The following is a 72,089-nucleotide window of genomic DNA, read 5'->3' on the forward strand; positions in this document are numbered from 1 at the left end:
ACGTTGGCCTTAGGATTTTCGAGCTCAATTAGGCTCTTGGAAAGAAGCGGCTGAAAGCCACTCCAGTGAGGATTTAGTAATTGGTGATGTCTAGGAAAGTTACAACAGTGAGAACTGTTACGGGTATTGTGGTATCGGTGTATCCCTTCTGGCACCACCACACACCCCGGGACTTTTCTGGTCACTGGTTACTGGATTGCTTAACTGGTAAGCTCAAGCTTAATCTGAAAGGAGGATTAGGAGCTGTCTAATCTAGAGAGAACTTCAGAATTTTTTTTAACCTGATAAATCTCTGCGCAACTAGATTTAAGAAGCTACTAAACCTCACTTAATTCTAAGACTAATAGGATCAAATTGTTGTGTGGTGTTGGTTGTGGTCATCTGTGTCTAGCCCTTCTCTTCTCTTAGGATTTCGTTCATTATAGGAGTCAAATCTAATGAATTGTTGATAATGTATGCATGGTAGAAGGTCATTAAGGGATAAGTTAACCCCATTTGATCCTGAGATTGACAGAACTTTTTATCACAACCTGCGAACTATAAACCAACCGTCAATCTCTACAATAGGTGAACATATTAGAACTTTGAATGAGTTGTTCGCACCCGCATCCGCTAGTCCCCCTACTTGCATAGTATTACTAATTAATAATGTAGCCCAATTCGAGATTCGGGCTGCGACAATAAACATGTTACCCAAGTTTCATGGGTTCGAGAGTGAACAATCCTACATTCATCTAAACAAATTTTTGACAATTTGTCAAACATTTAGAAATCAAAACTTAGATGAAGAGGATATTAAATTAAGGTTGTTTCTCATGACTTTAGAGGATCGTGCCGCTGCATGGCTGTATTCTCTTGCTTCTAATTCCATCACATCATGGGAACAACTATCTAGAAAGTTCATGGCTAAATTCTATCCCATGGTAAAAACTGAAAAAATTAAGGATGCCATAAGAACTTTTAGAGAAAAATCTGAGGAGGAATTTTTCCAACTTTGGAAAAGATTTCATGATCTTTTGGTAAAGTGCCCGCATCATGAGCTTGACAAGGCTGATCTAGTATATTTCTTTTATAAAGGACTAACTCCGGCACATAGAAACATGATTGAGTCCATGCACAAGGGTAGGTTCATGAACCAAACCCCAGATCAAGCCTATGAATTTCTTGTTGACTTAGCTGAAAATGCCCAAAATTGGAGTAGCTATGGTGAAGAAGTAAATAGAGATGAGTTCGGATCTAGAAAACCAGGTAATTATGAAATGATAGCAGATCCAGAACTCAAAAATGTCATGTCCTATCTTGTGACTAGAATGAACAACTTAAGCAAAAAATTTGATGCTTTCACTGTTTCCACTAGCTCGAGTTCATACAAAGAGTTAAATCCCATCATAAAAGTGGATCACGAGTCACATAGTTTATGTATCTTGTGTAACAGTTCTGAGCATCTAGTGGAGTGTTGTCTTAGTTTACCCAACATTAAGGCTGAGCAGGCAAATGCTCTAAACTCATATAGTGCCTTCAAGAAGCCCACTCCCAATTCATTCAGCCCAGTCTACCACCCTGATAATAGGTTCCACCCAAATTTCTCATGCAAACAGAATGAACCTATTCAGCATCAAGGTGGTCCACCAAGTTTTCAGAATAATTTCCCTAGGATAGATCCATCACAAATGAACCAACCATTGGTTCCATCTGTACCTCCTTATAATGCCCCAATCCCACAGCAACCTTCACAATTAGAAACCATGATGGCTAATATGATGAAACAACAACAAGATTTTATCAAGCAACAACAACAGACCAATACAGCCCAAGCCCAGACTAACCAATTTCATGCGCAAGCGATTGCAAAACTTGAGATTAGTCTAAGCCAAATAGCAAACTCTCTAGGGTATAGAAAGAAATATGAATTACCTAGTCAACCAGTGCCTAACTCTAGTAGACAGCAAAATCAAGGTCAGAGAGGTCAGTATCAAATCGATTCTAATGAAAATCCGACCTATGAAGTTCAGGCAATTACCACTTTAAGATCTGGCAAGCAAGTGGACAATAAAGTCCAACTTCCTGAACATGAAAAAGAAAATAAAAATGAATCCGATAAGGACCCTATTCAGAAGAGGGGTCAAGAACAAGATAAATCAGACAACAAGGAAGAACCCATAGAAACATACAAACCTAAGGTTTCCTTTCCCAGTAGACTTCAGGACTCCAAGAAACAATCTAACTTTGATGAAATAATGGAAGTCTTTAAAACTGTTCAAATAAATGTACCTTTTTTCGATGCCATACGATAAATTCCCTCCTATACAAAATTCTTGAAAGACCTCACCACGGTCAAAAAAAAAACCAGCATTCCTAGGCAAGCTGTTATAGCTGCACAAGCCTCATCTCTCATTCAACAACAGATTGTCTCGAAATTCAAAGACCCTGGTTGCCCCACCATTGAAATAAAAATAGGAGAGACGATCATCCAGAGAGCCCTATTAGATTTAGGAGCCAGTGTGAACCTACTTCCCTACAATGTGTACCAAAAGTTAGGTTCGGAGGAATTAAAGCCCACAAATATTATCCTTTCCTTAGCAGATAGGACGGTGAAGTATCCCAAGGAGATTGTAGAGGATGTAATAGTGAAGGTAAATGAGTTTTACTATCCTGTGGACTTCGTTATCCTTGAGACCGAATCTGTAATACATCCAGACAATCACACACCTATAATTTTAGGTAGACCCTTCTTAGCCACAGCAAATGCGGTGATCAATTATCGAAATGGGATGCTGAAGTTATCTTTTGGCAACATGAAAATCGAGCTTAATGTCTTCAACATAAGTAAATAACCACCAGACGACAAAGAAATCAATAAAGTTGACATGATTGAAAGTTTGGTTCAGAAGACTTTCTTACAAACTTATAATAAGGACCCTTTAGAGGCTTACCTTGCCCATTCCGATGGGGTCGAGCATGCGCTCCCTAATTCTGTTTCCCTCATGAGCATAGATCGTCATCAGCCAACTATTCTTCCTCGGACTCTTCCAAAACCATTCTTAGATAATGATTGAAAAAAAAAATGAATCCACATTTTGTCTGGCTGAAGACATAAAACTTAGCGCTCTGGAAGGCAACCCAACATATAAATATTATAAAAAATAATAAAAAAATAATAAAATAATAATTATTATTTTAAAAAAAATTTACTAACATGCAGGTTTGGAGGTTTTTGGCCCCAATTATCACTTTACTCACCCATATCAGGTAACTTCTCCTCTGTTCTATTACTGCTTTAAATTTTCTTTAACATTGAGGACAATGTTAGATTTAGGTATGGGGGTGAGAATATTTTTGATTTTTTATGCCAAAAAAAATTAAAATTAAAATTTTTAAAAAAAGAAGTTCAAATTTTTAACTCAAACTCTAATCTTTTTGGCTGTACAAACTAGGAATTGCTTTGACAATATCTTTGAGTTAAGAAATATGATAGCAGTTCTAGCTTGAGTTTTCGTCCCACCTATCTTCTGCTAACATGATACAAGATGATTTAGCACCAACACGTAAGTACATGAATAGTGGGGTATGTATACTTGCAACTAATATGAATACTTTTAATCTTCGGAATAATTTAAAGTTATATGTGTGATGAACACCCTAATCAAAAAAGAAAAAAAAAAGAGAAAGATAAAATAAAATAAAAATAATGAGTTTATTTTAAGTCTTCTCACTGAGTAATCGGGTCTCTTGCCTGGCAAGCAGCTAGTGTTCGCGTAAAAAGGTGAGAATGATTGAGATTAAACTCTGAGTGACTAATTTGGCCTTGAAGCCTAGTTAACTTGAGTTATTAAGCCTGTTAGGGTGTCTCTACATCTAGTGCCCTGAGCCATCTGGATCGGGAGTCATTGGCCTAATACTCGCTACATTGGTCAGCTAGAAAGCTTAATAAGGCTAGATATTGCACAAGTCATTCTTTTTAGCATTCAGTCTGATAAAAAAATAATAAATAAATAAATAAATATGGGATGTTCATTACCATTTAACTATAGAAAGTCTTGAAAATTAGAGTGATCATGTGGAAGTAAGTGAAAGCCACTCATTTATATGATACTATCTTGCACCTCACTACATCCTTGACTTGTTAGCAGATAGATGGGGAGTAATGGAACTTGGGTAAGAGTCTGCTTAAATATGATAGCAATAAGTCTTTATTATCCTTGCAATTCTAAGTTCATATAATAATACTTGTTCAAATTTTGAGTTAAACATTAGAAATCCCTGACTAATGAAGTTTGTGGGTAACTTCACTGCAAACCCTCACGAGACAACACTCGTCCACTACGGTAACCTAGGGGTTTAAAGGCTTGTTGCACGTGCTAAGTGCAATCGTGACTCCCTACAAAAATGGGTACATATCTTAGTTTGTGTATTTAAATTTAATTTAAAAAAAAAGAGAGAGAGAGAAAAAAAAAATCATAAGTTAGACTACATCTTTTTGTGCCCTCATTTTATCGTTTGCTTGTTAATTGCTAGAGACTAGCAATAAGCTAGTTGGGGGGTGTGATGAGAGCACAAAAGTGCGACCTACATATCACTAAAATTAGTGTTATTGCTAACCGATAATAAATAAATTCACTAGATTAATATTATATTTGGGTTTGACACAGATTATCATAAATTAGAGATAAAATGCACATTGAGTACAAATTTGACTTTAGAAGGATCCCTTTCCAGATCCGACCCGATTGAAGATCGAGTCGGGTCCGAGTCGGGGTTGGATCCGAATCGGATCCAATTTCTTTGTGCTTTTGGGAAAGAATTTTGGGCAAATCTAATTTGACCATATCATAACTATGAGGTGCTGGGTGACCCATGACTTGAAAGACTTGCAATTGACCTCCAGTCAGAACAGATGACCCATGACGAACTAAGTCTGTCCGTCTGCAAGCCAAATTTCATATCACACTATTTTTTCTCTATATGACTAATTGGACGGAACTTGGTGTCTCCCAGCTCCCCTCTCAGGAGGGCAAAGAAAGTCCCAGACCTTCTTCCAAAATCCAATTCCATTGCAGAAACTGGCACATGACCCCAGCAGCCGTCCACGAAGCTTGCGCCCATGATCAACGTCCCAGCCGCTCGTGAAGCCCCTATGATCGCGTCTACCTTCTTCTTCCATCCCGTCGATCCAGCAGCCAGCCAGCCCCTCTTCCAAGCCTCCCAAATCGGCAAGTTGCTTCCATCCCGCCTCTACACGCACGGATCCACGTCCTCTCGAAATCCTAGCCTCAGCTTGCGCCTCCTTCCTTCCGCCCGTCGATCCCGCGGCATCAGCCTCCTTCTCAGAATCACAGCAGCCTCCTCCGCCTCAGCCCGCATCTCCTTCCGTTTGTGATCAAGGAACCGCAGCCAACATCCTTCCCGAATCAGCATCCACCGCGTCCGTGGTCAATCTCCTCCACGATCCGCCCAGCCACGACATCCTCGCATCCGGATCAGTGCCTCCATTCCGGAGACCCAATCCCATCAAACAGCATCCCGGACGTTCCCTCTTCCGCATCTGCAATCGGCCGCCCGTGATTCCTCCCCTAATTTCAGCACCTCGCGACTATAAGAGGAGGGGTGGAGAGGCCATCGAGGAGGAGGAAGAGAGCTCGGTTTTGGGTGGTAGTTGGCTGGCCCAAAGAGAAGAGAAGAAGAAACAGAGCATTGCTCTATTCTTGGGAAGAAGAAAGAAATAAAAAAATTATGTTTTATGTTAAAGTTCCACCGTGGGAGAGAGAGGGAGAAGAGAAGTGATTTGTTTTTCTTCCTTTGTTTTCTTTATGTTTTATTTTGTAGAAGGAGGAAGCATTAGGCTTCCAATCTTCATTTTACTTTTGTAATTGTTCTTTTATGCAATCCATTAATTTTTCTTTTATGCAATTCATGTTTTAGGTTTAGTTTAATTCCTGCAGTTTATTTTATGCATTCTAGAATTTTTGTTTTAGTTGCAATATATGAAATTTTCTTTCATTCAGTCTATGTTTCAGGCTTCGATCTTCTTAGTTTCATCCATTTTAATTTATGCCAAAATTCTTCTTTGATTAATTAAATAAATGCTTTTTGAATCTAAGTACCTTTCTTTTTGTTAATTTCAATTAGAAAATATTCAACATCTCCAACGTAATATTTTTCTTTCATTATTCAAAAATCGATTTCAAATCGGAGTGAACGTTCTAATTTTTATGCAACTCCAATCGCCTCTCTGTGGATCGACCTCTTACGACCGCTATTCTTCGAGTAGAACAGGTAAGAGTTAAATTAATTTAAACTTTGTTTGTCGGTTCTAACAACGATCTGTTTAGCCTATTTTTAGATAGACAGGAACCGGACGAACATTTCTCCTGAAACACTAACTTAAATTTATTAGTATAATAAGAAATATACTCAAGTATTTTGGGCTCATCAAAATCAAGTAAGGGATCAACAACATGCCACCTCACCTAACAGTTATTGGCGACACATAAAACGATGAGTGTACAACTCTTGTATAATGCTTCTCAAGCAAGTTGTAGCGCTATCTAGTCTCTAAGTCATGAAGGCTTCACCTAATAGTTATTGATCTCATTCCTTAGTTAAGTCAGATCCACCGTATAACCACAGAAGCAAAGCTGTCATTGGGTCCCTCACCTAACAGTTATTGGGCTCAACCCCATCTTTACCCTACAACATCTCATGCTAATAGAGTGGACTTCAAAGGGTCATTACACCGTCGCAATCAAAATTTATTAAGCAATACAAGCTTAAACTAAACCATCTGCCAAACACAATCACTAATTTAAGTAATAGTGATACAAGCCTTGGATTGAATATAAGAGACCATCTATTTTACATTCCTTCTTTTTATCATTCTCAAATAGAATGAAAGAAATTATTGTTTGCAATCTCATGCCCACTAGTTTGAGATTTATACGCACCGATTTCATTTTCTGCGTAAACTTGTTAGACTGAACGACAATTGCCCTAATCTCATGTCTACCCTTCTTTTAAACAAGTGACAAGATTATCTTAGTACAAGGGTAGCAAGAGAGGTTGTCTATGGAGTGCCTGAGTGTATGCAGCCTTCCAAATCATAAGAAGTGGCTCTTATAAGCATAAGATAACCATACATCATTGGAGTGAAAACTTGCTGCATTTTGGCAATGCACTAAAGGTTTTAAATCTAGGGAGAACAAGGATAGTAGAAGCTTGCAACAATCCTAACACTTCAAATTCTGATGTCCATTGCTACATAAATTATTTTGTTGGTGATCAACATATGTTAATGCTAAACTTAGTGGTTGAGCTTGTAAATGTAGAATGATAACAAGAAATACAAATGAAAGATTGCATTTTCCGCAATGGAATGAAAGAAACAGGCATGACTTTGCCGCACAAGAGCCATCAATTACTGAATTTACAAACACTGATACAAAGATAGACTCCAGCTTATGGGGAATAAGGCCTTACAAATCAAGCAATGATTGTCTAGGAAGTTTATTTTCGTTCCTTCACTGAAGTTTCTTTATGGAACAGTACTTTGATAATTATGTATTGCTCCTTGTAATGAATTTTATTACATAAATGATGAATTTAGAGGCTATCTTATGGTGAATCATGATTACTTAAATTGTTCATATTTTCAAAATAAAAGGGTGATACATGCATAAGACGAGCTAAAGCATCTTGTGTAGGAAAAGACATAGAGATGATAGAATTTTTGTATATTTATGGTGACGAGCCAAAGCATCCCATAAATTTTAGAACGCTTTAATTTAGTCAATAAGGAGTCTTTTATCCCCATCTCATGAAATTAAATACTTGCATCATACATGATGACCCGGCCCCAAAGGAAAGTCATTATATAAGGTTGATGATGGAATGAAATAATATTATTAGTATGATATTTAAGTTGAAATCTTATTGCTCAAAGGCCTTGAATTCTCTATTTATTATCATACTTAATGCATTTGTTTTATCATAAAAGGGTAAATCATGTAAGGTTAATTTTGATTTGCTCACTAAATTACAAATATGGGTTAGTAATTTAGATAAGGTTTTAGCATGATTGTAGCATACATATTGATCGTAAGCAAATATTTTGTAGCTTTATTTTCGACAATTTTTTCTCAATCCACATCAAGTATCCCAATACTTAGTGGTTCAAACTTCTCAGAATGGAAAGAAAAACTGACATTTATTTTACGGTGCATGGATATTGATTTGGCACTTCATGAGGACATGCCACCTATCCCTATAGAAGAAGCTATGCTAGAAGAGAAAAATTTGTATAAGAGGTGGGAGCAGTCAAACCGCTTAAGTCATACAAAATTTTATCTTTAGAAAGATTAGGAGCTCAATTTCTGATTGCAAAACTACAAATGAATCCTTAACAGCAGTAGAGGAGCAATTTGTGCATTCAAAGAAAGCCCTTGCCAGCACTCTAATTTCAAGATTTGCTTCCTTAAAGTATAATGATAATGGTGGCATACACGAGCATATTATGAAATTATGTGACATCGCTGCCCAAAAATCATTGGAAGTAGACATGTCTGAGACTTTTCTTATATACTTTGTTCTCAATTCTCAACCTATGGAAATGCACCATTTAAGATCTCATTCAACACACATATAGATAAATGGACTACGAATCAACTTCTAGTCATGTGTGCTAATGAGGAATAGAGAATAAAGCAAGAGAGGCAAGAAGGCATTCATCTCACCTTTCATAAGGAAAAAGGATATAAGAAAGCTGGTGGTACCGGTTATCATATTTCTGTCAAGAAGAAGAAAATGAAAGTCTCAGCCAAAGTAACTGACAAAAGGCAAATAAAGTGCTTCTTCTATAGAAAATAGAGACATTTAAAAAACGACTGCACCAAGTACAAGACATGGCTGAAGAAAAAAGGTGCTTTTCTTTTCTTGGTGTGTTATGAATCAAATTTTGTTGATGTACCTCATAACATATCGTGGATTGACTCCGGTGCTACTATCCATATATGTAAAACTTTGCAGAAATTGTTGAACAAAAGAATTCCAACAAAAAGTGAACGGATCACCATTGTAAAAAATAAGATGCGTTCACATGTTGAAGCTGTTGGAACATTCAAATTAACCTTGAAAACTGGTCACAATTTATACCTAGAAAATATCTTTTATGTACCTAAATTTTCTAGAAATCCAATATATGTTTCTAAATTTGTTTTTTTTGTATACACTGTTTCATTTGGACCATCATTTGTAAACCTTTGCTTGACTAATATTGTGTTGGGATTTGTATGCTAACTGTCAATCGTCAGCATATTGATGATTGAATTTTGTAAATGAATTGACAAATTAATAAAGTGTTATTTAGTATTATTCATCATTTCATCTTCAAATGAACTCTTATATGATGAAGTTCTTAGAAATTATGTTATGATAAAGGAGGATTTATCTTTGAGTCCTTAAACTTGTTCGCGACCAAATGATATGTTGTTACTAGGACGACAGCATTATCGAAATTAGTTCGATGTGTGACATATACGTTGGTTGTCCTTATAACCAAGGAGTGTGGAGACACTAGTATGCCACACAGGTGAAGTGTAGGGGTATATTTTACTGAACGTGACCAATTTTAGAATGCTCTACTGTCAAAAAATATTTTGAGTGGATATGGGTATAAGTATCCCTCAGACCTGAGATCACCATAGTGATTAAAAAGCACCTCACTGTACTTTGGTACTGGACTAGCAGAATTTCTAATTCTAGGACGGAAGGTTACTGGGTGCAGTCAAGTACTTGCAAAATCAGTGCATGAGTCAAGATGGAATTGACCCCTCCTGAAAACAGGAGATAATGCTTTATATTCAATTTAGCAAAACCTTGGCCAGGATAATCCTTGTGAGGAGTCACAGAATTTCTAAAGTTGATCACATAGAGGATGTACTTATTACAGGGTTGACAGTGAACTCTGAAGTCGTCATGAGCATTTGGAGTCAAAGGGATGAATTATACGGTAACCATAGTCCAAGGATTCTGGAATGTTGCTTTGCAATCATTCGGCCTATCCAGACGTCGGGTACCATTGCTAGATAGTCATTTTGATTAGTACAAGAAGTTGTTCTTGTGCTAACGGCTTAGGTTCGTACCTATTGGGTCACACGCATAGAAGTTTCGAGGTTGATCAAATGGCTGATTGATGATTAAGAATCAAGGGATAATTTGGTCAATTCGATTGACAAATTATTCTAAGCAAAAGTTGCATTAAAATAATTATTAAATTATTGAAGTATTAATTAGCAATTAGATTGCTAATGAACTTAATTTGATTGAGTAATTGGGCTTATGTTGAGCCAAATTGAATAGGATTCAATTTGGGCTGCATCAGGGTTTGACCTAATTGGATTGAGTTCAACCCAAGTAGATTGAGCTTGATCCAATTGATGGAACTTGACCCAATTGAATTGGGCTTTATCCAAATCAATTAGAAGACCTTATTTGATGAGGATTTTGAGTCCAAATAATCAGAATTAGATAAGAAGAATCCCTAAATTTTAGGAACCCATTCTTATCTTCTTGAAGAAGAATAACACCTTGATTTATCCCCAAGATTTTCCATGCCTATCCTATTTATTTTTGGCCAAAAATTGGTGTAAGAAGAGAAGAGGCGTGGGGCTATATTTTATATAAAAATGGCATCTCAAATCTTTCTAAAGAGATTTATATGAATTTTTGAATTTGTAGGGACTGCATGGCGCATGAAATAGGGTGGTCTGCGGCTGAACTTTCAATGCATGAATTCCTATCTTTTAGGAATCCAAAATGCACGAAATTTGGATATTTTATCTTCTATTAGCTGTCAAATCACCATAATTTTTTAGGGATTTTATCAGCCAAATTAATTGGCTAAATTAGGTGTGAGGCGTGGGGGGTCTTTTGGCTATAAAAGACCTCCACGCCTAGGGTTCAATATATACAATATTTAGAGGTTTCAAAAAATCTGAAATTTTTTTTTGAGGGCCTCCATCCCTTCTTATCCTTCTTCCTCACGTCCATCCTCCATCTTCTTGAAGAACAATCAAAGGTTGAGTGTTTGGAAAGAGAAAGCTTCAACCATTGCAGCGTTCTTGCGCGAGCTAGTACTTCCGCAGAAAATGATCTACCTCGGGCTTCGCGTGGACAATCTATAGTGGCCGAACACGTGTGCGGTTGCAAAGCGTGATTAAGGAGTCATCCAAGACCTCCAAGGAATCAGGTATGAGATTTGATCTTATTAAAGTTAAGATTAGATCTTAAACATGGTTGCTGAAATTTTAGGGTTGCTGAAATTTCAGAATTGTATGTTAGGCATGCATTCATTATTTCATGTTTTACATAAATATTTAAATCATGGTTCTTAATTTTGTTGTAGAGATCTGATCTCTAACATGCATAAAAATTAAATAGTTTAATTTTTAAATGCTTCCGCTGTAATTTATTTTTGAAAATAAATGCATGCAGCCTGCAAGGGTTACTTTCATATTGTTGTTGGTAATTGCTCATTAAAGGATGGTTTATTCAAATTAGACCTTGATACATCTTTTGAACTATCCCTTTTATCCCTGCAAAACAAAGAACATTGTGGATTAAAGCATAGCATGGTAAATAAAAATTTCTCTATGTTATGGCACCGGAGATTAGGGTATATCTCCATAAAAAGAATCAAAAGATTAGTAAATGATAGAATTTTACCAACTTTTGACTATGGTAATTTTGAAACTTGTTTAGACTGCATCAAAGAAAAGCAGACTAATAAGTTTAAGAAAGGTGCCATAAGAAGCATTGATTTGTTGGATCTCATACATACAGATATATGTGGATCTTTTTTGACCCCATGTTTAATCGGTCATAAATATTTTATCATCTCTTTTGATAATTATTCATGCTATGGGTATCTCTACTTATTGTATGGCAAGGCTGAGGCGTTAAATGCCTTTAAGCCATTTTTTTTGTTTTGAATGCCTTCAAGCTTTTTAATACAGAAGTAGAGTTACAACTTGGTAAAAGAATTAAAGTTATGAGATCAGATAGAAGTGGTGAACACTATAGTAGGTATATTGAAATTGAACAATATTTAAGTCCATTTGTTCGGTTTCTTCAAGAGCAAGATATATAGTAACACAATACACTATGCATGGTACTTCTAATCAAAATAGAATAGCAGAAAGATGAAATTGAATATTAATGAAAATTGTAAGGAGTATGATTAGTCACTCAACTCTTCCAATTTCTCCGTGGGGTGATGCCTTAAAAACCGCTGTGTATATTCTAAATAAGGTTCCTACTAAAGCTGTCCCAAAAATACCCTATGAAGTTTGGACAAGTAGGAAATCTAGTTTAAGATATCTATACATTTGGGGGTGTCAAATTGAGGTTAGGGTGTACAACCCACAAGAGAAAAAAGATGAACTTTAGAATCATTAGAGGGTATTTTATTGGTTATCCAGAAAAAGTCCAAAGGATACAGATTTTATTGTCCTAATCATTCTTTGCGGATTGTGAATACAAGGAATACTAAATTTCTTCAAAATAACGAAATCAGTGGGAGTATAAAATTTCCAAAAATCATTTTTGAGGAAAAGTGAATTCCGTATGGTGTGGAAGATTTAGATGAGCGGCCAATGATTTCTTTATCGATTATTTCTAATGATTTAAAAGAGGATGAGTCAATAAGGATAAAGAGATCTCCAATTCCACCAGATTATATAGTATACCTTCAAGAATGTGATTATGACATAGAAAATATTGATAATCCAATAAATTTCTCACAAGCTATAAATTCAGTAAATTCCTCCAAATGGCTAGATGCTACAAAAGATGAGGTAGATTCTATGGCTAAAAATAATATTTGGAATCTAGTTGAACTACTTTCTGGAGCTACTGTAGTACGTTGTAAATAGATTTTTAAAACCAAAAGGGACTCTAAGGATAAGGTAGAATGACATAAGTCCAGACTTGTTGCCAAAAGATTTACTCAAAAGGAGGGTATTGATTATCATGAAACCTTCTTCCCAGTTTCAAAGGACTCTTTGAGGATAATTATGGCTTTTGTAGCTTATTTTGACTTAGAGTTGCACCAAATGGATGTGAGAACTGCTTTTGTTAATAGTAATTTAGAGAAAGAAGTTTACATGAAATAATTTGAAGGTATTTCAAAAAGATAGAGTCATATGGTTTGCAAGCTAAATAAGTCTATATATGGACTCAAGCAATCGTCCCGACAATGGTATCTTAAGTTTAATAACATCATTTTTATGTTTGGCTTTGTAGAAAATATTGTTGATAGATGCATATATCTTAAAATCAGTGGAAGTTGATTTATTTTTCTAGTCCTATGTGTAGATGATATTTTGTTTGCTAGTAGTGATTTGGCATTGTTTAGGAAGACTAAGCAATTTCTCTCGGGCAATTTTGACATAAAGAATATGGGTGAAGCCTCATATGTCATTAGCATTAAGGTTTATAGAGATAGATCTAAAAAAAAATTTGTCTATCCCAAAAAGCCTACATTAAGAAAATATTGGAGAGATTTGGCATGAAAAATTCCAAACCAAGCCCAATGTATATTCCTAAAAGTGAAAGGTTAAGTAAATCACAATCTCCAAAAAATGAAATTGAAAGAGAGCATATAAAAGCATTTCCACATGCTTCATTGATTGGGACTTTAATATGTGCTCAAGTCTGTACCAGACCTGATATAGCATATGTCGTGGGATTTCTGGAGAGATATCAAGCTAATCCAGACATGAAACATTGGAGAGCTGCTAAGAAAGTGTTGAGATACCTTTAGGAGACTCAAGATCATATGCTTATATACAACAAATCTGATCTCTTGAAAATCGTTGGATACTGAGACTCAAATTTTATGGGATGTTCAGATAGCAGAAAGTCAACATTAGGTTATATCTTTCTATTAGCTGGTGGTGCAGTCTTGTAAAAAAGTCCAAAACAAAGTATGACAGTTGCTTCAACAATGGAGGCTGAGTTATTGGCATACTATGATGCTGTTGCACAGGCTATTTGGTTGAGAAACTTTATCACGAGCCTACAGGTCGTGGATACTATTTCAGGGCCCATATGTTTATTTTGTGATAATTTAGCAGCAGTTTTCTCAATAAAGAATAACAAAATATCCAATAGAAATAAGCACATGGAGGTAAAATATTTTGTTATAAAGAACAAATGTGATGACCATAAAATTTTAAATTAATATATCAATATTGTGCTTATGTTGGTAGATTCTTTGACCAAAGCAATACCCCAGGATTGCATAAGGAGCATGTCGGTCAAATGGGTCTATCTGTATAAATTGATTGATGTACCATTGTTCACATTCCGGAAGGCTGTAAATCACATTTATTATATTTTCTGCTTTAATGAATTCATATGGCGTATGCATACTATGTTAGCAAAAATTGTTGACCAGATAATGGATTTCATGAGAAGTTCACTCATAAGGGTGAGTTTAGTGATATAGTAATCATGGAAGGTTATACGCCAATCAAGTAAGTATTGTTTCCGCCATGGTTCGTATTATTATTCTCAAAATAGTCAAACATAAAGTTTGCCCAAATTGATATCATAATATATAGAATACATGCATAAGAATTTATAAAATTCAAGTGCTAAAAATGTTTCACTTGTCAATATGGTCCAAGTGGAAAAATATTGGAATCCTGTCAAGTTGTGGCCCACATTGACAAATGGCATCAATATGGTTCAAGTGGGAGATTGTTGGATCCCGTTTAATTAAAACCCACATTGACAAGTCTCTTAAATTTTGGAAATTCTGATTATCATGAGGGCATTAAGGAAATTTCGCAGTGGTGAAGAGTCACCTTGATGGGGGGTGACTTTTCACGGGTGTAACCACCCGTGGTGGTTGGTCTCTAGAGAAAGTCTATAAAAGCCTGTGGGGACCCCTTCTCTAAATACACGCATACAGAGCTCTCTCCAGATAGATTATCTAATAATCTCTAATTATTAGAGATAATTGCTGTTGCATATCAGACTTCACAGACCTTAAAGCTCATTATGGATTCCATGACTCAAGGTATGATCTCATATCTATTTTTAGTAAAATTTATATTTCTATCAGATTCTAGCCAATTGAAGATGAAGACTAATTAAGCGCTTGGTATGACAGAACATTGCGCATTGTCACTTTAATTGAGCAGTTGGTGTTGGTTAACAAAGTCCATACACTCAATCAAAATAAATAAATAAATAAAAAGAGAAAAGAAAAAAAAAATCCATGCACAAGTGATGGCATAAGCAGCAATCTCAGAAATATCACAAACAGGGTTTGGGTCCCCAAATATTGCATCAACCTTTTTAATACATTAATAGAAAAGAAAGGTTCAAAACAATTCAAGGAATTGTAGATATCTTAGGACAGAGAGAAATCTGACAATCGAAAATATCGCGATGACATGAACACCTAGATTAAATACATGAAGTTAGTAAGATGTCGGATTCAAATAACAAAAAATATGGTTATTTGGGTAAATGAAGTCAAATTTGGGGTTCTACCAACCCCACCCCCCCCCCCCCCCCCAACCCAAAAAAAAAAAAAAAAAAAAAACGCGAGCGAAATCACGGAATTGTAGATATCTTAGGAAAGAGAGAAATCTGACAATCGAAAATATCGCGAGCGACATGAACACCTAGATTAAATTCATGAAATTAGTAAGATGTCAGATTCAAATAATAAAAAATATGGTTATTTGGGTAAATGAAGTCAAATTTGGGGTTCTACCACCGCCGCCGCCCCCCCCCCCCCCCCCCAAAATAAAAAATAAAAAATAAAAAATAACGCGAGCGAATCACGGAATTGCAGATATCTTAGGAAAGAGAGAAATCTGACAATCGAAAATATCGCGAGCGACATGAACACCTAGATTAAATTCATGAAGTTAGTAAGATGTCATATTCAAATAACAAAAATATGGTTATTTGGATAAAAGAAGTCAAATTTGGGGTCCCCCCACCCCTTCAATATATATATATATATATATATATATATATATATATATATATATATATATATAAAATAACCAAAGGCCGCGCGTGATGGAGCGAAACTAGAAAATTTGTAACTCAAAATATTAAGAAAAGTGATAACCCTTGAAGACTAAAACAATGTAGTGAAGCTAGAAAATTGCCACTCAAAGTATTAAGAAAAGCCTACATGATTCAGTGTCAATACCACCCTTGTAGACTAAAACAAGAACCAAGGATGCATAGCGCAGTGAACGTACAAATTTTGTAAACCGAAAGATGTAAAAAAATAGGTTTCAATGTCTCATCATTCAGAGTCAGCACTCCCCTTGCAGGCTGAAAATGGTAAAAGAAAAGTCTCATCATTTCAGCGTCAACACTGCCCTTGGACGGTAAAGCAATCCCAGAGGATGCGTGACGCAGTGAACCAAGAAAATTTCCAGGTCCAAAAACGGAGGATTCCGGCGGTGCTGAAGAATGACCGGATCGAAGGTGTGTCACTGAAGAACTTTGTACTATGCCATACACGCTAACGTTTGTGTCCTGAGCCACCTGTTCGACGAGAAAATCAGAACACTCATCCTCTAAAGACAACATTCCCTTCAAACGCATTAAATATGCATAGCATTTGGTCACTGTTGAACAGTTTTCTCCCGTTACTTCTTTCGCCTTCCATCTATCCCTTTAAATCCCATCCATCTTATACCGAGAAGCGTATCGATCCCCCTCCTATCCATCCTCATAAAGTTATTGCTGACCGTCACTCCCTCAACGCCACCTCTCCGCCACCCACGTAGCCATGCTCTTCTCGGCCGCTGCCCTGATACCGCCCTCCTCGTCGGCGCTGCTGCGGCCTCGTCTACCCGTTTCTCTTCCCGGTGCGCCCCCTTTCCTTCCATCCATCAGGCTCTTAAAGGATCTCGATTTATTTGTTCCTGGTTTCCTGTTCTTTCTTCATTCGTCCGTCGAGGTATCAAACTAGAGTTTGGTTCGGTTTCGTCCGCTTTTTGTTCAATTTTTTGATGTTCGAAGAGCAGTGGAGGAGGACTATGAGACCGCCGGAATGCTCTTTGACCCCTCAATTAGCTAGGTTTGGGTCTAGAGGATAGCAATGACCCATGAAGCAATGGTGCATCATTTCATCCAAATGATCTAAATCTCTCGCTTTGCTCAATGCAAACTGTGCTGAAGACTATTTAAAGACTCATTTGGTTTGTGGAAAAAGAATAAGGAAAGTATGGTCAATGGGAAAACAAAGATATGCCTCTTATTTGGTTCAAGTTTTCAAAGGAGAAAGATAAAAAGGTACCATTCACATAAGAAATTTTTTTTGATATTTCATAGGAAAGAAAAACTATGGAGGACATGGAAAAGCTACTTTTCCACCGGTTGAGAATTAAAGTCCTTTTTTTCCAAAAGTATCTTCAAGTCATCAAAATCTATGAATAAGATCTTTTTCTTTATTAAGGGTATAATAAGTATCTCATACTACTTTTTTCATAAATATAAATGTTCAATCAAACATAATCCACTTTAGAATGTACCACTTTTTCATTATCAATAAAATATACCAAAATTATTTTTGCAGGCATTATATTTTCAGGAATCATCTTTCTAGAAACAACATTCCAATGAGGAAAAATGTTTCGTGTAAACCAAACGAGTCCTGAATATAAAGACAAGTTAGGATGATGGGAGAACTTATCAGCCATTGAGCTCTTCGGAAAGGAGATTTTATTTTGATATATGCTGGATTCCTTACAGCAAAATGATGAATCAAAAGGAGCTAATTATAATTAATTCCATTTTTCAAAGATAATATAAACTATTGTTGAGGTGATCTATCTTGTTCTTAAACATCATAAATGAACTATAGTCGGGTGGTTTTCCCCAACTCTCCAACTCCTTCTTTTTATTGCATTATCTGCAAATGAGAAACCGACACCGGAGGGCCTTACATCATGATCAAATCCACGGATATCCAAATAGCCCTTTAGCTACTAGCTAGTATAACACCAAAGAAAATTTGACAACACATTTTGATTTTTTTTATGGAAAGGTATTCTTCATTTCGATGAAATCTGTTTACAGAAAATGGTGCAAATTTAGTCCAAGATGGGGTTCCTGTCATCAGACGGCGAGAGAAAGTTCCGGAATCGAATGATGAGACCAAGTGCCAGAGGTAAATGCCTATAAACCTAAAGCACAGGCATTAGAGAAAAAATTAAGGGCCTGTTTTTGTTGGGGGGAAAAAGGTTGTATCCGAGCAAGATGCAACCAAGCCTCCGAGCAGGAGGCAACCAAGCATCCCTCCGAGCAGGAGGCGACCGAGCACCCCTCCGAGCAGGAGGCGACCGGGCACCCCCCCAAGCAAGGGGCGGCCGAATGGATCCCGACTCAAGGGCTTGAAGGTGCCTAAGCGGCTCCTCCGACTAGGAAGCATCCGAGCGGTAGATCACCATTATCGTGTTCTCCCACGAATCGTGCCGTGTCCTTGCCAACAATCGATACGAACGGTCTCTCCAGACATTCAGCTTACGCAACAATTAAAGCATATGGTCTCTCCAAATGCCTAGTTCACTCAACAATCAATGCATGTGACCTCTGCTGGCATGTGGCTCATGTGGCTCACTCAACAATTAAGGCGCATGGCTCATGTTATCTACGAATGCTTAGCTCCACACGGCAAACTTGTTTGGCCATAAACGACAGCATAGTTCCGTAGTAATTCAAAGACTTCGGCCTGATCTCCTACGAGGACAGCATTGATTTACATGATCGAGCATTAACTTTCACTGTACGGCAGTACTTTCACTCTGTCCCATCACAGGTAAACCCGTTCCCCCTATAAATAGGAAATTCCTGAGGGGGGAAGGGGGGATTTTTTGGGGACTCCCTGACTCGAGCTCCTCTCTGGCATATCTTTGGGCCATCTCTCTGACTTAAGCATCGGAGGGCCGGCGCCAGAAAAATCCGGCCACCGGCTTCTTGCAGGTCTCCCGGAGGACGCCGCACATCGCTAGATCACCGCCGTTTGCCAACCTTTCCCGAAGCTTCTCCTTCCCGGCCCAGTGGTCGCCCCCGGGTCCAAATTTCAGCAACAGTTGGCGCTAGAAGAAGGGTCCGAGTCGCGGTCATGAAGCTGAGAAGCAAGGGAGCTTCTAATGCCTCCCGACGTCTTCCACCTTATCCTGGACACTCTGTCCAGAACTCACCACCTCCGGCCGATTCGACTCCTCAAGTTCGGCCGGAACAGTTTGATGCCTTGGTGCAGCAGGTTTAGGCCTTGGCTGCTACCGTCCAAGGCCTGCAACCTAGGGGCATCCCGACGGCACCACTTCCTCAGGCTCCGGTTCAACCGGTGACCCCTCCTAGTGGACCGGCCCCCCAAGGTCAAGATCCCACGCCCGACCATCCTCCTAGAGAGAACCCCCAGTGAGGGGTCCAGGCGATTGGCCACAACCGTCAGAGGTCGAGTCAGTCCCAGGGCAACCTGTGCCCGAGAAGACCATCGTGGTGGCCCCCCAGGGCGACGAACTCGACAAGAAAGTCGAGATGCTGGAGCGCCAGATCGAGGCGCTCCACGGCAGGAGGGCGACATGCGAGGGCGACTTCGAGTTTACCACGAAGTCCCCTTTCTCCCAACAAATCGAGGATGAGCCGGTCCCGTCAAGGTTCAAGATGCCCCAGGTGGAGCCCTACAACGGCACGACCGACCCCTTCGACCACCTGGAGAGTTACAGGGGCCTGATGGCATTGCAAGGATCCTCGGAGGCCATGCTTTGCAAGGCCTTCCCAGCAACGCTTCGACGAGCAGCTCGGCTTTGGTTTGCCGGGCTGAAACCGAGCACGGTCTCATCTTTCGAGCAGCTCGGCAGGCAGTTCGCCACCAACTTTGCTGCCAGCCGACCCCAGTGGTGGACTTCAGACTCCCTCCTCGATATAAAGCAAAGGGAGGGAGAGTCGCTTAGGAAATATCTGGACCGTTTCACTACTGCAATGTGGGAGGTCCGCAAGCTCGACCAGTCAATCGCCATGTCAGCACTCAAGACTGGAGCTCGGTCTTATAGGTTTCTCTTCTCCATCGAGAAGAATTTCCCAGCTGATTTCACCGAAATGCTAGTTCGGGCGCGGAAGTATGCAAAAGCCGAGGAAGCCGTCGCTTCTAGGCGAGGTGGGGCCGAGCAGACCTCCAAAAAACAAAAGAGGCGTCGTGAGGAGCGCGGCCGTCCCAGAAGCCCATCTTCGCGCCGAGCTAAGAACCCGCCTCGTCTGAAGAGTCCACCTCGGCTGCGGGGACCTCTCCGACCAGGATCCCTGCCCCGTCCGAGATCTCCACCGCGGCCTCGCATATCCAACGGGAGGTACGAAAATTACACTCCCCTTAATGCTCCTCGGACCGAGATCCTCTTGGAGATCGAAGGCCGAGAATATTTCCGGCCTCCACCCTCGAGGCGGGATCCCGGAGCTTGGCGCAATCCCCGGAAGTACTGTCGCTTCCACCGGAACCACGGCCATGATACGGAAGACTGCTTCCAGCTTCGGGACGAGATCGAGGCACTCATCCACCGAGGAGTGCTCGACCGGTTCGTACGGAACCAGCGTGAAGAGAAAAGGCCAGCGGAGGATACCGCACAGCTCGAAGATCCAAATGCCAACAGACCCATCGCCGGCACCATTAACACCATCCGAAGCGGAACCTCGGTCGGACGAGCTGCAGAGGAAGGAACCGCCCCGAAGCGCCTGCGCGCCTCCGAAACTATCTCGTTCTCGGATGAGGACTTGGAGAAAGTTGAAACCCCCCATGACGATGCTGTAGTCATCTCTATGGTTGTGAACAAGTTTGATGTAAAACGTGTTCTAGTTGATAATGGAAGCTCGGCGAATGTTTTGTATTTTGATACCTATTCTAGAATGGGGATGATGGAGAAGCAATTATGGAGGATGAACGCCCTGCTGGTCGGATTTACTGGGGACTCAGTTCCGGTAGAGGGCGAGATCGATCTCCTAGTTACGGTCGGGTTCGCTTCCTGAGAAAGTGCCGTGAGGATGGATTTTCTCGTAGTGCGTCTGTCCTCGGCCTATAACGCCATCCTCGGACGACCAGGGCTCAACGCTCTTCGAGCCATGGTCTCAACCTGCCACCTGCTTATATGGTTCCCCACCAGCCAAGGAGTCGGCGAAGTTCGTGGAGACCAGGCGGTAGCGAGGCGATGCTACATGGCGACCCACGAGGCAAAGCAACCAGCCAAAGTATCGGTTCCGACACCAGATGGCAAGCTCTCGGCCAAAACCTTAGAGGCACGTGTCGGCCCTCAGAAGAAGCGGGTAGAGCCTGGTGAGCTGCTTATCCAAATCCCTTTACAAGAGAATTTTTCCAAGCTAACCGTGCAGGTCGGCTCCAGCCTCGATGCTCGCGAGAGAGATCGCCTTGTCAGCTTCCTGCGGAACAACATGGACGTCTTCGCCTGGTCGTCCGCCGATATGCCGGAAATAGATCCGGAGGTCGCGGTCCACCGACTCCAAGTGAAGCCAACCTGTAAGCCTGTGCGACAGAAGAAGCGAAGTGCTGCTCCAGAGCGACAATGAGCAACGGCCAAGGAAGTTGACAAGCTCCTCGAGGCCGGCTTCATCCAGGAGATATCTTATCCGAAATGGCTCGCCAGTGTGGTCCTTGTCAGAAAGGCTAGCGGGAAATGGCGCATGTGTGTGGACTACACCGACCTAAACAAGGTCTGCCCAAAAGATAGCTTTCTACTTCCTAGCATCGACCAGCTTGTGGACTCCACCTCGGGGCACGAACTACTGTCTTTCATGGACGCATTCTCAGGGTACAACCAGATTCGGATGGCGCCGAAGGATGAAGAGAAGACAACCTTCATCACCGACGGGGGCACCTACTGCTACAGAGTAATGCCTTTCGACCTAAAGAATGCCGGAGCAACTTATCAGCGGCTGGTCAGCCAAATTTTTAAAGATCAAATAGGCCGAAACATAGAGGTCTATGTTGATAACATGTTGGTGAAAAGCCGAATGGCGCAAGATCATGTGACCGACTTCAACAAGGCATTCTCTACCCTCCGAAGGTACCGGATGAAGCTCAATCCTGCCAAATGTGCGTTCGGAGTTACCTCGGGCAAGTTCCTTAGCTTTGTAATTACACAGCGGGGAATCGAGGCCAATTCCGAGAAGATCCGAGCGCTCCAAGAGATGACACCTCCGAGGACAGTTAAAGAAGTGCAACGGCTTACAGGCCGAGTGGCAGCTCTCGGGAGATTCGTCTTCCAATCGGCCGAGCGCTGCCTTCCATTCTTTGCGGTTCTCAAGAAGCCAAAGAACTTTTTATGGTCGGCAGAGTGCCAGCAAGCCTTCGAAGAGCTCAAGTGCCTTCTCGCCTCTCCTCCACTGCTTACGAAGCCTCAACAGGGCGAGCTCCTCTACCTATACTTAGCCGTTTCTCCCATAGCAGTGAGCTCGGTCCTGGTTCGAGAGGAGAGCAAGCTTCAAAAGCCGGTATACTACACCAGCCGGGTTTTGAGAGATGCTGAGACCCGATACTCCAAGCTGGAAAAGACCGTCTTTGCCCTGGACGTCTCAGCTCGAAGGCTCAAGCCTTATTTTCAAGCTCACACGGTGGCCATGTTGACCAACCAGCCAATAAAGCAGGTCTTGCAGCGATCAGATCGCGCTGGTCGAGTTACAAAGTGGGCCATCAGGCTCGGAGAGTTTGACCTCGAGTACCGACCTAGACTGGCGATCAAGGTGCAGGCACTCACCGATTTTATAGTCGAGTGCACTGCGCCAGACGAGGCCGAGCTTGAACCCGCGCCAGCGGAGCAGACCCCGAGGTCGACGTGGACCCTGCACGTCGATGGTTCTTCGAACTCGGAGGGTAGCGGAGCGGGCCTCATTCTCACCAGTCCAGATGGAGTGGTCGCCGAGCAGGCTTTACGCCTCGAGTTTCCCGCCTCTAACAATGTGGCGGAATACGAAGCGCTCATAGCCGGACATAAGCTGGCTAGAGAGCTGAAGGTCGAGAATTTGAAGTTCTTCAACGACTCCCAATTGGTCGTAAGCCAAATTTTGGGGGACTTTGAAGCAAGGGAGCCGACAATGCAAAAATATCTCCAGAAGGTGCGGCACCTCATTTTGACTCTGGGTTCCTTCCACATCCAACACATTGCTAGGTCGGAGAATCTCAGAGCCAACCAATTATCAAAATTGGCATCCTCCCGCATGAGCGAGCTCCCAAAAGCGGCGGCACTGGAGTACCTCCAGATCCCTAGCACAGAGGAGCCCGAACCGGCTTTTTGTATCGACACTGAGCCAAGCTGGATGGATGAGCTCGTTAGCTACCTACAGAATGGAGTTCTCCCCAATGATGAGCGTGAGGCTCGTCGAGTCAAGCACCTAGCCTTGAGATACATACTGTATGAAGGCAAGCTCTACAGGAGATCTTTTACCTCTCCCCTCCTCAGATGTCTCCGCCCGTCGGAGGCGGATTACGCAATGCGCGAAGTCCACGAAGGCATCTGCGAAAACCATTTGGGAAGCCGAGCACTGTCATAGAAAATTTTGTGCCAGGGATACTATTGGCCAACACTCCAAAAGGATGCGCTGGATTTTGTTCGGAGATGCGACCGGTGCCAGAGGAATGCCAACATCCAGCGCCGACCCTCAGCCCCCTTGACTTCAATCAGCTCCCCCTGGCCATTCGCTCAATGGGGAATTGATATCCTGGGACCGTTTTCCTTGGCGACTGGGCAGAGAAAATTTCTGATCGTCTCTATTGATTACTTCACGAAGTGGGTCGAGGCCGAGCCAGTGGCCCAGATCACCGAGCAGAAGATGCGGGACTTCGTTTGGAAGTTCATAATCTGTAGATTCGGGCTCCTCCACATCCTCATATCAGATAACGGCCATCAGTTCGACAACGCTTGTTTTAGAGAATTTTGCTTGGAGCTCGGCATCGACCACTGTTTCACCTCGGTCGCACATCCTCAGGCAAATGAAAAAACCGAGGTAACAAATCGTACTATTTTACAGGGACTCAAAATCAGGCTCGATCAGTCCAAAGGGCAGTGGGTCGAAGACCTATACAACGTCTTGTGGGCTTATCGGACCACATTCCGCGTACCCACCGGTGAGACTCCCTTCAACTTAACGTACGGAATGGAGGCCGTCATCCCGTTGGAGATCGAACTTCCTTCTCCAAGGGTAGAATGTTATGATGCCGACTCCAGTGCTACGCAGCTCAGGAGCAACCTGGACCTCATCGAGCAGACGAGGGAAGCTGCCTAGGTCCGCATGGCGAGATACCAGCAAAAGGTGGCGCAATACTACAACGCCAGGGTCAAACTCAAATCCTTCAAAGTGGAAGACCTCGTTCTTAGAAGAGCTGAAGCCTCCCAGCCGACCGAGCAAGGAAAAGTTGGCCCCGAATTGGGAAGGACCCTATCGGGTCGCGCGCGTCCAACGATCCGGAGCGTACAAGCTGGAATCCCTCGAAGGGACCCCCATTCCACGAAGTTGGAGCTCCGAAAACCTCCGGGTGTATCATCAATAGGACCCCAAGGGGTTCTCTATTCTGAGCATAAGTTTTATCTTCCTCAGTGATTTTTGCTGTTCTTCATTTATGATCGCATTTCGTGATCAGAAGTTTCGTGATCTTTAGACAACCTGATATGCGATCCTGCTAGGATGCTATAATTAATACCGGACGATGCTAGACGCCTCGGCCAGAAGTCCGAGACGTAGCTATCGAGCTCAGCTCGATCTCCATCCATCGAGCTCGGCTCGATCTCCATCAACCATCGAGCTCGGCTCGATCTCCATCAACCACCGAGCTCGGCTCGATCTCCATCCATCGAGCTCGGCTCGATCTCCATCAACCACCGAGCTCGACTCGATCTCCATCCATCGAGCTCGGCTCGATCTCCATCAACCATCGAGCTCGGCTCGATCTCCATCAGCTATCGAGCTCGGCTCGATCTCCATTAAATACCTCGACTGAGGTCGGGATGTCCCAAGTATCGACAGTGCGTGCCCAGACCCTTCGATACTTCGGAAAGACGGGGTAGTACCTTCGCGGTCCCCCGCACGTACCTCCTCGACTAAGGTCGGGATGCTCCGAGTGTCGACAGTGCGTACCCAAACCCTTTGACCTTGGGATGATGGGATAGTACCCTCGCAGTCCCCCCCGAAAATAAATGTTCGCGATCATCCAAAAGTTTGAGATGCAGCCATCGATCTCCATCATCTGTCGAGCTCGGCTTGATCTCCATCATCCATCGAGCTCGGCTCGATCTCCATCGACCATCGAGCTCGGCTCGATCTCCATCGACCATCGAGCTCGGCTCGATCTCCATCGACCATCGAGCTCGGCTCGATCTCCATCGTCAATCGGGCTCGGCTCGATCTCCATCGACCACCGAGCTCGGCTCGATCCCCATCGACTATCGAAGCTTGGTTCCGATGTCAGATACCTCGATCGAGATCTGGGCATCTTGAAGCCTGCGACAGCTTCATATATGAGCTCAAAGGGTTACGACCCCATGCTTCGGATTAAGCTTGCGGTCGTCCTCTACGACGAGCTGAGGTACCACTAAGAACAATTTGCGGCACGAGGCATATAACCCCGAGAAGGTATGTTATGATCGGTGCCTGCCTTATTCGATACGCACATTTAATTTATTTTTATGTTGGATATGTAAACAAAAATCCCGGCCAATATCGGGGTCCTCTGCCGAGCCGATTACGAGCTGAAATCTCGTCGAACACGCCCGCACGAACCCTAGTACGGTTTCTCAGCAGCTCGGTGAAATTTAATCCCGAGCTCAGAGGGTTCAACGATTTGGGCCACAAGCTAGTTACCTAATGAGATGATTAGAGCACGGCGCCCCACAGCTGGGGCCCCGAGCTCTACAACCGCGAAACTGCGGCTCAAGCTTAGGAGCTTGGCAAGCTCGAACATTTTTTCGGTCTAAAGTGCCTTAGTAGCTCGGAAACCTGAGCAGTAGAGCCGTGGAGAAATGTTAGCTAAAAAGTGAACTATAAAGGAATTGAAAGAACAAAAGTTGAAAAGGAATATTTCCATTCAAAAGTTCGGAGGCCAAGTACAAAATTAAGGCTCGGCCGTGCGATAGACAAGGGCCGACCTTTTGTTACAAAAAGGGAAAGAAAAAGTACAAAGTTTTAAGAGGCGGCTGTTGGGAATTGTATCCTAAATGTCAATCGTCAGCATGTTGATGATTAAATGAATTGACAAATCAATAAAGTATTTTTTGGCATTATTCATCATTTTACATCTTCAAATGAACTCTTATATGATGAAGTCCTTAGGACTTATTATTGATAAAGGAGGATTTATCTTCGAGTCCTTAAACTAGTTCGCGACCAAATGATATGTTGTTACAAGGACGACAGCATTATCAAGATTAGGTCGTTGTGTGACATATACATTGGTTGTCCTCTTAACCAAGGAGTGTGGAGACACTGGTATGCCACACAGGTGAAGTGTAGGAGTATATTTCACTGAACGTGACCAATTCCGGAACGCTCTACTGTCAAGAGATGTTCCGAGTGGATATGGGTATAAGTTTGGCCCTCTGACCTGAGACCGCAACTTGTGACTAGCAAGCAACTCATTGTACTTTGGTACCGGACTACCTGGATTTCTAATTCAGTGACGGAAGGTCACTGGGTGCAGTCAAGTACTTGCATAGTCAGTTGTGAGTCGAGATGGAATTGACCCCTCCTGGAAACAGGAGATAATGTCTTGTGATTAATTTAGCAAAACCTTGGCCAGGGTAATCCCAGTGAGAAGTCACGGGATATCTAAAGTTAATCACATAATGGATGTACTAATTATAGGGTTGACAGTGAGCTCTAAGTCATCCTGGCATTAAGAGTCAAAGGGATTGAATTATACAGTAACCATAGTTCAGGGTTCCAGAATATTTGCTTCGCATATAATCGGCCTATTCGGACGTCGGGTACCATTGCTAGATGGTCACATCGATTAGTGTAGGAAGTCGTTCCTATACTACCGGCTTAGGTTCGAACCTATGAGGTCACACGCATAGAAGATTCTTGATTGATCAAGAAGGCTGATGAATGATTAAGAATCATTCAGGGGTAATTTGGTCAATTCGATTGGCAAATTATCTTATAAAATAATTAAAGTAATTATCGGAGGATTAATTAGTAATTAGATTGCTAATGAACTCAATTGGATTGAGTAATTAGACTAAGGATGAGCCAAATTGAATTAGATTCAATTCTGGGCTCAATCAGGGTTTTTGACCTGATTGGATTAGGTCTGAATCAAGAGGACTTAGATTGACCAAATTAAATTAGATTAAATTTGTGCTTAATTAGGGATTGACCTAATTGGATTAGGTTCAACCCATGGTAATTGGATCATTCTAATTGTTAGGATTTAATTAAATTAAATAGGTTTGATCTGAAACTGTTCGGATCTTGAAATCCACTTGTCACATATCCATGCAAGGCGCCATAAATTGATTTTTAATATGATTAATAATTAATTTAATTTATTTAATGGTGCCATGGGACACTTGGCAACATCAGGGACCTCTTTCATCATTAGATGGGTCGAAATGGAGAGATAAATTCATGAAAAGAATTGGATAAGATCAAATTCTCTCTCTTCATGACATATGTCATCCTTATCTTTATCTCACTTCTAATTAAGGTTGAATTTCGAATTTAATCACCACAAAATCACCACGTGACCCTCTAATCTGATTGGGGGCATGGGAATTTCGAAATTGAAAGAGGAAAGTGGCAACATGATGAATGGTTTAGATTAGATCAAGCTTCATCATGTAATGGCACATGAACTTGAATTTTGAATTCAAAATTCAAAACCCCACAAAATCCTCCACAAATATGGGATGGTTGGCATGAAGTTAGGTGGGAGAGCAACATTAAAAGGACCTCCATCAGCTGGTGGTCGAATTCAAAGAAAAAAAGAGAGAAAAAGAAGAAGAAAAAAGGGAAAAGGAAAGAGAGGAACCCTAGTTCATGCGTGGAAAAATTCTGCATTCAATCTAGCCGATTTCTTCCTCCTCTAAGTCCATCGTGCCATTAGTGTTAGGGGTCCCTGATAAGAGTCTTTAGATCAGATCTAAGTCCTCTTCAATCCCTTTAAACTTTTCCTCCAAGTTCTTCCAAGAAGGCGGATCAAAAGTTGATAGCGTTTGGAAGATCAAATTTCAGCCTCAAGAAATTCTGCGCAAGCTAGCACTTCCGCAGGATTGGATCTCTTCAGGAACTTCGCGTGGACTTCTCGTAGAGGCCATTCGTGTGCGTGGCTGCGAAGTCGAGGATCAGATCCACAAGTTTCATCCATCATAAAAGGTATTAATCCTACATTAATCTTTTATTATGGTGTCAAGATCTAGGTCTGATTCTCCGAGGTTTTACCCTCTTTTGGGGCTCCTCACGGAGATATCTCTAGAATCCATTCAATGGATATTCGGAGATTAATCGGAATAGAGTTCTTAAGTTTCAGATCTGATAGTTAATCATGCATGAAAGTTTTAGCATAATTGTTTAAACGATTCCGGCATAATCCTATGTGTTCTTAAGGTGCTGATTTCTAGATTTGATCTTGTAAGCATGCATGAATTAAATTGTTTGATTCGATTTTTCCGCTGTGTTTTAAAACTTAAAAAGAACTACGTATGGCTTGATCCCCCTTATGAAGGGGTACGTAGGCAACCCGATCAGGTTCAGCCATGGTTTAAAAAAAAAAAAAAATCAGCATGCTTAACACCGAAGAACCTAGGATCCACTTTCAGCGGCTACCGTGGCATCTCCAGCCGAGATCTCCCCGGGCTCGACTTCGATGCCCTCGATGACTTCGACCGCCTGATCTCCTTCGGCAGTGGCCCCAACCTCGCCGCCTTCGGTGCTTTCAGGCGCGACCTCGGGAGCGGTTCCCGAGCAGCTTCTTCCGTGGGAGCCTTCGGAGCTGCCTCTCCGATCGTCTCGTCCGACGTCGCCCCGAGGCCTTCGACTCCAGCTCCGGGCTGAAGTAGATTGAGATCAAAATTGGGGCAGAGCTGGCACAGTTGATTGCGGAAATCGTTGAACCCTTGGATAAGGCCGTTGAAGGCTTCCTCCTCGAGCAACTCTTGAAACTCTTCTGATTCTCGGAAGAGCCGGACGACATTCTAAGCCCGTTCCTAGGCCTCTTTTTCCTGAGCTTCGAGCTGCTCGGCCTTCTGCTCCGCTTCCTTTACTCTCTGCTCGCGGATGGCGAGCAGAGATTGCGCCTCGGCCAGGCGAGCCTCGGCGGCCCGCAACTCTGATCTAGCCAGAGTATGAGCGGCCTTCTCCTCCTTGAGCACCATGGATAGGAGCTTGACTTCGTCCTTGGTGGCGCCCACTCTAAGCAAGAGCTCCTTCTTGTGGAGCTCAAGTTCCACTAGCCTTCTGTCGGCCTCTTCTAGTGCCCGAGAACTCCGAGGAGCTCGTTCTTTGTAATCTGCCCCGAGCACGATCAGTGTCTCGATTTCGTGGAGGTGCTGCAACCAAGATAGAAATTAGGCCGAGGATAAAATTATAAAAGCGTAAGGAATAAATAACAGCAAATAATGAAGACCTACCCGAATAGAGGAGAGGCGAGTTGACTCCAAAAAATTATTCAGGCTCATGGCCTGAATTTTTGCCCTGTCGGCTAGAAGGAGCGCAACGCGGAAGATCTGCCGCGCCGTCTCAACATTCTCGAGGGCTGAGTCGCCCTTGCACACCGTCCATTCCGGAGCGTAGGGCCGCCTCTCTTGTTGGCCCTCGTTCTCCGGTAGGTTGGAGAGGCTGGGCCTTGTCGCCTTCGGCGAGGGCGGCCTCACAGCCCCTCGGCTACTGCCCGGCTCGGATGCCGGGCATTCGGGTCGGACAGGCGGCCGAGGGGGGACTTGCGAGATTGGCGCCGGGCATGCAAGCGCCATAGTGGTTCCCGCCGAGCTCCCGAGCTCGGAGCTCGAGCTTTCCCTCCGAGCAGCTTCAGAGGACCCGATCCGGAGGGCTCTCTTCTCGGCGGCCCCGTCAGTCGAGACCTTTGCCTTCTTCCTGGGCTCGAGCAGTTCTCCTCCGAGCTCGGCAGCCCTCTTTCGGAACCGAGCGTACAAAACTTCGTTCTTGGTCACCATCTTCGCAATATCTGCAAGGAGAGCAAGATAAGTTCGCAAAATATTACGAAGAAAAAGAAAAAGGAAATCTTTCTATTACTACCCTTACCCTGAGGACGCGCCGAGCTCAGACCGATATTGACCAAAGCGTCCTCGCTCACGAGGCCGCTCAGAAGAATACCATCCCCGAGGCCGCGAACGGCGTTAAGGATCCCCTGCTCGCGTACAGAAAGCCTGGGGAGTTTGTTGGCGGATCTGAGCCGGCTCTGCCTCCACCTAGGGTCGAACCCCCACGTCTGTTCGGAACCCAAAAAGAAAAACTTTTTCTTCCAATCATGAATGGACGACGGAGCACCCTGAAAGAGCGGCCGACCCACCCGAAGGGCGATATAGAGCCACTCCCTGTCTCCCGGATTGGACTTCAACATGAAGAGCCACCGGAAGACGTTCACGGAAGTCGGGATCCCGTATGCCATGCACAGGGACAAGAAGCCGATAATCATCCTCCATGCGTTCGGAGCAAGTTGCGCCGGGACGAGCTGGTACTCCCCGAGCAACTCGTTCACGAACCCATGGAGGAAAAATCGTAGGCCGGCCCAGAGTGCCTCCAAGTACACTCCGATCCGACCTACCGAGGGGTTCATTACCCGATCCCCCAACCCAGTGTTGGGTTTCCCAGTGCCCTAGGGCGCAGCGGAAGATACGGAATTATAAAATTTTCTTATAAAACCCATTATATGAAACCCTAATAAGCTAAGATCACCTTAATAGTATAACCAAATAATGTAGAAAATATAATCTTGGTATAGAAGAATACCTATCACGCTATATCCAATATGTCTGAAGATGTCCTAAGGTGCCCAAATGTTAACCCTCCGATGTTGATCCACACAGGAATGGGTTCAAGACTCTAGCTACACCAAAACTTGATTCTAATTGTTCAATCCTTCCAAAGGATTTAATTGGCTGATTTTCCTTCACTTCCTTCTTCCTTTCTACCTCTAAAACATTCACTAGCCCTTTTGTCCTAAAGAAGACCCTCTTGTCTTGGGTTAGGACAAAAGAGAGAGGCTTGTAAGAAAGAAGAGATAAGGGATAGCGAAGAAGAGGCTTTTTCTTGGATGATCTTTAGAACCCCAGGGCGCCTCCTTATTTATAAGAGATGGAGGGATGCATCATAAAGGGATGCATCCCATCCACACACCTCATCATGATGAGGCATGTGCCAAGAGAGGCATCCCATCATGATGGGGTGCTAAGGAGAAGGGTGTATCAACTTCTTTCTCACGTCTCCCTCTTAAATTCTGATGATCCAAGGGCCCAAATGCAATGAACCAAAGCCAATGGTCCAGATCTAGGCACCATCTAATGGTCCAGATCAAAGCATCATCATCCAGGGTTCCACCCAATGGTCCAGAAGCAAGATGCCATCACCGATGGTCCAGATTCAGGCGCTGAGCAACGGTCCAGATCTTTCATTCAGAGAGCCATCCAGTGGTCCAGATTCAGGCGCTGAGCAACGGTCCAGATCTGTCATCCAGAGAGCCATCCAGTGGTCCAGAATAAAGTGCCAACCAGTGGACCAGATCCTTCATCCAGGAAGCCATCCAATGGTCCAGATGAAGGCGCCAACCAGTGGACCAGATCCTTCATCTAGGGAGCGATCCAATGGTCCAGAAGTGAAGGCCCTATCAAACCCAATCCAATTGGGTTTAACCAACTTAAAAAAAATATTAAATCTAATCAAATCAGGTCTAATTAAAGCCAAATGGGTTTCAACTCTTGGCTAACCCATATTAGGTTATGATTTAATCATATTAGATCAACCTAATCTAAGAATCAAATTTGAATTTAATTTGAATCAGGAGCTAGGGTTTGCAACACGTGCTAGCATGTTCATCTTGCAAACATGATCTAATCCAATTAGACCCTTGATCAATTTCTTTGTGTGTGACCCATTGGGTTTCTTATCTTAACCAGCAGTAGGTGCAGGTGCAAGTTGACCTAACCTGATTAGAATACCTCTAATCCAATTTAGGTTCAATTTAGTGCTAAACCTGACTTAGCAATCAGAACCTTTCTAATGCTTTGATCTAATCAAACTCTTTGATCCGATCAACCTACAGGACAAGATTGATGTCTAGCAACGTATCATGTCTATCCGGAAGATGAGGAATGTATTGGACAAATCCAAACATACCCTTCAGTGGCAAGTTACCGTGCAATTCAATCCCTCAGTCATACTACATTCTGAATAAGTGCATGAGTATAGATCAATATCAAACTCAATCACTTATTCATGTCTCTCTCAATCTTTTATATGATAATTCAAACAATGAAACATTAGAAACTCTTTCTAATATTCATTTTGCTTCGATCAAAGGCTTCTTGAATCATCATAAGATTAGAGTAAATAGGATGTTACCTTCTCTTACTAGAAGTGACTGATTCCTTGTTGACCTACTCACAACCTTCGTACAAAATCCACCATATCCAGAATAACGTAAGGCAATGTCGTGAATGAGGGTAAACCAAAACATAGCTTCAAGTGCACAAGGTACCATGGTGATCTCAGGTCTAAGGATCACTTGCACAACTCCCACTATGAGAACCATCTTTTGACAATTAAGTAAGAATCCATAAGATGTTCTCATGGCTGGTCATTTCAGTGAACTCATTCCTCTAATGAGCACCCACATCTTTGTATTAGTGTCTCACACAAGTGATTGTGAGATCAATCACCCTCTACATTGAGCATGCATAAGATGTGCCAGTCTTTTCAGTAATATTGATCTCCGACTCAATATACTAATTTGACTGGGAATATTCTAAATTAGGATTTTAGAATTTTAGGTCTCACTGGTATGATGTCATCATAACCCTAAAACCAATGTCCTAATTTATGGGGTTCATCATCCAATAATAAAACAGATAAGCAGCAAATGATGAAGCACAATGCCTTTATTGATATATATTGAGTGTTAAAGTACATGATTTGGAGGATTACAAAGAGAAACCCATCAAATAATTGGCTTATAAGGCATCTACTCTTTCACCTAGTAGGTTCCAAATGGAACCCTCACCGAGGAAAAAATCACTGCTCGGCCATCTCAACCTCCAGCTCACTCATCGTGGATTCGATTTTAGCCGGACCAAGACCCATTATGAAAAAGAAGGGGTGAGAAAATAAGGGTTCTGAGCAATGAAAAGAGGGACACCTGTGGGAGTTCGTCGGAGGTAATGGAAGATCGGCCGCTTCGGACTAGGAACTAGATGGGAAGAAGATGAAGACAATGGGAGAGAAATTGAGGATAGCCAAGGAGGAGTTTATATATAGACCCCTCCGACGACTCAGATTTGCTCGGCAGAACGCTCCTCCCTGTCCAGATCACAACACATGTCAACCCAGGGAGTTAAGGCGCAGCATTCAATTCGGACCGATGCTTTGGAAAAGGAGATGCCTCGTCGGATCGTGTATCCCCATCATGAGCTCACAGCGCAAAAACGCTTGGGAAAACGGAAGGTACTAATGATGAGACACTTCGAAAAAGAAGGAACGCCGTCCACCTATTCCCATTAAAGTGTCTCGAAGCGCGCAATAATTCAAAATTCCCCTCCTAATCCACTTTAACTACTTCCGGCGCTCGAGCCTGCAAGCAGCTCGAGCTCGAAAGTCGGGGGTAGTGTTGGGGGAAAAAAGGTTTTATCCGAGCAGGAGGCAAGTAAGTATCCCTCCGAGCAGGAGGCGACCGAGCGCCCCCTCCGAGCAGGAGGCGACCGAGCGCCTCCTTCGAGCAGGAGGCGATCGGGCACCCCCCAAGCAAGGGGCGGCCGAATGGATCCCGACTCAAGGGCTTGAAGGTGCCCAAGCGGCTCCTCCAACTAGGAAGCATCCGAGCGGTAGATCACCATTATCGTGTTCTCCCACGAATCGTGCCGTGTCTTTACCAACAATCGATACGAACGGTCTCTCCAGACATTCAGCTTACGCAACAATTAAAGCGTATGGTCTCTCCAAACACCTAGTTCACTCAACAATCAATGCATGTGACCTCTGCTGGCATGTGGCTCATGTGGCTCACTCAACAATTAAGGCGCATGGCTCCTGTTGTCTACGAATGCTTAGCTCCACACGGCAAACCTGTTTGGCCATAAACGACAGCATAGTTCCGTAGTAATTCAAAGACTTCGGCCTGATGTCCTATGAGGACAGCATTGATTTACACGATCGAGCATTAACTTCCACTGTACGGCAGTACTTTCACTCTGTCCCATCACAGGTAAACCCGTTCCCCCTATAAATAGGGAATTCCTGAGGGGGGAAGGGGGGATTTTTTGGGGACTCCCTGACTCGAGCTCCTTTCTGGCATATCTTTGGGCCATCTCTCTGACTTAAGCATCGGAGGGCCGGCACCGGAAAAATCCGGCCACCGGCTTCTTGCAGGTCTCCCGGAGGACGCCGCACATCGCTGGATCGCCGCTGTTTGCTAAGCTTTCCCGGAGCTCCTCCTTCGCGGCCCAGTGGTCGCCCCCGGGTCCAAATTCCAGCAACAGTTTCCATGCCTAATTAACTCATCCCTGTGACATGATATCCCATGCATATAGAGTGGCTTGAACAGACGGACCATTTTTGAGCAGTTAAACAAAGCAGAAAATATTTCGAAGGGGAATCAAGTGCGAGGAATTGTGGGCAGGATCTGTTGATTGCTACGATCGACTTCAATATTTTCTATCCATTATAATCCATCCATCTTTTATGGTGGATGTGCCATTGATTCCTCGCACTACTCTCTTCCTTTCCTTGCTCTACTCAACAGCTCCCACCAATGCAGGAGAAATGAAACTAATAGCATATCTAGTTGTCAAATGTGTTATAGGACTGAGATTATTTGAGTTTATTCATGATCAGATGGTGTTTGGTCTCTTGCCTGTAGGACATGCGGGGGATGATTAATGGAGTGAAGTCGATGCTTAGCTCGACGGATGATGATGGAGAAATAAGCATTTCAGCATATGACACAGCATGGGTGGCCTTGGTGAAGCACCAAAATGGAAGTGGAGACCCTCAATTCCCATCTAGCCTGCAATGGATTGTCCAAAACCAGCTGCCTGATGGCTCATGAGGGGAGTACTCAATTTTCTTGGCTCACGATCGAATAATCAATACTTTGGCTTGCGTAGTCGCGCTAAAATCTTGGAGTATTCACGCTGATATCTGTGAGAGAGGTTCAGATACCAATATCCCTTTCTAGAACTAGTCCACTGCATTCTAGTCTGTCTTTGAATGAGTAAAGTGTTGATGAAAGAAATTGTTTTGATAGGAATTTCTTTTCTTCGCGACAATATGTGGAGGTTGGCTCAGGAAGAAGCAGAGCTGATGCCCATTGGCTTTGAGATCGCCTTCCGTTCTCTCCTAGAGATAGCCAAGGCCTTGGGGTTGGAACTCCCTTATGATGATCCTGCGTTGCAGGATATATATGCCAGCAGAAACCTAAAGCTGAAGAGGTAGTGGAATAGAAAGTTCTCTCACTCCACTTGTATATCTTGTGCACTTGCCATTCCTACATTATATTCTCAAAATAAATAAAAAAAACCAACATTTTACCGCAGGATCCCAAACGATGTGTTGCACAAATTACCAACATCACTGCTCTATTCCCTAGAAGGAATGCCTGGTCTGGACTGGGAGAAGCTTTTTGGGCTCCAATGTGTTGATGGGTCCTTCCTAACTTCTCCTGCTTCGACGGCCTATGCTCTCATGCAGACGAAGGACGAGAAGTGCCTCAAATACCTTCAGAAGATCGTTGAAAGATTTGACGGAGGAGGTAAAACTATTTGATTCATAAATGATGTATACAGTTTTTGATTTTGTTTTTGTCTAAATTAATTCTTGTGATATTATGCTCTGCAGTACCCAATGTATACCCTGTGGATCTTTTCGACCGTATGTGGGCTGTCGATCGGTTGGAGCGCCTTGGGATCTCCCGGTATTTCGAACCCGAGATCAAACAATGCCTGGATTTTGTCTATAGGTAAAAGTTTTTTGTGCACGAGTTATGATCAGCATTAGAATTTACTTATCTTTCGAGTTTTAAACATTTGATTAAATTGCAGATGCTGGACCGAGGAAGGGATTGGTTGGACGAGGAATTCTACAGTACCTGATGTGGATTGCACGGCCATGGGATTCCGTCTCCTCCGTTTACATGGATACCATGTGTCTCCTGGTGAGTAGCAAATTAAAATTGTTGAGGCCATCGTTGAAGATGTTAATTAATGGATATGAACTATGATTATAATTATTAATTATCTAAGACTACTCTTTCTACTTGTCATCGTTGAAGATGTTTTCAAGCATTTTGAGAAGGAAGGTGGCTTCTTTTGCTGCGCTGGGCAGTCGAGCCAAGCAGTCACTGGGATGTACAGCCTCAACAGGGCATCTCAGGTGGCCTTCCCTGGGGACAGAATATTGGAGCAAGCCAAGGATTTCTCATATAGATTTCTCCGAGAAAAGCAAGCCGCCAACCAGCTCCGGGACAAGTGGATCATAACAAAGGACTTGCCCGGTGAGGTAAGTAGCCGACAAATCTCGCTTGCTGAATTTTTTGCTAGAAATTTCTATTCCTGCATTTTTCTTGCTCTGGGTAGAATTTCATTTTGTGCCTTCTAATATTCATTTCAGCCCTCATGAAATGGATTGAAGGGACTTCTAATTAGACATTCTTGGTATGTATGAGGGTTTTGATAATATCATGATCTCATTATAAGCCCACCTTAAAATTATTATTGAGGGGCGAAATGGTTCGGATGGCTATTATTTTTTAACATCCGCCAAGGATGTAATTATTTGGAAGATTGTTATTGTTGTGGTTGAAATTTGGCCTGAGGGTGGCCATGCCGGAGAAATCCGAGAAGCCATCGGTTGGGACGGAGAAAGGGAGCCACATCCTATGCTCCGGCATACCTGCACAAAGCCTTGGCCGAGGATTCTGACGAGGGCCCTCCGATGGTTAAATTAGCAGAGTTTTTAGAGAGGTTTCTCAGTGTTTTGAATTGCTTTGTATTGCTTTTTATGGCCTCCTTTAGGGCATTTCCTTACCCCCTTTTTATAGGGTGAGGGTCTCGGCCATTGCCTGAAATCTCGGACCGAGCTGTGATCAGCTGGCCATTAACTGGAGACGGCGTGAATCACGGAGATCAATCCCACGGGCAGAGGATTCGAGAGATATCTTTTCAGATTTGTTCCGAAGATCTGCGGGATCTTCGACGGGATCAAAGTTGACAGGGCCGAGGTCGGCTCGGCCTTCAGCGGGGTCCGAGGTCGGCCTAGCCTCTGGCCGAGGTTGGCTCGGCCTTCAGCGGGGCCGAGGCCTGGCCTGCTCGGCTCTGAGGTCTGCTCGGCAGGAATTGGGTGGTTCCACAATGGACTAGGATGATCCATTTTGCCTCTTATCATTTGCTTTCCGACTTTCGAGTTCGAGTCGTTCTTTGGCATGAGCGAAAGAAGTAACCAAGTTGTCGATCGTCCTGTGTTGCAGCCAAATATTCGTGAAGGTGTATATGCTGAGTGGGGTAGCCGTTGTGACCATATAACAATGGTACCTGATATCCGAATAGGCTGAATATATACGAAGCAAATATTTTGAAACCTTGGATTATGGTTACTGTATAATTCATCCCTTTGACTCCTAATGCTAGGATGACCTCAGAGTTCTGTCAACTCTCTAATCAGTACATCCACTATGTAATCAACTTTAGAAATTCTGTGACTCATCACAAGGATTACCCTGGCCAAGGTTTTGCTAAATTGAACACAAAGCATTATCTCCTGTTTTCAAGAGGGATCAATTCCATCTTGACTCATGCACCGATTTGCAAGTACTTGACTGCACCCAGTAACCTTCCATCCCAGAATTAGAAATTTTGCTAGTCCGGTACCAAAGTACAGTGAGTTGCTTGCTAATCACTATGGTGATCTCAGGTTTGAGGGATACTTATACCCATATCCACTCGAAATATCCCTTGACAGTAGAGCGTTCCAAAATTAATCACGTTCAGTGAAATGTACTCCTACACTTCACCTGTGTGACATATCAGTGTCTCCACACTCCTTGGTTAAGAGGACAACTAACGTATATGTCACACAACGACTTAATCTTGATAATGTTATCGTCCTAGAAGCAGCATATCATTTGGTCGCGAACAAATTTAAGGACTTGAAGATAAATCCTCCTTCATCATAAAATAAGTCCTAAGAACTTCATCATATAAAAGTTCATTTGAAGATGTACAATGAAATGATGAATAATGTCAAATAACACTTTATTAATTTGTCAATTCATTTACAAAATTCAATCATCAATATACTGACGATTAACACTAAGCATACAATTCCCGACAACTCCCACTAGCCTAAAGCCAATCGGCGCAGTATCTAATACCCATCTTCGACTTGTATTCGTTGAACTCTTTGATGCCGAAGACTTTGGTAAATGGATCAGCCAGATTTTTTTCTGTATCAATCTTCTATAGATCATGTCACCTCGTTCTATAATTTTTCGAACCAGGTAATAGCGTCGCAGAATATGCTTGGTCTGATGATGTGCTTTGGGTTTTTTTGCTTGAGCTATGACTCAAGTATTGTCACAAAATATTGTAATAGACCACCAATAGAGGATGCCACTCCGAGCTCGGTGATGAACTTACGCAACCATACAGCTTTCTTGGCAGCATCAGATGCTGCGATGTATTCTGCTTCGCATGTAGAATCTACCACTGTGTGCTGCTTGGAACTCTTCCAGCAGATAGCACCACCCTTAAGAGTAAAGATATAACCCGACACGCTCTTGCTATCATCTCGATCTGACTGGAAACTGAAATCAGTATAACCCTCAAGTTTCAAGTCAGAATTACCATAGACAAGCCACTGGTCCTCAGTATTTCTCAAATACTTAAGGATGGTTTTTATAACCTTCCAGTGGTTGCTACATGGATCAGACTGGTATCTACTCACTACTTCTAGTGAGTATACCACGTCTGGTCTAGTACATGTCATGGTGTACATTATAAATCCAACTGCCGAAACATATGAAATTCTATACATACTCTCTCTTTCTTGAGGAGTTGTCGGACAATCCTTCTTAGGAGGTTAATTCCATGGCCCATCGGAAAATAGCCTTTCTTGGAATTAATCATACTAAACCTCTTCAACATAGTATCAATATTTGTAGATTGGGATAATCCAAGCAATCTTTTAGATTTATCTCTATAAATCTTCATCCCAAGGATGTAAGATGCTTCACCCAAATCTTTTATGGCAAATTGAGATGACAACCAGACCTTTATTCCTTATAATACAGAGACATTATTCCCAATTAATAGAATATCATTCACATACAAAACTAGAAATATAATTACTGAACCATTGATCCACTTATAAATGTAGGGATCTTCTTCATTCTTAATGAAGCTATATGTTCTGATCACCTTATCAAAACGTATATTCCAACTCTGTGAGCTTGTTTTAATCCATAAATGGATCTTTGAAGCTTGCACACTTTAGACTCATTTGCAGATGTAAAACCTTCAGGTTGTATCATATACACGTCCTCTTCCAAATCACTATTTAGAAAAGCAGTTTTGACATCCATCTGCCAGATCTCATAATCTAAATATGCTGCTATTGCAAGCACAATCCGAATGGACTTGAGCATTGCCACAGGAGAAAATGTCTCGTCATAGTCAATACCATAATGCTGACAATATTTCTTGGCATTCAGACGGACTTTATAGGTCTCCACCTTTCCGTCTATGCCCTATTTTCTTTTGAAAATCCACTTACACCCTATGAATTTAATCCCTTCGGATGGGTCAACTAATGTCCATACATCATTGACCTTCATGGATTCCATTTTGGATTGCATGGCTCCAAGCCATGCATTAGAGTCATGCCTCTGCATAGCATCCATATAGGTGATCGGATCCTCATCGTTTTTATTAAGTTCGACAGGATCACTATTTCCGATCAAGAAATCGTAGTATTTGTCCGGCTGACGTGGCCTTAATAGTGCATCTAAGATGGGTTCGGGATCTAATCTAATCAAATCTGACTCAATAGGTTCAGTGGATGGTGTTGGGTCTTCTACATATTGAACTTTTTAAAGTTCTACATTAGAGCTTCTACTTCCTCCTCCAAGAAATTTTTTCTCCAAGATTACAGCTCTATTGCTTTCGGACAACTTTTGTTCTTCATCAAGGTAGAAATAATATCCTTTAGTCTCTTTAGAGTAACCAACAAAGAAATATTTGTCAGACTTAGCTTCAAGTTTGTCTGCTTTCAAATGTTTGACATAAGACGGACACCCCCAAACCCTAAGGTAAGAAAGTACCGATTTCTGTCCCGTCCATATTTCATGTGGTGTTTTAGTCACAGATTTACTTGGAACCTTATTAAGAATATAACAGGCTGACTCAAGTGCATATCCCCAAAAGGATATGGGCAGATCAGCAAACCCCATCATGGATCAAACCATGTCTAACAGAGTTCGATTTCTTCTCTCTGACATACCGTTATATTGCGGTGTACCAGGAGGAGTCCATTGGGCGAGAATTTTATTTTCTCCTAGATATGTCAAAAACTCACTGGAGAGGTATTCACCTTCTCAATCTGATCGAAGAGTTTTAATACTCTTTTCAGTTTATTTTTCTACTTCATTACGATATAATTTGAACATTTCAAATGATTCAGATTTATGTCTCATTAAATAGACATAACTATATCTAGAAAGGTCGTCTGTAAATGTAATAAAATATGAATACCCACCTCTAGCATTTGTGCTCATTGGCCTACATATATCAGAATGTACAAGGGTCAATAAGTCACTAGCTCGTTCACCTTTTTCAATAAAAGGTGATTTGGTCATCTTACCAAGAAGACATGACTCGCAGGTTGTCAATGATTCATAATCATTAACATTGAGGATTTCCTCCTTACTTAACCTGTTCATCCTGTTCTTGTTAATATGTCCTAGCCTATGATGCAAAAGGTAGACATTTGTGACATTATTTATTATGGGGTGCTTATTTGACTTGTACATTACATTAACACGCTGTGACAATATATAAATTCCATTGCTCAAATGTCCATGCATTACAGTAATACCATTCATAATGATATCACAATAATTTCCTTTTATTGAAATCTCATTACCTTTCATAGCCAAAAGGCCTACAGAAATTATGTTCAATAGGAAAGAAGGACAAAAATGACAATCATCTAAGATAATTTCTTGAGAATTGAATACAAGTTTCAGACTTCCTAAAGCTAGAACTGGAACTGATCTGCCATCTCTAACGTTCAGAAATCTTTTGCTTTCTCCAAATCTCTTATTGACCTGAAGTCCCTGCAACGAATTACAAATATTAAATGGGCTTCCAGTATCTAATATCCAGGTCGAATTATTACATATTGAGAAATTACAAGATGTTATCATATAAGTACGTTGATCAGCAACTAATTGCATCTTTCTCTTTTGCCTGTTTGGGTCAAGGGAGGCAATATACTGAGGATAGTTCCTCTTCCAGTGTACTTGCTTCTTATAGTAGAAGCACTCTTCCTTATTTTGATCAGCCTTTATCTTCTTTGTCTGACTCGGCTCAGCATGATGCATCCTTTTCTTTTGAGTTTTATTTTTCTTCTTCCCTTTCTTAAAAGGACGACGACCCCTGAATGAACCTCCCACTTAATTCGTGTGCTAAAAATAGCACAACTAGTCTTGTGCCTTTCAACGTTGTCGGGAGCGCCAAAAGATTCGTTCAATACTTGAACGATCTCTTCAGGCTGCGCATTCTCAAACCTATGACTGAACTCATCGTTCATTGCAGCGAGCATAATGTAACGGACAGTGATACGGTCACTGAGCCACTTCTGATAAGTATCTCTAACTGTACCTCATGCATTAGCTGCGGGCTGCTCAGGTGCCGGATCCATTATCACATAAAGGATCCATTCATGCTCTAGCACTATCTTAAGTTTTCTAAGCTAGTTGTTGAAATTTGGTCCAGTCAACTTGTTATTATCCAACAATGAACGAAGTGACAAACTAGTGGCCATTTCTGTATAAAAAGAAAATCGGCTATTAGTATATGAATTGACAAAACCCTAAAGACTTGGACTATAGTCTAAAGGTTCTTCCACTATTTTATACAAATTTGTAGCCTCTACCTCAAATTCGAAGAATTATACTTAACTCTTTAGTGGGCATTAGAACCCAATAGATCGCATATGGGCCCGAGTGTGGCTCGGCCAACCCATATGCACCTATTGGTAAGTTCTGAACCAATTGTTTCACCAAACAATTTCTAGTGATTATTTTGCTCCAGTCTCTTCGGCAGGCGTGTGGCGCCTCCACCGAAAATTCTGGTTAGGTCCAACTATTAAATGATTGGATTCCGTATAATCTACTAATAGATGATCAAGCCCGATTGTGGCTCGGCCCACCTGATCACCTATTGAAGGTACACTCGACTCATCATATATTGAATGACAATTTCAATGGTCAAATAATCACCAGGCGTGTGGCGCCTTCAATGATTATCTAGCCATTGGACCCATTCTCACCCAACTTAATGGGAGGCTATGATCTAGTTATCTCCATAACTATTTCATTTTAAAAACCTAATAATTTTAGAATATTTGATTTAATTGAGAATACATGAGAAGAACCGGTTAATCTAGATCCTTCCACTGACTTCATCAAATCAGATTAATAAGAACTAGATTCAATCCGGTTAAGGAGGCACTTAAATCAGTCATACTGATTTTTCTTAAAGGCATGGGTCAACTCGATTCATTAAGTGATCCAATCAAAATGTGATTGACCATGTCAGCCAGATAAGTGAGATCGGTAGAAGGGATATGCCATTAACTCGACAAAGATGAATCAGTGCGAGTAGCTTTCAATTAAAAATCACCGATCAAGTCTGCCAAACCTACCTTAGACACTGACTGGTTAATCAATTTCAATTTGATTACTCAAATGACTGGGCTCAACCTCTGAGCCTTAATCAAGTTCCATCTTGGTCTAATCAAAGACATGGACTTGATCAATCTACAACTATTGTAAATTGAATTAGAATTTCTTTGACCTAATCTAGTTACTACTTAATTAGATTTGATCAATTAATTCTATTAGTACATGAATGATTCTAACCTTAGGTCTAACCCAATCTTAAGAACTTGATTCAAGCTAATCCAAATCCCCAAAGGCTTATGCAATTGTCATTTAATTGAGTTACAATTCTAGATCTAGATTTTCATATCACTTAATTTTTAATTAAGTGTAAGCTTATGAAAGTTTAGATCATTGCATAATCCTTTTAATTACACCTTAATATAAACTTTTAGTTCTTAAAACATTTTTCAGATCTGAGTTTGATAATTAATCATGCGTAATTCACCTTTTAATTCATGTTTAAATCATTATGATTTATGTTCATACATCATATATATAAACTTTCATGAATTAATTCAAACATCATACAACTTTTGCATTTATTTTCAGATCTGATAATTTTTTTAAAATCAGTGATTAAATGAATCATATATTTTATTTAGATCTAATCTAAATAATTTTATGATTTTAGATTTATTCATGTAAAATATGTTAACATAAACATTGCATCACATGCATTCAAATTTTAGATCTAGTTAATCATGCATAATCAGCAATTAAATCAATTATAAAAATACTTTAGATCTAATCTAAACATGTTCATGATTCTAGATTTAACTGCAATGATTAAAACATAAAAGATTAAACAAAGAACCTGGCTCTGATACCACCGAAAGCGATCCTATGATGCTAGTAGTGATAACATGCTGAAATTTAAAATTTTTTCAAAATCAATGGTTGTACCTGTTCGGGTTGCCTACGTACCGCTTCATAAGAAGGATCAAGCCATACGTAGTTCTTTTAATTTTAAAATTCGCAGCGAAAAAATCGAATTAAACATTTTAATTCTAGTATGCATAAGAAATCAAATTTCAAAGTACCACTACAAGTAGTATTCATGATCAATATGCCGGGATCGTTTAAACGATTATACTAAAATCATTGCATGATTAATTTTTGCTGATCCTAGTTTGATTTTGATGATCACAAAACCATGAATTATATTTACTAATGATTGTGTCTTTGGAAGAAAGAAAGAACTAGCATTTTATAGGATTTTTTGATAAAGAAAGAACCCCAAAGCATAGAAGAAGAGTCGACCCCTTCCATCCAAAGGTCGACCCCGAGAAGTCAAAATAAAAGAAAAGAAGAGCAAAGCACTGTGCTCGAGTCGACCCCAGCACCTCAAGAGTCGACCCAACTACGCTTGAGTCGACCCCAGCACCTCAAGAGTCGACCCCAGCAAAAGATGAGTCGACCCTAGACAACCCACAGGAAAGAAACAGAAAGAGGTTTCTGTCGGACTGAGACCGAGCCGACTCGGAGGATTCTCGAGACAGAGTATCAGTGGAGAATTATGATAGAAAAACTATCAGAGATTTGGTTTATAATCACTTGAGATTATAACAAGAATGATATTATAATCTAAGGTTTAAGACCACTAGGGACTGTGGCCTTAGTGGCATTAAAGTTTGAGGTTTAAGATTATTGGAAAATGTGACCAGTTGGAATCTGAGCATATGTTTAAGATCACTAGGGATCGTGACAGAAATATATCATAGCTTAAGGTTATGATCACTTTGGACATGACAATTAAATTCAGTGCTTAAGCTGTAAGATCACTGGGCATTGTGATAAAATGTATGCATCGGATTTGGTTTTCGATGAGTGTAGAAGAAAAGTATAAATTGTCTGTGATCATGATAAGAGAGGTTTGACCTAAGATAAGTGTAGGAAGGTCAACAATGGCATATCAGTTATACGATGTTTAGATATTATTTAAATGACCTGAAAATTCAAACTTGATATGGGTTTTGATGTGACTGTACTTTTGGATGTTGTTGCTAATTATTAGAGTGGGATTTGTACGTTGATTTAGTATTGGAGTAAGCTAAGGAGATTTCATAATATTGAAAGGAACGTTCTTCGAAGTTGAAAATATATGTGGATTATATTTGGAATTGACATGTTTGAATATTGTAAATCGGCATATTTCTATTAGTGGATTAAATTCTTAAGGCCATATAGTATGCAAATTGGTGGAGTATTCTAATTATTTGAATTTGTATATTTGGATTGGGCTCCTGAATTTTTCTTATAATTGTTGGAGATTATTGGATGTGTTAACTTGAACTCAAGTCTAGGATCCTGATCTAACCAGAAATTTTTGTCATTGTAAAATACAATATTGAGTAGAGATTTCGATTTTGAGATACTTATGTGAGTTATTATGTGTAGCATTGATCATAGACATCAAGGATTTTGGTGAAGAAGGATTTGGAGGTGGATAGAGTTAATTCCTACTCATAGTGATATTAGCTCAACAGTTCTAACCCATTGAGTTTGAAGTAAATTCTATTGGAAGGAAAATCAATGTAGATTTTCTAATTAAATTGCAAAGGGAATACAAGAATTACTCCCTTTAAATTAAGCCTAGATATTTTGGATTCTAAGAAGGTTGTGGAGATCACGTAGTGACCTTAAACTTGACTAAAGGATTGGGGGTTAGTTATGGTTAGTATACTCTGCATAAATTGAGGACAAAGAGATCAGGAGGTTCTGCTCAATTAAAGTTCTAAAATTTGGATTTTTCTTAGTCTCGGTGCAAAGTGATGCTTTGGTTAGAAATCATTTTGTGACTTTAGAGATTTTGATGAGTTAGATCAGAGTGCGCAGCGGAAGTGTAGTGATTTGAGTTAATTTGAAATCGATTAGAAAAAGAAAAATATTTAATAATAATACCTTGATCTGAAAGGTATTATTATGGAAGACTTGAGTTAGTTTTTTAGTAGAGGGAAATGTCGTTGATTCTTTGCCTACTGGAAGTAGTTGTGGGCTCTCCTATTTTTGATAATTCTAAGAAGAATTTGGGGCATCTCAAATTTAGCGTTAACGGATTGATAGCTCTGTGATTAAGCTTGGGCCTGGAATCCTAGGATAAAGGTTGATCATTTAATCACAGGCAAAGTTAAGAAAAGAAAAATGATTATAGAATATTAAGAGCATTTGATACTAAAGATTTCTCCTATTTATGTTAAGCCAATTATGATCTCTGTGTAGAATCAAGAGAAATTAATTTCTTGGGATATAATTATGACATTTTAATCTAAGGTTGGAAGTTTGGAATTCTTTTGAAGGAGATCAAAAGAACTTACTATGTGTGGTAAATAAAAAGGATCAAGTTTTGAGATGCTGTGATTTTTGTATGTCAAAATCTTAAGAGTGGTACTCCAAGAGGGAGACTATTTGAGATCTCAGGAATGATATGATGGATGTATATTTTTTTTAAAGTTGAGGCTTCAAGTAAGTTAATTTCGAGGACGAAATTTTTTTTAGGGGGAGAGTATGTAAAACCCCAGAAAAGCAACAAAAAAAAAAAAAAAAAGAGGGCGGATGGGCTGGCCCGAAAAGACCGGGCCCATCCCCCTTAAAACGATCGTGCCTAGGGCACGATCGTGGAAGAGAGGGGGAAGAAGGGGGGACCGGTGGTGGCGGCGTCGGAGGGATTGGCTGCCGGAGGAGAAGGCTCGCCGGAGGAGACCGAGCACCGGAGATCCGAGATCCGGCCGTCCGCGGTGAAGCCCTCCTCCTTCCTTTGGTGTGAGAACCCTCCGCTAGTTGCTCATAAGTTTTTCCGTCGGTTCCTCGCCGGAAACATCACCGGAGCACCTCGTCGGGCTGAGGTAAGTACATCTCCTTCCTTATGCTTCATGTTCGGGATTTTGGGTGGAGATGGAGGGGTTATTAGCCGGTGAATCGTCGGAGAAGAGCCGAAACAGGGTACCCCTGTTTCGGCCTCTTCTTTCCAATTTTTGGCTGCCGCCGGCCGCCGGAATTGGCCGAGAACCATGGCATTGTGGTCGGTCGGGACTGTGAGAGAATTATTTTGGGATTTCTAGGGTTTATTGGAGAAGGGGAGAGATGGATCCGGGGTCTTCTTCCTCGTGATCCCATCCTCTCCTCCTCTTCCCCTCGTCGGTTGGCCACCGGCGGCGGCGACGGCGGCTGGGTGTCGTCGGTTGGGGGCCGAGCCACCATCACGGTGGCCTTTCCGTGGAAGAAATGGAGGAAGGGGGAGGGGTCTGTGTCGGTTGGAAAGAAGAAGAAGGAGAAGAAGAAGAAGAAGAAGAAAAAGGAGGAGGGAAAATAAGAATATAATAATAATAATAATAATAAGAGGAGAAGGAAAAGAAGAAGAAGAGGAAGAGACTTCTTCTTCTCTCTGTCTCTTGGCCGGCCACCATCGCCGGTGACTGCAGCAGAGGCGGCCGGCGATGGTTCGGCCAATGGTGGCCGAGGGTGGGGAAGGTGAGGGCACAGCCACTCCGGCTGTTGCCCTTGGACCAAAGAGGTGGAGGAAGAACCCTTCTCTATCATCCACCCTTCTTTTGGTCTTTTCATCGGGACCGGCCATCGTCGCCGGCGTGGCAGCGGCCACGGCTGGCGACGACATGGGCCGATGGTACAAGGGTGGGAGTCGGCCACCCCGATTGCCCTAGATTTGGAGAGATTGAGATGTTTGGGGATCTGGTTATGGACCCCATAGTAAATATCAATTATGGTTTGGAATATTTAAATATTAAATGATTTAGTTTGTGATTTGTAATTGATGTTGTAGAGGAAGAGTCGGCAGAGCCAGGAGGTTTTGATCAGGGGACTCAGCACCCCAGCGCGTAGGTTGTGATTCGGACTGTGTTTGAGTCAGTCTACAATTTCTGTAAGAATCCCTACATCTGAGCACTTCTATGCATATATTGATTTATCGTTGGATTTATTTACGGTTTTGATGTTATTGCTTGTGAGTTGATATGATACATATGAGACGAATTTTTATCAACATATTTTCATTATTATGTTGTTATTGTTTATGAGTTGATGCGGCACCTATGAGGCGTGCATGTTGTTTATAATGAAAATATTGAGATAAATTCATTTGGGAAGAAATAACATATTTTTTGAAAATTTATGAAAATATGTGATGTGATGGGAATGTGATTGAACATGTAAAACTAGACATGTAATATGGGTTGGACTAACCTTGTCATGAGATAGCCTCTACGAGCTTATGCATAGGATAGCGGCCACGAGCTGATGCGTGGGATAGCCTCCACGGGCTTACGCGTGGGATAGCCTCTACGAGCTTATGCGTAGGATAGCCTCCACGGGCTTACGCGTGGGATAGCCTCTACGAGCTTATGCGTAGGATAGCCTCCACGGGCTTACGCGTGGGATAGCTGCCACGAGCTTATGCGTGGGATTTGTGCAGTCTTGGACTGGGACATGATCTTGGTTAGTCCAACGCCAGAAATGAAAAGTTTGAAAACTTTGGAATTTGAGTAATACGGGAATGGATCACATAATGTGAAAAAGGATTTGTGTATATGTACTGATTACATATATTTGTTGTTTGTTGAGCTTTTGAAATGATGAAATGATATATATTTTGATACTTGATTATTTTATGATTTTGTTGTGGGTGGCTGTTGGGATTCTTACTGGGCTGGAAAAGCTCATACTACACTTCCATTTTTTTTTAGAGGCACTGGATTCGTAGAATCTGTCGGATGGGACAAGAAGTGAGCTCGATCTGGAGTCAGACTGCTAGATAGTTAGAAGTCAATTTATCTTTTATTTATGGACATTTGAAATTATGTAATAAATCAGTACATTATAGCTGGATTTGATTGAATTACATCAATCTTTGATTTTGGCATTTATGGAATTATTGGAATTGTTGTTTATCTTAGGCCTTGCATGATCTTTAGGACCTTGCTCTAGGGCTCATGCGGCCGGTCGCGTGCCGGACCCGGGTGACGGAAAAAAAGAGGGCGGATGGGCTGGCCCGAAAAGACCGGGCCCATCCCCCTTAAAACGATCGTGCCTAGGGCACGATCGTGGAAGAGAGGGGGAAGAAGGGGGGACCGGTGGTGGCGGCGTCGGAGGGATTGGCTGCCGGAGGAGAAGGCTCGCCGGAGGAGACCGAGCACCGGAGATTCGAGATCCGGCCGTCCGCGGTGAAGCCCTCCTCCTTCCTTTGGTGAAGTTTTCAAACTTTTCATTTCTGGCGTTGGACTAACCAAGATCATGTCCCAGTCCAAGACTGCACAAATTCCACGCATAAGCTCGTGGCAGCTATCCCACGCGTAAGCCCATGGAGGCTATCCTACGCATAAGCTCGTAGAGGCTATCCCACGCGTAAGCCCGTGGAGGCTATCCTACGCATAAGCTCGTAGAGGCTATCCCACGCGTAAGCCCGTGGAGGCTATCCCACGCATCAGCTCGTGGCCGCTATCCTACGCATAAGCTCGTAGAGGCTATCTCATGACAAGGTTAGTCCAACCCATATTACATGTCTAGTTTTACATGTTCAATCACATTCCCATCACATCACATATTTTCATAAATTTTCAAAAAATATGTTATTTCTTCCCAAATGAATTTATCTCAATATTTTCATTATAAACAACATGCACGCCTCATAGGTGCCGCATCAACTCATAAACAATAACAACATAATAAGAAAAATATGTTGATAAAAATTCGTCTCATATGTATCATATCAACTCACAAGCAATAACATCAAAACCGTAAATAAATCCAACGATAAATCAATATATGCATAGAAGTGCTCAGATGTAGGAATTCTTACAGAAATTGTAGACTGACTCAAACACAGTCATGAGTCAACCCCAACAAAGACGAGTCGACCCCAGACAGCCCGCAAAGAAGGAGACAGAAGAAATGATTTCTGTCTGACTGAGAGAGCCGACTCGAAGAATTTTTGAGTCGACTCAAGTGGATCACGAGTCGACCCCATAAAGATGGGAGTCGACCCCAGATATGTCTCAGGGCAAAAACAGAAAGCAGCCAAATATAGCCAAGCTCTAGAGTCAATCCAACGCAGATCCGAGTCGACCGCTGGATAGCTTGAGTCGACCCTAATATTAAAGAAGTCGACTCCTTAAGAGTCTCAGAAAATTTCAGGGAGCAGCAAATTTAAAAACAACCAAGCCTAAGTGTCGACCCCACCCAGATTCAAATCGATCTCTGGACAACACGAGTCGACACCAGAACAAGTGGAGTCGACCCCTTAAGTTGCACAGAGCAAATCCAGAGAGAAGCTAAAGTCGTAGGCAAGCAAGAGCCGACTCCAAGACTTACCGAGTCAACTTGTGAGGAACATGAGTCGACCCCTGAAATCAGGAGTCGACCCCTGGCGACGGGATGAAGCTGCAATGGCTATTTTTCCACAGTAATAACTAGTTTGTTTTCATCTCCAATGGCTCTATTTCGTCTCCAATGGCTCTAAAATAATTCCCAAGAGTTTCTAAGGTATAAATACAAGGAAACCAAGTGGATTAAAAGTGAGCTTAACGACCAAACTTTAAGACATCAATTTGAGAGCCCAAAATCCAGTGTATTGAAGTGAGCAAACCATTGAAAGCATCAAGTTCAATCATTCTACATCAATTCTCACCTCTAGAAGTTGGTGAAGCATTCAAGACATCTTTCTACACCAACAACTACTCTATTGCTCCTATCATTGTTTGTATCTACTCTTTTACTATCTGAGCAATAGTGTGTTTAAATTCTTCCTATCTTATTTGTTCTAGTTTTGGAGGGTTCTGAAACTTGGAGGAAGGTCTTGTCCAAACCTTAATTGGACCGTGTAAAGGTTTTGGTTGGTGAACCTTGGGAAAACCAACTGGGTTAGTTGTGAACCCGGAAAATAATTAGTTAGGTTCTAGTTGGTGATCCCGTAAAACCAACTGGATTTGTTGTGATCCCGGAAAAACAAAAAGTTGGTTTTGAGCTTGTAAAACAACCAGACTGTAATTGGGATGATTATAGTGAAATTTTTAAGAAGTCTTGAGGAGTGGATGTAGGTGCAAGATTGGCACTGAACCGCTATAAAATCCCTGTCTTTGTGTTGTTTTTAGTTCCAATTGCTTTCTCATCTAGACTCTATTACTGCATATAATTATAATCAAAAAAGCTTTCCTAATCAACACTAGACAATTTATAAACATCCAACGAACAACTGCATAATATCTTATTGTTGCAATTAACTCTAAATGTGTTAAAGCTTAAATTTCAAATAGGGCAAATTTCTTTCAAACCCAATTCACCCCTCCTCTTGGGTTGTATATCTAGGCAACAAGTGGTATTAGAGCAAGTACTCTAATATTAATTGTTGATCTCATGATCAAGAGTCAAAGATCATAACAGCTCAACAGATAGTTTTCTAGAAGAGGGACAATTAATTGATAGACCTCCACTACTTAATGGCATAAACTTCATACATTGGAAAGCACGCATGCGCACTTTTATTCAAGCACATGACTACGATTTATGTAGTATCATAGTCAATGGGCTACACACAAGCACTGATCATGACAAGAAAATGGCTCAGCAAAATGTAAAAGCTTTGAATGTTCTATTCTGTGCATTAGATGATAGTGAACTTAATTGCATATCCTCTTGCACAACTGCTAAGAAAATATGAAATATGCTTGAAGTTAAATATGAATGCACTAACAAATCTGAAACATCATGTGTAGAAAAAGAGCAGTATCATATCGCAAATCTATGCTCCATGGCACATGAAGATGAAATATATGAGGTACATGCTGAAACTGAAAATAATTTTACATTTGATGAACTTCATGATGCCTTTTCTGATTTATATTTAGAACATAAGAAACTTATTTGTGAAAACAAGAACTTGAAGAATGAAAATTAAATTCTAATAGATGAAAAACTGAAACTAACTAATAAAACTGAAATCTTAATTATAGAAAATAAAAAACTAAATCAGAAAAATCAACTTCTTACTGAAGGCCATGATAAACTCAAGAAGAATAATGAATTGCTTTCATAAGATAATAGAAAACTAACTAAAGAAGTTGATAATTTGAAATCTATTGTTGAAAGATTCACTCTCAGCTCTGAAAAACTAAATTTGATGATAGAAAACTCAAGAGCTGGATATGATAAATTTGGATTGGGATATCAACCTAGGTACACCCAAAAATTTTTCAAGAATATATTTGTTAAAACAGTTTCTAATTATTTAAAACAGACTCTCAAAATACTGACAAATAGAAACAAAAGCTAAGTAAAATCTCTTCAGTTGCTCCTAAATCTGTACATTACAAATTTGATGAAACTAAAAGGCAAAAATAGAAAACTGAAAGATTATCTACTACTCATGTTGATGACCCAAAGAGGAGAAAGAATATATATTTGAATATTTTATTGAAAATTATCTTCAAATTCTAAACTCTTAAATGGAATGTTCGATTAAGGAGGAGAAAGAAAATTTTTAGGAGAAGAGATCATATGGAGCTTAATCGCATAAATCCATAACTAAAGGAGAGAGAAAGAATATTAAATGAGAAGTGATCCTAATACTTTTTATTATGTATCATCTGAAATTTAAATCTGAAAATCTGTATGATACACCTTGAAGCTTGTTATTTGGTTAGTGCATCAATCATAAACCAAATTACAATTCAAACAGTTGATCTTAAGAGTCTCTAATTTAATAAAAGAGGGGGAGAATAATGTGTTAAGCTAAATTTCCTTCAGTATTTCTTATGAATACAAATTTAAAGTAACTACTATATGTGATAGATTTATAGATGGTAAAATACACCTAATTGGCAAATCAACTGTTTTGAAAATTATTTTTTTTAAAAAAAATCCTTCTGTCTCTATTAAAAAATCTATTTTGAAATTCACTAATGAGTTCTTATTGGCTTGCTCTTTAGAGTTTCAATCCTGTGCCAATTCATTTTTATATATATCAAAATGTGTTTCTCTCTAAAGAAATAAAATAAAGTCTTTAAAAGAGCTCTAAGATGTATCAAAAATTGCATGAATTCATATTTTGGTATTTGTGCCCCAATACTCTTATTATCATAAAAGAACTTTGAAGTCATTAAGAATTAATGATCCAATATGATGGTATGTTTTTCAAGTATATAAGTTTTGATCTTATACTCTGAAAATTAATTAAATTGCTCTCATGTTGCTAAATACTTAATATATTGGGCAAAAGATCTTAAATAAACAAGCTTTGATACTTGTTATTAAAGATCTTTCAAAAAAGGGGTTAGAATTTCATTCGTGCCTTTTTTGAATATCAGTCTTGATGCTCCTTGAATTAACTTGAAAAAGGTTCCACCTATACTTGATTTGAGAACTATCTTTGGAATCACATTCGATGTGCTCTCCTTATAATTTGCTCTGAAATCATCTTAATTGGCTCTGATCTATGCTAATTAATCTCATTCTGACATTATTGCCTTGAGTTATATGATTCATATTCTTGCAATAATTTGACATGCATTAACTGAAAATCAGAGTACAATAAGGAAAAGAAATATTTGAGTATCATTATCTTTGTGCTTAATGTTTCATTATCTTGCAACCTTTTTGATGTTGTCAAAAAGGAGGAGAAATATCTAAGTATATGCTTATAATGCTTTATATGTTGATTATGTTAAGTTGATTAAATCTAAAACATTATCTTGAAGTATATTTTAAAGATATATGTTTTCTACTTTATGCAACTTAGTTATGCATTAGTTCTAGAACACAATCTATTTTATATTGCATATACTCCAAGTTTTGTCATCATCAAAAAGGGGAAGATTGGTGACCCAAAGAGTGATTTAAAGATTAATTTTGATGATCACAAAATCTTGAAATATAATTACTAATGCTTGTGTTGCAAAAAGAAAGATAATTTGTTTTGCAAGGAACATAGCAAGTTGGAAAAATACAAGAAGGCCTCAAAAGCTCTCAAGAAAAGTTGGAAGAAAGCTACACTTCATTGGCCCAAAGTTTCAAGTTCAAAGGATTCAAGTTGGAGGAGCAAATTCAAAGAAAGATTCAAAAGAATAGTCCTCAAGTCGACTCCAGGAAGTTCAGAGTCGACTCTGGCACTCTGGAGTTTCAAGGAATAGTGCTCGAGTCGACTCCGGGATTCTGCGAGTCGACTCCGACTGAGAACAGACAAAAAGACAGAGAGTTGATTTTCAGTGCTGCAGTGCTCAAGTCGACTCCCAGCCGAGTCGACTCCTGCTTCAGCCGAGTCGACTCCTACTTCAGCCGAGTCGACTCGAGCATGCTGGGAGGCATAACGGCTAGTTTTTTCTCAACTCCAACGACTCTATTTTTGTCTCTAACAGCTAGATTTTTGTTCCCACGCCATCCAAAGCTATAAAATCAAGGGAAGAGCTAGGGGAGAAGTTAAGAAAGTGGGAGAGAACACATAGGGAAGAGATTTCAAGAGAAATCTTCCAAAAGCACAAAAGGACCATTCAAAGCAAAAGTGAGAGAAGAAGAGCATCCGAGTGAATCCCAAAGCTTCCTCTCCAACTGTGTGCTGCCTCAGTGATCCTCTACCTCGTGTGAAATCAGAAGAGGGTCAAGTAAAGAAGAAGCCGAGTTCCTTTATCTACAAAACTTGTTTGAGGGCTTCTTCTCTTTACTCTATTTGTTTACATTATTATATCTGCTTGTTTAAGAAGCTTGTATTTGTTTTAAACTCTTGTTCTAATATCTTGTAACTTGATTCAATCAAGGGATTGAATTAAGGGGTTAAGGTTTGTTGGTGAGCCAAGAATAAAACCAACGTTGTAAGGTTGTGGTTGGTGAGCCTTTAGGAAAACCAACTGGGTTAATTGTGAACCCGTAAAAGAATCGTTGTAAGGTTGTGGTTGGTGAGCCTTTGGAAAAATCAACTGGGTTGATTGTGAACCCGAAAAACAATCGGTTGGTTCTAGTCGGTGAGCCTGTGAAAATCGACCAAGTTCGTTGTGATCTCGTGAAAACAACAACCGGCTTGTAATCTGAGCTTGTAAACTTAGGTTGTGAGCTTGTAAAACAACCGGCTGTAATCTGAGGAATTATAGTGAAATTCCCAAGAGGTCTTGGAAAGTAGATGTAGGTGCTGGGGTGCACCGAACTACTATACATCTTTGTGTTTGTGATGCCTTATCTCTTATGTTTCATGCCTTACATTCATACTTGATTGTGTAATATCTCTAGCTTTGTTTCCAATTGATTTATAAGTGATTGTTTAGAACTTGTTTAGCTTCCACTCCATTCTTACCATTCACATTGACTAAAATTGATCATACAACTATTAGTTGATTTTAGATCAATTGCACCCTAAAGCCATAATATAATTGCTCTAGCTTAATTTTTTACTGCTTTACTTGTAATTGCCTAGAGCTTAAGTAAATAACATCTTATCATTCCGCTGCATTCAATCCAAAAGGAAACATAATTTTTAGAAAACACAATTCACCCCCCTTCTTGGGTTGTCACCTTGGGCAACACATGTTAAATCTATGTTTGTTAAATTCAATAAAAGGATGCAGAAATATATTTCTTGTAATCCTAAAATCTGCAAACTTATGGACAAAATAGCTATTAAGAAAATATGGATTTCAAAAGGAACAATTATAGCTAACCTATAAGGACCCAAAAGAACTTGGGTTCCTCAGTTAAAAATCTGAATATTTTCTGTAGGTGTCTAGCATTCAAGGGTCCAACAAAATATATTAATTTGGACATTGGATGATCTAGACACATATTAAAGAATGAAACTTAAAATATACTTAAAAAAATAACAATTGAAATGAAAGCAGTAATCCTTGCATCTCATCATTCTCTTGGCTTTAGTATTTGATTAGAACATGAATTGTGGGTATTAATCAATTTGTGATATAGGTAATATTTTTGAAAATATATTCAATTCACTTCATTTTATAGTATGCTTTACTTACTGTTGGATAAATTGCTAAATGATTAATCAATGTTATAAGAATAACTCTATGAATTCTATATATGCTAGTTTGAGAGTTTTTATATCCATGGCATTATCTTCTATTGATCATAGAAATAAGAATATATGCGTGGTATGCCTCTGAAAAAATATACACTATGAATACCAAGATTAAAGAATCTAGTGGTAGTATTTTCTTTCGGGATATAAAATTAACTCTTGCTAGTTTGATCTTAATTCCAAAAGACCTTGTCATTGCTTTACTTTGATTTATTTCTGCAAGGTCAAAGTTTGCTATGCATGACAACTAGAAAAACAAACAAGTATCATTTTCTAAATCTAAAGATGTCGTTTCCATCACCTTGTCTTTAGAAATTCTCCACATGAACTTATTTGGATTGAAAGCTTAGGAGATAAGCTTCTTGACTTTGTAAAAGTGGATGATTTCTCAAAGCTAACATTGATTTTGTTCTTGGCACTTAAATTGAAATATTTTCTACATTGGCACAAACTTACAAAAAGTTTCAAATAAAAAAAAGGGTTTGCAAACTGTGATCATGGCATAGTTCTTGAAAACCAATTTTCTGTCAAGTTTTGCATAGAAAATGATATTGAATACAATTGTTTCTACACTAAGAACATTATTGCATATTGGGTTTATAAAAAGTAAAAATAGGACCTTTGAAGAAATGTGTTGGACAATGCTATGTGATAGTAATGAAAATAGCTATCATCACAGCTTGTCATATTATAAGATTTCTATTAGAACCTTTTTTAGAAAATCTCTTATGAATTCATGAAAAACAATTATTGCATACTTTCATGTTTTTCAGTTTTACATGTTATGTTCTCAATAATGAAAAATAGGCCAAATCTGATAAGAATGTTTGTCTTTGGATATTACTCATCAAGCAAAGCATATTGAGCATTCAAATAATTAGAACTCTAATTAAAGAAGAATTAATTCATATCATTCTTGATGAGACTAATAATCCTTCATCAAGGAAGAACATAGAGGTTATTGTTGATGGAGGTGAGCTTGATAAAGGAATTAGGGCCTTAACCCTAAAGAATTGCTCTGCATCAAAAAATGATCAACAAAAGGATCAATTTCAGCAAGGTAAATATATTCAATATCCTAGAGGTATAATCATTTAATGATCATTCTCAAGACACTAAAATCAGATCTTATGATAAGTATATGGTTAATCTTTTTACTTACATGTAACAATCTGAATGTAAAAGACATTAAGAAGAATGAACAAGATGATAATTAGTTAAGTTAAATTAAAATCATTCTGAAAGGGATAAAATTTTGAAATCTTGTTGAAAATATGAAAACTTGTTTATAATTGGAGCAAAAAAAAATTAATTTCTTTTCATAAATGTACTTAATGAAGAAGAATTGGTGATTACCAAAAGATTTAATTAAGAAAAGATGAAACAGATCTTGATGAAATCTTTGCATTATTAGAAGCAAAAAGATCACCACTATCATTTGCTTGCTCTATGAGTTTTACATTCTGTCAAATGAATGTGTAAAATGAAATGTCTATGTGGTTATTTTATTAAAGAAGATCTATATAAAATAACCGTCTTACTTGAAAAACACTCATTACAAATATGATAAAGCAATATGTGATTTGGAACAAGCACCAAAAGCATGATATAAAAGCTTGAGTAACTTTTTGATAGAAAGTAATGGTGATAAATCTATGCATCAAAAAGAAGAATTTGTGATATCTTATTTGCTCAAAGTATACATTGATGACATCATTTTTGGTTCTACAAATGAAGCTCTATATGAAAATTTTACTAAGCTCATGCAAGGTGAGTTTGAAATATGTATGATGAATGAGTTAACATTTTCTCTCGAACTCCAAATTAAGACAAACAAGAAAGGAGATCTTCATTGGCCAAAGTAAGTCCACAAGAAAACTCTTATAAAAGAGTAACACCAAGAAGGTATGAATATGTTTCATTTTATCTATTATTCATTCCTTGAGTATATCCTTCAATTGTAAATTTATATGCTCGTTTGATGCTTTAACTGTATGATTTTTTTTACCTCTTAAGCTAAAATTAATTCATGCTAAAACCTCTGAACAAAAATTGCCATTATAATCATAACCTTAAACATTTCATAATGTACTTGAGTACTTAATCAAAACAAAAAAAAAATTGAATACTCTGAGAAAATTCTGTCAATCCTAAGCCACTGAGTAAATCCCCCAAACACTGCTCAAGATGATAAATCAATTAAAATTTAAGAAAAATCCTTATTCGAATGTGCTCTATTCTGCCTGACCCCTTCTTAGGAGTCGACTTCAGGAATGAAGGAGTCGACTCCTGACTGATGGAAGTCATCTCGAGTCGATTGGAACATCGACTCAAGACCCATAGATGGAAGAGTCGACCCCTCAAAGTGAGGAGTCAACCCCTGCGTCCAGAAGTCGACTCGTGTTGAGATCGAGTTGACCCCTGACTTGGAAAGACGAAATAAATCCCCAAATCGATTCGACTCCTTCCTCATCCCTTTTCTTGAGAGTCGACCTGCGAGCATTATCTCCGAGCTCCATCCTCCTCAAACTCCCTTCGAATCCTTGCTTCTCTCCTCTGTTTCACTCCTTCTTTTCTTCGAAATGCCGAGAAAGCAAGTTGTCCACCGAGCGGTGAAGAGAACCTCAGCCCCTGAAGCATCTGAGAGACGTTCAAAGGCTTGGAATGATGAACCTTCTCCTCCAGTCATACTGTCTCCTCATAGGCAAGTACCACTGGCCTCCCGACCTGCGTCCCTAGGAAGAAAAATAGATTTTAGGTTCTTAGAAGTTGAGGGATTTACCATAGGGCTTAGGATAAAAGCCATGGGATGGGAAACCCTATGTTCTCTGGACATTCCTACCTACCCAAACCTTGTTCGTGAGTTTTATGCCAATGTGAAGGCTAGGATAGGTAGCTTAGAAATAGTAGTCAAGGGTACTCGTATCATTCATAACTCAGAAACCCTAGGAAGAATTCTAGGTATGCCAACCACCGGTTCCACCCAAGACATCCTAGAAGACAGAGAAATGGGTATCCAGTGTATCCTAGATACAGAAAACTTAAGCCAATTTAAAGATATTTCGGCCAACCTACTCAGTGTGGAAAATAGATTACTTCACCATATAGTTAGCCGAATTTTGCTTCCCAAGACAGGTAGGTTTGATTTTATTTCAGAAAGGGACATCCTAGTGATGTTTCATATTCTAACCTCTCATCCCCTGAACCTTCCTTATGTTATGTTTAGGCATATGTTTGATTCAGCCACTAGACCTAAGGCATCCCTTCCCTATGGAATGCTTCTGACCCTAGTTTTTGAGGAGTTCGGAGTGGATATAGAGGGAGAATCATCAAAGAGCCTATCTTGTTGGGACACCTATAATGATCGGTCACTACATCGAATGAGATTCATAAAGAAAGACGGTCATTGGATCAGAAAAGATGAAGAAAGATCATCTACACCGGCAGCTGCGGAACCTAGTGAAATGGAGCCACCTGCGCAAAATAAAGAATCTTTTGATGCTCCCACTATAGAAACAATTCCTCCATCTCAGCAGGCCATTGAGATTAGACTTAATGCTGAGTAGCTCAGAGCACTGAGGGATGATATTTTAAGAGAACTGAGGAGTTCAACTAGTACACCCTCCACTGATCTGACCCCCTCAACTGCAGTAGTTTCACTGATGATTGCTGAAGTAAAGGAGGAATTATCTAGTTTGAGATGTCTTATTTAGGGTCAATACATGAGATTCTCAGATATTGAGGAAGATACAAGGAAGATGCAAGATTCAGTAAAATCAAAGTTGATAAAGCTAAATGAAGGAGCTGAAAAAGTAGCAAAGCTGTTTTAAATAAGCTTGACGAGAACACCGACAATGTAACCCAGCTGACCCAAACCTACAATAGGACTACTTCAGAAATTATTCAACAATTGGAAAATATCTATGAGGTAGTTCGTTTGCTTATGGAGTGCCAACGATGAACCTTGGGAGCCTCCTCTTCTTCTAGGCATCCACCTCCCTAAATTTGTACTCTTTTGAAAATCAATTGCAGTCCTTTTGGACTTTCAATCATTGTACTCAATTTTGTAATATTTACAATGAATTGAAAAGTTTTATTTTTATCCATGAGCTTGTGTATCTCTGTCACTCTCTCTTGTGCCATGTTGAAGGAGAAAATCAATATCAAAAATTGAAATGCAAACTTTAATAATGTATATATTCAAAATATAAGGAGGAGAAATGAATTAAGGGAAAAGAAGAAAACAAATTTTAGCTAATGTTCAGGGGGACACTTGCTAGAAAGTTCATAATTACCTTTAGCACATAACATCCTTGATACATTTTGTCTTGAACTGAAACTTTACTGATACATAAAAGAATTTATCACTGAACCACTTGCCAATGCATATTAATGTTTTTCTATCTTAAGTTTACCATGTTACATCATTCTAAACTCACATTAATGAACATTCCTCCTACTCAGGGGGAGAATTCCTTAAAATTATTTGTGTGAACCATTTCAATAGTCTTCTCGGCTTGATACATTTTCTTTTCAAACTCTTCAGATATTTTCTTAACACTGATAAATCTTTGATACATGAAAAATCATGATCATACATAATTCTTAATCCATAGGAAGTCATGATACATAGTTTTTACACATTCATGAAATGCTTGACATCTGAAAATTGTCTTACACTCAACCTCTCTTTACATTTTCATATTAAGGGGGAGAGAACTACTTTTCCAACTTTTTTTCCAACTTTTTGAAATGCTCTATCATTGGTATACCACTCAATTTTGATGTTGTCAAAAAGGGGGAGAATTATTTGAGTATATACTTTGTTGTGCTAAGATAGCTAGTTTACACGAATATATCTATATACACAATCTTTTTATTGTTGCATATACTCATAGTTTTGTCATTATCAAAAAGGGGGAGATTGTTGATCCTAGGTTTGATTTTGATGATCACAAAACCATGAATTATATTTACTAATGATTGTGTCTTTGGAAGAAAGAAAGAACTAGCATTTTATAAGATTTTTTGATAAAGAAAGAACCCGAAAGCATAGAAGAAGAGTCGACCCCTTCCATCCAAAGGTCGACCCTGAGAAGTCAAAATAAAAGAAAAGAAGAGCAAAGCACTGCGCTCGAGTCGACCCCAGCGAAGCTTGAGTCGACCCCAGCAAAAGATGAGTCGGCTCCAGACAACCCGCAGGAAAGAAACAGAAAGAGGTTTCTGTCGGATTGAGACCGAGCAGACTCGAAGGATTCTCGAGTCGACTCAAGTTGATCATGAGTCGACCCCAGATAGCCCGCAGAGAAGGAGACAGAAGAAATGGTTTCTGTCTGACTGAGAGGGCCGACTCAAAGGATTCTCGAGTCGACTCAAATGGATCACGAGTCGACCCCATACAGATGGGAGTCGACCCCAGATATGTCTTAGGGCAAAGATAGAAAGCAGCTGAAAATAGCCAAGCTCTAGAGTCGACCCAACGCAGATCTGAGTCGACCACTGGACAGCTTAAGTTGGCCCCAATATTAAAGGAGTCGACTCCTTAAGAGTCTCAGAAAATTTCAGAGAGTAGCAAAAACCAGCCAAGCCTAAGTGTCGACCCCACCCAGATTCAAGTCGACCTCTGGACAACACGAGTCGACCCCAGAACAAGTGGAGTCGACCCCTTAAGTTGCATAGAGCAAATCCAGAGAGAAGCTAAAGTCGCAGGCAAGCAAGAGCCGACTCCAAGACTTACCTAGTCAACTCGTGAGGAACACGAGTTGACCCCTGAAATCAGGAGTCGACCCCAGGCGACGGGATGAAGCTGCAACAGCTATTTTTCCATGGCAACGGTAGTTTGTTTTCATCTCCAACGGCTCTATTTCATCTCCAACGGCTCTAAAATAATTCTCAAGTGTTTCTAAGGTATAAATACAAGGGAACCAAGTGGATTAAAAGTGAGCTTAACGACCAAACTTTAAAACATCAATTTGAGAGCCCAAAATCCAGAGTATTGAAGTGAGCAAACCATTGGAAGCATCAAGTTCAATCATTCTACATCAATTCTCACCTCTGAAAGTTGGTGAAGCATTCAAGATATCTTTCTACACCAACGACTACTCTATTGCTCCTATCACTGTTTGTATCTATTCTTTTACTATTTGAGCAATGGTGTGTTTAAATTCTTCCTATCTTATTTGTTCTAGTTTCGGAGGGTTCTGAAACTTGGGGGAAGGTCTTGTCCAAACCTTAATTAGACTGTGTAAAGGTTTTGGTTGGTGAACCTTGGAAAAACCAACTGGGTTAGTTGTGATCCCAGAAAACAATTAGTTAGGTTCTAGTCGATGATCCCGTAAAACCGATCGGATTCGTTGTGATCCCGGAAAAACAACAAGCTGGTTGTGAGCTTGTAAAACAACCAGACTATAATCGGGATGATTATAGTGAAATTCCTAAGAAGTCTTGGGAAGTGGACGTAGGTGCAAGATTGGCACCGAACCACTATAAAATTCCTGTCTTTGTGTTGTTTTTTAGTTCCAATTGCTTTCTCATCTAGACTCTATTACTGCATATAATTAAAATCAAGAAAGCTTTCCTAATCAACACTAGACAACTTATAAACATCCAATGAACAACTGCCTAATATCTTATTCTTGCAATTAACTCTAAATGTGTTAAAGCTTAAATTTCAAATAGGGTAAATTTCTTTCAAACCCAATTCACCCCCCCTCTTAGGCTGCATATCTGGGCAATAATTTTAGATCTGAAATGAGATTATTAATTAAGTTCTAAACTCAATTAATCTTACACCCAGCTAATCTTCGAATGCCCATCGAATAGGCTCTGAAGATTACTCTGTGAAGAGCCCCAAAAGAAGTTTAACCCTCGGTGATTGGAACCTATAAGATATATCTTTGGATCTAGATTCATACCTTTATAAAATCTGAAAGTAATGGATCTGATGCTCGAGCTTCATAGCCACACACTCATCTGGCCTCTACGAGTAATCCACGTGAAGCTCCTGGAGTGATCCAATCCCACGGAAGTGCTAGCTTGCGTAGGATCTTCCTTTGCTGAATTTTGATGCTATCAACTTTTGATTCACCTTCTTGGAAGAACATGGAGGAATCGTTAGTAGGAATTGAAGACGACTTATATATGATCTAAAGGCTCTTATCAGGGACCCCTATCAGCTATGGCGAGATGGACTTAGAGGAGGATGAAATGGCGAGATGGACACGGCTGAATTTCATTATTTTGGTGACATGAGGAGATCATCCTTTTAAAGGCACACCATCTGATCATTTGAATTCAAAATTCAAATGAAAATCTGGTATCTTGTTGGTGCATGAAGGGGTTGGTGTTAACAAGATAGATTATCTTGTTTGAATTGAAAATTCAAACAATAAATGGTTCATGCGAGTGAGATAAGATCGAAATGGATGGTGCTGATTTTCCATTCAATTTTAATTTGAAATTCCATTGATAATCATCCAGCCATTCCAGCACATCTCCCATGATCCAAATCCCATCACTTTTCATTGAAAATCCACGTTCGGATTGAATTCCTCGAGTTCAACCCATCCGCGAGTTCTAGGATTTTTAGAAAGAGTCGACCTTCCCAATCTCGAGTCGACTCGAGTCGACTCCTTCCCCTTCGAGCCGACTCCAAAGTCCACCCAAGTTGACCCAAGAGCTTCGTAGGTCGACCCCAGCTAAGACGATAGGGAGCTTCTTCCCCTGATACGCCCAGCGAGTCGATTCTAAAAAAACTCGAGTCGACCCCAAGGAAACTCGAGTCGACCCCATCTGGGAAAATAAAAGAAGTCGTTCTCTGGATTCTCTGAGAGAGTCGACCTCAGCCAAGCTTAAGTCGACCCCAGCCCATCTCAAGTCGACCCCTCTTTACTTCAATTTGGCTCATCCTTAGTCCATTTACTCAATCAAATTGAGTTTATTAGTAATCTAATTACTAATTAATCCTTCAATAATTACTTTAATTATTTTATAGGATAATTTGCCAATCGAATTGATCAAATTATTTTTGAATAATTCTCAATCATCCATCAGCTATCTTGATCAATCAAAAAACTTCAATGCGTGTGACCTCATAGGTTCGAACCTAAGCCGGTAGTACAGAAACGACTTTCTGCAATAATCGATGTGACCATATAGCAATTATACCCGACGTTCGGATAGGCCGAATATATGCGAAGCAAATATTCTGAAATTCTGGATCATGGTTACTATATAATTCATCCCTTTGACTCCTAATGCTAGGATGATCTTAGAGTTCTGTTAACTCTCTAATCAGTACATCCACTATGTGATCAACTTTAGAAATCCTGTGACTCATCATAAGGATTATCCTGTCCAAGATTTTGCTAAATTGAACACAAAGCATTATCTCCTATTTCTAGGAGGGGTCAATTCCATCTTGACTCACGCACCGATTTTGCAAGTACTTGACTGCACCCAGTAACCTTCCGTCACAAAATTAGAAATTCTGCTAGTCCGGTACCAAAGTACAGTGAGTTGCTTGCTAATCACTGTGGTGATCTCAGGTCTGAGGGATACTTACACCCATATCTACTCGAAACATCTCTTGATAGTAGAGCATTCCGAAATTGATCACGTTCAGTAAAATATACTCGTACACTTCACCTATGGGATATATCAGTGTCTCCACACTTCTTGGTTAAGAGGACAACCAACGTATATGTCACACAACGACCTAATCTTGATAATATTGTCATCCTAGTAATAGCATATCATTTGGTCGCGAACAGGTTTAAAGACTTGAAGATAAATCCTCCTTTATTATATAATTAGTCCTAAGGACTTCATCATATAAGAGTTCATATACAATGAAATGATGAATAATGCCAAATAATGCTTTATTAATTTGGCAATTTATTTACAAAATTCAATCATCAACATATTGACGATTGACACTTAGGATATGATTCCCAACAAGAATATTGGAGCAAGCCAAGGATTTCTCATATAGATTTCTCCGAGAAAAGCAAGCCGCCAACCAGCTTCGGGACAAGTGGATCATAACAAAGGACTTGCTCGGTGAGGTAAGTAGCCGACAAGTCTCGCATGCTGAATTTTTTGCTAGAAATTTTTATTCCTGCATTTGTCTTGCTCTGGGTAGAATTTCATTTTGTGCCTTCTAATATTCATTTCAGCCCTCATGAAATGGATTGAAGGGACTTCTAATTAGACATTCTTGGTATGTATGAGGGTTTTGATAATATCATGATCTCATTATAAGTCCACCTTAAAATTATTATTGAGGGGCGAAATAATTCGGATGGCTATTATTTTTTAACATCTGTCAAGGATGTAATTATTTGGATGATTGTTATTGTTGTGGTTGAAATTTGGCCTGAGGGTGACCATGCCAGAGGAATCCGAGAAGCCACCGGTCGGGACGGAGAAAGGGAGCCACCTCCTACGCTTCGACGTACCTGCATAAAGCCTTGGCCGGAGATTCCGGCGAGAGCCCTCCGATGGTTAAATTAGCAGAATTTTTGGAGAGGTTTCTCAGTGTTTTGAATTGCTTTGTATTGCTTTTTATGGCCTCCTTTAGGGCCTTTCCCTACCCCCTTTTTATAGGGTGAGAGTCTCGGCCGTTACCTAAAATCTCGGGCCGAGCTGTGATCAGCTAGCCATTAGCTGGAGACGGCATGAATCACAGAGATCAATCCCGCGGGCAGAAGATTCGGGAGATATCTTTTCAGATTTGTTCCGAAAATTTGCGGGATCTTCGACGGGATCAAAGTTGACAGGGCCGAGATCAGCTCGACCTTTAGCGGGGTCCGAGGTCGGCCTGGCCTCTGGCCGAGGTTGGCTCGGCCTTCGGCGGGGCCGAGAACCGGCCTGCTCGGCTCTGAGGTCTGCTTAGCAGAAATTAGGTGGTTCCCCGCTGGAGTAGGACGATCCATTTTGCCTCTCATCATTTGCCTCCCGACTTCCGAGTTCGAGTCATTATTTGGCATGAGCGAAGGACGTAACCGAGTTGTCGATCGTTCTGTGCTATAGCCAAATATTCGTGAAGGTGTACGTGCCGAGTGGGGTACACCTCTCGTATCATTGGAGCTAATGGCTTCATGCCGAGCTTCCCGAGTCGAGCTCGTCTTGCTTTGTGTCTTGTGTTGGATTTTTGTGCTCGGCTAACAGAATCCGAACTGCATAACTTAGGTACTAGCTTGGCTGTCACGTAACTAGGTAATTTTGGCTAAGTCACTGTGCTCGGCATTCGCTTCCAACTTAGACTTAGGATAAGATATATAATTTTTGCAAAGTTGATGAAGAGATCACTACATCTGAGCTCGTCTGCTGGCGAACTCTAGGCACCGAGGTCGGACATCAGGTCTGCTTCGGACCTTTACGCGAAAATTGAGATCGGGACCTGTTTAACTTTTGCACTGTAGTTTGCTAGGGTATCTTTTAGGTAGAAAGTCGTCGTGAGTTTTGATGCATTTTAACCTTGTAGATCTTTTTAGGCTTTAACTTGGGTGCTCAAACTAAGGTCGAGGTGCCCTCAAATTTTTTCTGAGGTCAAGAGAGCCTCTTCGGCTCGCGGTCGACGCAGCAGGGCGCCCCGAGCTCGGGCTGGGGCATCATTGCATGTTCCTGCAATTGAGGGAGCCTCTTTGGCTCGCGGTCGACATTGCAGGGCACCCCGAGCTCAGGTTAGGGCATCATGCCTAGATCGTTACGCCTTTCGTGCGGGTCGGAACTTACCTAACAAGAAATTTCGCTATCATAGGACTGTTATAGTTACAGCCGCCGTTCATCGAGGCTTCGGTCACCCGTTTTCCTGTTATCAGGTCACCAAGTTTCTGGGCCTTTTGGCATTGGGCAGGCGTCAACCCCCATACATGGTATTACGACTTTGCGGAGATTAATGCTTTTGGTAAACAGTCGCCCGGTCCGGGTCACTGCGACCCCCTTTGTGAGGAGGCACCCCTTCTTCCGAAGTTATGGGGCTATTTTGTCGAGTTCCCTAGAGAGAGTTGTCTTGCACCCATTGGTGTTCTCTACCTACCCACCTGTATCGATTTTGGGTACAGGTACCCTTTTGTTGAAGATTGTTCGAGCTTTTTCTAGGAGTATGGCATGGGTTACTTCAGTGCCGTAGCACTTGGTACTTAGGCATTGGCTCGAGGCATTTTCTCTACCCCTTCTTACCCTGAAAAAGTAGGGTCATCTTGCATCCTTGAACCGATAACCATCTTTCGGCTAACCTAGCCTCCTCCGACCCTCGGGACCAACAAGGGGTAATACAAGAATATTCACTTGTTGTCCATCGACTACGCCTTTCGGCCTGATCTTAAGCCCTGACTCACCATCCATAGACGAACCTTGCGGAGGAACCCTTAGGTTTTCGGGACATTGGATTCTCACCAATGTTTGCATTACTCAAGCTGACATTCTCGCTTCCGCTTCATCCACACCTGCTTGTGCGGGGTGCTTCCCTCTAAGGCGGAACGCTCCCCTACCGATGCATTTTATCTTTAATCGCTCTTCCATGATAAATCTCCAAGTCAAGCTAATTTTTTGGATCTGTAAAAATGGTAAGAAATCATATAATGAGCTAGACAGCCCGGTAAGTAATAAAAACCTTAACTAGATAATTTGTGTAATAACAAAAAAATATAAATTACAATAAATCCGTATAAAGACATAATCAATTCCATTTCAAAACACAAATTCATTAAAATCCATATCTTTCCAATATTTGTATACATAATCATAAATCTGATTTGAAACAAATCATATTCAACTCAACAGTATTAAACTATAGCCACACTTATACTCTGTAGTTAGGCTAGAAATAGAAATGTACTTATACCCTACTGTTGACTAGAGTTGGGCACTGGGCCGGGCCGCCCACGGCCCGGCACGGCCCGGCACGAAGCGGGCCGTGCCTTGCTACAGTGCCGGGCCGTGCCTGGCACGGCCCATTTGAGAGGGTCGTGCTGGGTCACAGGGTACTGGCCCGCGGGCCGAGCCCGGCACGGCCCGCTTCGGGCCTGGGCCGGCACGGCCCGCTCTAGGCCCGCGGGCCAGCCCGGCACGGCCCATAAGGGCCTGGGCCGGGCTGGCCCGCGGGCCTGGCACGGTCCGGGCCTGGGCCCGGCCCGGCCCGATAAAAATTAATGCTTCATAAATTTCCTAAAAAAATTAATAAATATTGAAAACTAAGGATTTATGAATATAAAGCCACCTTAATGGTGGGGGGTTTGGCATAGACCCCTACCAGTTTATTAATTTAAATCAAAATGGTACATGAAGGGAGGTTTGGACCTTGGTCTGACCTCTAGAATACAATAAGAAACTAAAAAAGGGCCGAGGTTTGGACCTTGGTCTGACCTCCAGAATACAATAAAAATGTACAATTATAAAAAATTAAGAAATCTTACTAATCATCAGTGATTCAGTGAATCAGTATTCAGTCTTCAGTCTTCAGTAGTGTTTGTATCATCATCATCAGAGGATGTTGTATTATGTCCACCTTTATCTTGAAGTCTTGCCTCAGCATCCAACCAATCCTTGAAGCAGAGAAGCATCTCCACCGTTTCGCCCGTCATCCTACTTCTCTTTTCGTCAAGAACACGCCGACCTGCACTAAAAGCGGATTCCGATGCTACCGTGGACATCGGCACAGCTAAAATATCGCGTGCAATTGCAGACATAACAGGATATTGATTTCTAACACTCTTCCACCAAGATAATACATCTAGATTCTCTATTTGATTTTCATCATATGCAGACTGAAGATCATTTCGTAAATAAAATTCTAGTTCACTACTTAAAGATGAAGAAGATGAAGAGGAACTTGAAGCATGTGTGTGTCTTCTCTGTGCAATGAATGAAAAAATAGATGACGAACGAGAACTACTAGAAGAAGAAATAGAGGTTTGTATTTGTGTTCTAGATCCACGAATTTTTTCATCATATATAGCATAAATATCATAAAGAAGTTGTTTTACCTCATCTTTAGCAGATTCAGAATCTTGATTCATATTTTCAGAATATGCATCAAGTAAAATTAGCACGCCATTTAATTTAACTCTAGGATCAAATACAGCAGCTAAGTTATGCATAGGACATATCTTGTCCCAATACTCATTCCATTTAGATTCCATTAGGTCAATAATAGGCATTAAAATATCATCATATCTATGTTCTGCAAATTTTTGGCTAATTATATATGCTTGTTGTAAAAATGAACATGAAGTAGGGTAATAAATACCAGAAAGAACATTGGTAGCATTATAAAAACTAAGCAAAAAATCTTCCAAAATTTTTCCTTTATTCCAATCAGTTTCAGACAATGTAAAGCCTAATCCACGATCATTAATATATGCACTTAATAAGTTTTTATATGGGTATGCATCATGTATCATGCTATATGTGGAGTTCCAATGAGTAATTACATCAAGTTTAAATTTTTTAAAACGTTTACCATGATTTATGCATAATTCCTTAAATTCTTGAAGTCTTGATCTTGAAGCATGAATAAAAAAAACTGCATTTCTAATTTTTGAAATCACATCTTGAATCATGCCCATGCCAGCTTGAACAGAAAGATTTAAGATATGACATGCACATCTAATATGCAGTCAATTTCCATCTAATATGGGATGCAATGAGTCTTTTAATAATGCAACAGCAGAATTATTATTAGATGCATTATCAAAAGTAATAGACATAATTTTATCATTAATATTATATGAACATGCAGTTTGATAAATAATATTTGAAATTTGTTGCCCAGAATGTGGAAAATCAAAAGCACGAAAAGCAAGAATACGTTTATTTAATTGCCAATCATTATCAATATAATGAGCAGTAATGGCAATAAAACAATTACTACCTACAGATGCTGACCAAATATCAGAAGTTAATGAAATTTTTACATTTAAAGTAGAAAGTGTTTCAATTAAATTTTGTTTCATTGCTAAAAAGTTGGTCATAGCTACTCTTCTAAATGTACGCCTACTAGTTCTTTTGTAAGCAGGTTGTAGGTTTAATTGAACATATTCTTCAAAATTAAAAGATTCACATAAACTAAAAGATAATTCATCCTTAACTATCCATTTTACAAGTGCTTTTCTTTGATTTTCATGATTATATGCAAAATTACCTACAAGTAATCCCCCTTGTATATTAAGGGTACTTTGAGTTTGAGCATGAGAATCATGCATCCTATGACTCTCTTGATGTCTTTTTAAATGCCCTGTTCCCCCACTACTACTACAACTATAAAGTTTGGCACATTTTTTACATCTAGCTTTCCAGACTCCATCAACCATAACTCTATCAAATTCATTCCATACAGCACTAGTCCTCTTACGAGAAGAGGTTTGATCTTCACTCGGTTCACCAGTTCTAGAGGAACTAGGAACATGGGGTTAGGGATTAGTTTCTTCTCCCTCAGAAACAGGAATGCCAAACTGACTTTCCTCAAAAGATGACATATCTATGATTAATTCAAAAAATAAAAACTAACCGCAAGGAGGAATTGAGTAGAGAGTCGGAAGGCAGAGGCAGAGCCGAGATTCCGAGCTTCCTCTTGTGCTCTCAACAGAAGCGACCTTCTCTTCTCAACAGGAACCTCCTCTTGTGTAGCACTTGAACAAACTAAAAATTAAATTGCTAGAAGAGCACTTTAGAAGAGAGAAATAATAGCAGTAGAGAAGGAGAGAATGAGAGGTTTGGTGTGGTGAGAATGAGGGAGGAATGGGCTATTTATAGAAGCCCAAAAATTTTTTTTCCCAAAATACCCCTCAATTCAGCCGTTATTGGACTGTTGGGAGGGGTAAAATGGACTTTTTCCTGAAAATAGCCGTTGGAAACGGCTATTTTCCTCCCCCCTCTCCAGACGGGCCGTGCCGGCACGGCCCGTCTGGAGCCGTTGCGGGCCGTGCCAGGCACGGCCCGTTTGAAGCCGTTGCGGGCCGTGCCTGGCACGGCCCGTTTGCGCCCGTTACGGGCCGTGCCTGGCACGGCCCGTGGCGTGCCGTGCCCGGCCCGTGGCGTGCCGTGCCCGGCCCGTGGCGTGCCGTGCCCGGCCCGGCCCGCCAATAGACGGGCCTGGGGCCGGGCCGGGCAGGCGTTCCGTGCTGGACGGGCCGTGCCAGGCACAGCCCGCTTCATAAGCGGGCCGGGCCAGGCACGGCCCGTTTAGTCCTTTGGCCCGGTGGGCCTGGGCCGGGCCGGCCCGGCACGGCCCGTTGCCCAACACTACTGTTGACCCCCTAATGGATTTTGATGAATACAAAACACTATAGTATAATTTCCGTTATATTAACAATTTACTTGAGCATTTCAAGTGTTTAACTAAGAATATTGTTAAGGATTGTCAAGGCATGTTCCCATATTTTTCGGCAGATTTATTAAAGATTTTTGAGATGAAGAAAATGGATCAGGGGCAGCCGAGACGTCTTCGGTTTGTTCCAGAGACGTCTCTAGCACGCAGAGAAGAAGCTGGGACGTCTGGAGACGTCCCCAGCACCTGCCGAGGCGTCTCGCAGGGTCGGAGTCGACTCCCGGCTTTCCAGAGTCGACTCTCTCAGAGACGGCAGAAAGGCCGATTTCAAGGGATGCGCGCGAGTCGTCTTCTAAGGACGCGGAGCCGACTCTCTCAGGGATTCCAGAGGACCTGCTTTTTCGTTGAGAAAACGTCGGAGCCGTCTCCGACGTCGCGAAGTCGTCCCCACGCATAAAGCACAAAAATCCCGAGACGTCCCCCGAGGCATGCGAGCCGACTCTCTCAGAAAAACAGAAAAATAAGAAATCGAGCTGTTCTTCATCGGAGTCGTCTCCAGAAAGCACCGAGTCGACTCCAACATTGTCAAAAGATTTTTTATA

The 72,089-nt window shown here is 40.8% G+C and overlaps 1 protein-coding gene across 2 annotated transcripts; it reads left to right on the forward strand.

Moving 5' to 3' along the window:
- Positions 1-16,649: 16,649 nt before the first annotated feature.
- Positions 16,650-59,955, forward strand: LOC120105127 (ent-copalyl diphosphate synthase 1, chloroplastic-like). Of its 2 annotated transcripts, XM_088717794.2 has the most exons (8): positions 16,650-16,901; positions 35,117-35,408; positions 35,504-35,687; positions 35,793-36,007; positions 36,094-36,214; positions 36,297-36,409; positions 36,527-36,753; positions 51,916-59,955. In XM_088717794.2, the coding sequence occupies exons 3-8, from the start codon at positions 35,527-35,529 to the stop codon at positions 52,045-52,047; spliced, it is 969 nt and encodes a 322-aa protein (XP_088573920.2). In that variant the 5' UTR covers positions 16,650-16,901; positions 35,117-35,408; positions 35,504-35,526; the 3' UTR covers positions 52,048-59,955. The 2 variants fall into 2 exon arrangements, with proteins under 2 accessions (XP_088573920.2, XP_088573919.2); XM_088717793.2 differs by lacking the exon at positions 35,117-35,408 and having other exon boundaries at positions 16,675-16,901.
- Positions 59,956-72,089: the final 12,134 nt, after the last annotated feature.

Source organism: Phoenix dactylifera, chromosome 3, assembly GCF_051530095.1.
Source record: "Phoenix dactylifera cultivar Ajwa chromosome 3, Ajwa_hap1_PhDact_Kaust_v1.1, whole genome shotgun sequence".
In the NCBI taxonomy this organism is placed as follows: domain Eukaryota; kingdom Viridiplantae; phylum Streptophyta; class Magnoliopsida; order Arecales; family Arecaceae; genus Phoenix; species Phoenix dactylifera.

Bases quoted from the DNA above. Each gene is read 5' to 3' on its own strand.
- LOC120105127 (XM_088717793.2), top strand. From the start codon at position 16,823: ATGCTCTTCTCGGCCGCTGCCCTGATACCGCCCTCCTCGTCGGCGCTG. The intron at 16,902-35,503 runs GTGCGCCCCCTT...TTGTTTTGATAG, and splicing joins TCTACCCGTTTCTCTTCCCG to GAATTTCTTTTCTTCGCGAC. The intron at 36,008-36,093 runs GTAAAACTATTT...TATGCTCTGCAG, and splicing joins TGAAAGATTTGACGGAGGAG to TACCCAATGTATACCCTGTG.